A 72,089-nucleotide genomic window follows, 5' to 3' on the forward strand; every position below is an offset into this window, starting at 1 on the left:
GCCTCAACGGTAATATTGTGACCGTTGCTGTTGTGGAAGCCGTTTGGTCATTTTTAATTGTTTTTGTCTGACAGGCCTCAGAGGACAAGTCATGACCACTTGTACCGCTGAGGAAGTCATAGATCACTTAGTTTTAAGTTTTACGATCCCAGCTGAATTCTGCTCCAGAAGAGCAACTACCAAGGATATCCATACTTAAAATCAGGTTTAGGGAATACGTTTGGTGAGGCATAAGCATCCAGTTACCGATATTGTAGAGTTTGGGAATTAATTTATGGATTTAGAATATAAAGGTCAGTTATAGATAATGATAAGGCTTAGTTTTGGATTTTGAGGATTGAGAAAATAGAAGTCGAAGGGAGACCTTCGAAGAGTACGGACGTAAGCATTCAGCTCTGGTCGCTCGAAGCGAGCAAACGTGTCCAGAAATGGCGTTACAGTTCATGGCATTGCGGAAAGCTACAGATAAAGAGTATTGTTACAGAAGTATTATTTAAAACAGTGTAAGACGTTACTCGATATTTTATTCCAGTAGTAATCAGGTATGAAATAATTATTATAATTATCAATAATTAACTGAGTTCGAGTCAGAGTCTTGAGCTATGATGCTACTGTTTTAATTAAAGAAAATATTTGAGAACTGAGAGAATTATGAGGATATTGTAACAGTTTAGAGTCATGTTCACGATTTATTGTTAATATTACTTTATAAATAATTATAAGAAATATGTTTAGTTATTAAACCAATTGTCGTCTAATTGACGTCAATATTAAATCCATTTACGTTAGTTTTACTAGCTTTGTTGAAGAAAATGTTCTGGAATATCGTTTTGGTAATTTATTGTTCTAAGTTCCTAAATATTAGTGATTGTAAATTAGCTCTAGTAATTAATTAATTTATTTTTAATATATCGATACGCCTCGTTCAGATGTCAATTTACCTTTTTGTTAAGATTAATTTCATGATTATTGGATTCATTATTTTGAATTGTTTGTACGAAGCTACAATATCTTGTTAATTGTTAAATGGAGATTTTAGATTATTTGTTGTTTAATAAAAATTGCAAATTCACTGATAATCTACATGAATTTGGAATGATGTAACCCGGACCACTCCCTCTCTCCATAAACCTACACACTGAGCGACACCATGGCATACCGTAACTCTGTTTTTAGTTTTCCAGTCTCTGTTTTTGTTTTTGCTTATAAGTTCTGAGCATTTTGTTAAGTTTTAGTTTTTATTTAGTTGCGTGGTTTTGGTGATAATTCCACAGATCAAAAATTATCCGGTTTTTGTTTATGCGTGGTTTTGAGATAGTTCCACAGATCAAAAATTTATCTAATCCTTAAGATTTACTGGTTTGGTGATTCCAGTGATAAAAAATTACCTGGCGCCCTGTTAGCATTGAGACTGGAGGCTAAAGATAGAGAACGAAGTTTGTAGCACAAAGGAAATCTTGGCGTATTAACGTATGCTTGAATGGATGGATTTTTATGTTATAATATATATATATATATATATATATATATTAGACCGGTTCAAAAAAATCGACTATTTTTTTTTTTTCAAAACCCGCAGTGAAATATCTTCCTAGTCATGAACAAAGAAGTCTGTGAAAACGGGAGCTCTTAATATCAATTTTGAAAGGTCGCTCATCGTAAATTTCTATTTTACGTATAAATAACATGGAAAACAAAATTTGTTAACTATGGAATTTTACAACTCATTTCGGGGTGAGAGACACATATTTTCGAAAAGAATTGAACACTCTAAATCAATTGCCTCTTATGGTTTCTCCCTACGTCCACTTCTTTAAAAGTTATTCGGGTTTAAAGTTGAACATGTAATAAATTCAACCTTTTATTCTTAAATTGTAGTATAACAATAAAACTCATCTTGGAAAAAAATTATTTCACAATTTTCAAATGGTATAGATGATAGCTTTAAGTTAAACACGATTATTTTCAGTTTATAAAATTTACGATTTTCACTTCAGCTATCAAAATTATGAACAATGAAATGCTACTAACAACTATTTAATATCAATAACCCAACAATAACATTGTGATAAAAAGACGACACTTATTAAGAAACATTTTTTTTTTCCTTTATAAATAATAATATCAAATTTTAAAGTATCACTTTCTTGAAGATTATTTTTAAAATAACTTTTTTTTATAAATTACAGTAGAAAGGGCATTATAAAATAAATTAATGATTATTTTAATATTTCGATATTAAAATTTGGAAAACATTTCCTACAAAACACAGTTGGTCGTTTTTCCGGAAAATTATGTATATACAATCCAAATTTTTTTTAAACTTCAAAGAGAGAAGTAATTTCAGATTTTTTAAATTGAAAACTCATCCATTCCTCATAGTAGAACAATAAAGATCTACTTTGTCAACGACGTTAAACTTGAAAAATTAAAATTTTAAGAAAGATTTTTTTTTAAATAATGGATATGAAATATTTAAGAAAAATGAAGACAAAAATGTTAAATTAATTACATGTTGAACTTTAGACTCGAATAACTTTTAAAGGAGGAGACTTAGAGAAAAAACATAGGAGACGATTTATTTAGAGCGTTCAATTTCTTTCGAAAATATGTATCTCTCACCCCGACATGTTAATTCCGAATGAGTTGTAAAATTCCAAAGTTAACAAATTTTTTTCCTATGTTTTTTAAACGTAAAATAGAAATTTACGCTTCTTTTTTCATGACTAGAAAGATATTTGACTGCGGGTTTTGAAAAAAAAAATAGTCCGTTTTTTTGAACTGGTCTAATATATATATATATATATATATATATATATATATATATATATATATATATATATATATATATATAAGGGTGGCAATTTGTTTTTTATTTTTTTTTTTATTTCGATGCTCACACAAAAACATGTAAGTTTGAAGTATTGGAAGAATCCTGTTTAAGGTTCAACTCGATACAAAATTTTTTAGAGTTCGCTCAATAATTTTTTAAATTTCTAAAATAATCGAAATTCAATTTTTTTTTTTTTTGAAATCTTTACTTTCTCACTAGTTCAAACAGTTCTAAGTAGGTCGTAGAGAAACATACTAAAATTTGAAGTCAAAATATTAATATTTACAGGTCGCTCAATACTTTTGAGAATAAATTTATCGAATTTTTGTATTGTTTAGAGCGACCTTTAAATATTAATGTGTAGACTTGATCTTGTAACAACATTTTTTTCATAGTATATTAGAGAAGTTCTGTCATCGAGCATCATTAAAATCAAAAAATATAGTGGAAAGAATAATTGTTCTCAATAGGGGCTATAAATTTATCAAAGTCAAAGTTCCTGACTTTTCAAATATTTTTGAAATTCTCAGACATATCTAAATCTCCCAGTTTGTGGGGACCATAATTAGAATATTTTCATACTTATTCCGTTTTTATACACTAGTCACAAAAATTAAGGGATATACAAAACAATTCGAAATTTTTGAGTAATTTTCAACATGCTGTAACTCGGTGAAAAATGGTGTTACGTCCTCGTCACCCTTCAACACTTTATCATAAAGCACCTATCCAAAAATATCATTATTATTCTGGGAAATGCCCAGCATGTACAACTCATATGGACCATTCCCGTATGATACCTTCATAAAATCTATACTTTAAAGGAAAATGTAAATTTAACTTGATTACTGTGTATATGTATATGATTCGAAGAGTGTACACATATATATATATATAACTTTTATTATTAAGAAAATGCAGTACACATAGGAATAAAGGAATCTTCTACCAAGAAATAAATAAGAATAAGGCAAATATTTGTAGCTGCACATATACAAATGATTCATGTGCGTATACATACTTATCACAATATTGTGTATATGCACATATGGAAGTATATGTGTAGGTATAAATGTGATTTAAATATTAGATCCCAAAAATAATTATTTACAATAAATTATTTTAAACACAGATACTAAATTTAAGAAATCATATGTGCATGTATAACATACACTAAACTTTGCATGTATGAAAACATACAAACATTCTTTTCTATATACAATTAAATTTATAAAAATATTTTTTTTTATATATATATTTAATACATAAATATTGCATGTATGACATACATACATAAACATTTAGATGCAGCATGCATAAACATAATTTAATTAATTTTTAATACACCATCTTTGTACGAAAGAGAGCAAATGAGAAGGTGAAACAAAACATGAGTGGGCGTTAGGAATACCATGCGGTAACCTGAGTACCGGGCGGAGTAAAGTAATAAGAGCAGGGCCCAAGAATAAAGAAAAGAAACGCCCGCAGCCAGAGTAAGCGACCAACTTACTCTTGCTGCTATCCTGATACTAAAAATCGAGAAAAGACAGTACAGAGGGCTGTAAAACCCTCAAATTTAAAAACAAAATTACCAAAATAGTAAATTTGATTATTATCTAGTATCTATCATATTTTGGCTTTGTAGTATTTAAAAAGTATCTATAATTTTAAATAATTTATTTGTTAATAAATTTATCAGATGACGACAGCGTCTTAGATTTGTTTAAATAAATGTGATTGCTTATAAAGCATATCGTATTTATTTAAATAAATAAAGGTTCCCGGTATTTCATCTCCGATAACGCCGGAAGAGCTGGATCATGGATAAATTTTTGATGATTAAAACAATAACTATGGGAGAGTGTTTCTGCGTTTTTTCTCATAGCCCCTACCATGGGGGTCCATCTAATGTTACAATGTAAATAAAAGTCACTGCAACCGCTAATTAATCAGTTCGTTTTTACGCTTCGTTACTGCCGGGTGTGACCCCGTTTTGAGTTTTTTTTCTTACAAGTACAGTTTCGTGTGATTCCATTTTTATACGAGAATTTTTCATTCTCATTCACGAATTCCATTTTCATACGAGTATTTTTCATTCTCATTCACGGATTTCAATTTTATACGAGGATTTTTTTTATTCTCATCCAGGATTTCAGATTTACTTCAAGGATTTTCATTCTCATCTAAGGATTCCAAGGATTTCATTTTCTTTCACGGATTTTAATACATTAAAATTTTATTCACGGATTTCTAAATGTAACATAGTTAAACGGATCATCTCAAGGATACATCTAAAACTCAACAAAATCGGTTAAATAAAATTCATTTTTTTCCCTTCATTAAAACACTAAAAGAGTGCAGTGATTTTTCTTTACTTGTGTTATATGGGCAATTAAAACAAATAAATTAAAATATTACTCATAGAAGATCTATAAAATTTGGTGAATTTAAAACAAGTGTGTGAAATGTAAAATTTAGAATTTCTTTTCCAGTTTTACAACAATAACAGGTAACGATTTTTATTTGGTTTACGAAAGTATGCTCTCTTTCCCTTTATTTAATACAGAATTTGTGAACAATTTGTGAACAATTGTTTTTTTTTTTCCTAAAAACACTAAATAATTTTATAAATAAATTTAGTAAACAGACATTGCATGTCAATTTCTTTTAACAAACCTTCCACACAAACCATAACTACTAATACGAACAAATAGAACTAACATTAATTTTAAATAATAGAATCTAATAAAATTTGAGGTTTCGTTAATTAACTCAACTTAGTTGAGTTATCCGACGGACAGAATCGAAGGTTATTAGATGGAGAGAAAATCCATGATACACATTTAACTTAGAATCATCAAAACAGAAATTAACGAATACTCTTTACATTAAAAGAATTTATTTTTCATACATAATCAACCTTCCATATATAGCTTTGTTTTATATGAAAGAGTTTTATAATTTTCGATTATCTAAATATTTCAATAAATTAATATTTTGTTTTCTTTATAATTCAATTCATTTTACAAGAAAAATTCACTATAGAAAATTTTGTTTTACTGCAATTCTTATTCTAAAAATTGTTTTCCTAATTCTATTCAATTTTATTTTTACAACCTATTAATAAATAAAATCTTTTTATTATTCTTCATTTATTCGAATCAATCCAAGATACATTAAACAAAATTTGTTTTTTTCTTTTGAATTTTCTTCAAAGGTTTCGATTTAAATAAAGACAGGAATATATTCATAATCCATTATATAAATTTTTAAATTCATTTTGATGTTTCAATTGTAGTCCGTTTGCAAGGTTGAACAATGACTTTTTCAATGACCATTGACATGTTTTATAAGATTTCATAAAAGGTTGATTTTACCCCTTTTTGGTAGACTTATCATTCAGTCTATGGTTGAAAAATTATTGTTTTCAAATCTTGCTGGAAATCAGCTATTCACTGCCTGACTCAGTAAATTAGAATCTTAATAGTACAAAAATTTTCCACTTAGTCTTTTTGTATAATTTAAATTCAATTTACTTCCACGAAAATTTGTTTTATTATTTTAAGTAAATCCACTCAGTGAACCCGTACCTAACACCCATACCTTTTTTTGCCACCCATACTCCCCTACTATCAAGGAAAATAGCTATCTCAAACTTTCAAAAAAAAAATACACAATGATGAGTGATAGCAACTGAGAGATCGACCTGGGTTGGTCAATGATCCATTCGTTGATTCACTGAGTGTATTAAAAATTTTCTTATCAATTCATTATTTCCGTTCTATCAATCTAATGCTAGTAAAACAATAAATAAATAAGAAGAATCCCAATCACTCAAGTCAAGTAAAACATCTGATTGCGAGTCAGTAAGTGAATTCTGCATTGCTAAGTCAGGAGCAAATTGATTACTTTATCTTTCTCTTCTAATTACTATTATTATTTCTTAGAGCGTCTTTCGGGACAAATATCGTTATAAAAATGTTTTCGAACAGAGTCAATGGCGCCGAAAGTACGCCGGCCTAGGGGCTCTGATCCAAAACCTAATTATTGTGATTGTGACTCTTGTACGGAGTATGACAAATTGTGTTCTGGTGAACGTTACCACCAACCACTAGTCAGACCTAATTTGCCCTTCGTAAGGAAAGTCACTGTCCTTCCAAAAAACTTTAGGGTTAAGAAACTCAAATACAAACTGATCCCGATCACTGAGGTCGAGAGGCCCATACCTCTCATTTACATCGGCGACGCGGATCCAAGGTTCCATTTTTATGCCGATAAATTCCTGTCCGGACCTTCTCAGCTGGAGCCGTACACGGGGGTTCCTGACGACCACATAGAACTAATAGTCTTGGGGTAATTTTTAAAGGAAAAGGTACCTTTTTTAAAATCGCTCCCCTTTTTCCCACCGACGTAAGTAGAAATAAAATTTTTAACTTTTTTTTCGAGATTAGGGATCATTCCTAGGAATCAGTAGATTTCTAAAATATAAAATCTCTTTTCCCCATTGTCCCAATTACCATCGGGACGTAACAATGGTTGTAAAATAAAAATAAAAATAGCAAACCGTAGCCTCAAGTTTCTAGTTTGCAGACCTGGACTTGAATTTTGTCTACCATGTGCATTTTTAGAGGAATTCGAAGAAAACCGACGCAAAAAAAATTTTCAAATTTTTGCTCGTCTTCAAAAAAGTCTATGGGCTTCAATAAATTCTTTTTTGATAATACGACCTGATGACTATTTTAGGATGTTTTTTGCCCTTTAATTTTCCGCCCTCAAAAGTCTCTAGGACGAATAAAATGAAAGAAGGTCAACAGCTGACGCACCTGGGGTCTATTGACACCCTAACGACGTCAACCTGGTCGATTCAAATTATTCTGTCTAATTAATGGATAAGCCAGAATGTAACATTGGTGCTGTGACCAGGATGCTGTTGAGTTTCTTTTATTCTATTATTTGACTTCAACTTAACAAAGTGTTGCTACGGAAATTCAATGAAAAGTGACCGCGAGTGTTTCCCTTTCGTATTAAAAAGTGTTTAATGTTTTTCACAAAAATTATTATTATAAATACTCGCGACCACTCTTACAGTACGGAAACTGTTATAAAACGTTACCTAGGTATTTAGACTTAACTTGACAAATGAACTATGAACTTATCCTAAGTTTGTTATACCGAATCAGTTGACAGAATTAATGTGAACAATATAATGATAACTGTCTTAGATCTCAAATGAGATTTTATCTTGTTTGATCTAATGCAGGTTATCTTTCATCAATGCTTACATTATTACTGTTCATCATTTATTAATGCGGTCTAGTTTGAAAATGATTTCCTTCGGCACTCTCAATTGCACAAAGAAAAAATAATAATCAGAATTTATCAAAGCAATTAGGTCTAATTTAAATGGACTTAACGATTTTTTTTATTTCGAGCAGTGAATCAGTTTTCGAAAAATATTTATATTTATATTATGAATTAAGTACAATAAATTTTTTTTTATTACGAAAGTGCTCATTCATTGGGGCATCAGTTTTCAACTAATTTGATTGAATTTATTAATAACTGTGTATTGATAATAACAATTCCCTTGGTAACTTTTCTGTTCAAATATTTTACTAATTGCATTAATAAATACTGAAATAATTAAGAAGGCGTTAGGAAATAATTATTTTGCAAAATGGATAAACGAAGAGAACCTATGACGGAGGAGGAACTCCTCGAGCTATCAGAAAAACTCAACGAACAGTGTAGAATGCACGATGATCGGGAAGCAGATCTGGAGGCCCGGGAACGGCTACTTAATGACCGATTAAGTGACCTTTCGGAGCGGGACCAAGTTAACATTGAAAAAGAGTCGAAACTGCGCGACCTTGAAGCTGAACTGCGGAAAATGGAAATTTCTTTAGGAGAACGCGAGCTTGACTTAAAGTCACGCGAATTAATAAATCGGGGTGAACCAAATGAGTTCAAGGCCGAGTTTGAACGTCGGTTACAAGAATTAAAAGAGCGCGAAGCAGAATTTGGTCAGCTCCTGGAGCAGGCTAAAAGCATGCAGACAGAGCGTCTGAATAAACGTGAGGCTACATTAGCCAATCGGGAGCGCGAGCTGACGAATATTCAGGAAAAACTGGACAGGCGAGAACGCGATTTGGTTGAGCGAGAAAACGCGGTCGCTGCTCAAGAAAAAGAGTTGCGAAATGACTCCAAATTATTGCAAAGTTGGGCTTCGGAGCTCAAGCAAATAAAAACGGCCGTCGTAACTAAGGCACCAAGTGTCATCCAGGAACTCAAGGAGGAAATGTCACAATTGAGAAACGGTGGGCCGAACGAACTCGCATGCAACGCAAACATTACAATCAAGGACGCGTTGTCCTACGTACCTACCTTTGACGGTACGAGCGCCGCGGTTTCGGATTTTATAAGATCGTGTAATCGAGCCTGTTCCATGCTCGCGCCGAGCGCCGAATTCATGTCTTTGACACTTGTACGGCAAAAATTTAAAGGCGACGCTCGGATCGCCGTGGAAAACATGGAATACAGCAATATGAAGAAGTTCGAAAATCTTCTTCGCACTGTCTTCGACCGTCACCGCTCTGCGAACCAATGCAAGGCCGAGCTAGAAAATGTTATCATGCGACCCAAAGAAAATATGGTTTCCTACGTAAACCGTGCTCGTAGGATTTATCGCGACATTGTGCACGTGGAAACAACCGAAAGAGGTACGCTTCTAGAATCGGAAAAATTAAAAATTGAAAAAGATGCGATTTCGGCTTTCCTCAATGGTATTCCACCTCTACTGCAGGTTCAATGTTTATTGAAACCGCACGATACGTTGGAACAAACATACGCGTCGTCGATAGCCGCGTTTAAAAATCAGGGAGACAACACAAAGCGCTTTCAAACTCCGGTTTCGGTCACAGTAGCTCATATCCAGAGTAATCAACCTGAAAGGTCTAAGCCACCTAGGCAAGAGCACCAGGTGGAAAAAAATGAAGAGCTCCGCTATAATTTCTGTAACAGACGCGGTCATTTCAAAAGGGATTGCTTGCAGAAAAAGAGATCGAATAACAATAATAATAATAGATTTGATAACGATAATAAATACAATAATGGGGACCGGAGAAACCAGAACGAGGGATCCGGTAATAGAAACAAACCTCGTGGTAACGATAGAAAACCCGAGAAAAATCGGGAGGGGTGCCCGTGTTGCGGTAAGGTAAATCACAGTTTGGCAAACTGTTTTAAATTTGCAACGCTTGTTATGGGTCGTCGGGAAACTCCAAACTCCCGAAGAAGAACGACGACGGGTCCCACGGGAGTCCGAAACAAGTTCAAAGCCCGCCGAATAATCCTTTCGAGGTTGCGCACCAGTCAACGTCGCGACAGTTGTAATTAATTTAAGGAAAACCGAGGTACCAGCTATTTTGGTCAAAAGCGATGATATAAAAACTTATTTAACGATCATGCTTGATTCGGGTTCGGAGGTAAACATTATTAAAATTGGGGCGTTAAATAAACCGCAAGGTATCGACGAAGAACATAAATTGGCGCTATTGGGCATACTAAGAGTATAAGGTAGTTTACAAGCCAGGTCGCGTAAATTCAAACGTGGACTCTCTCTCTCGAAATCCGGTTGACGAACCAGAGGAGTTTATTCCTGAAGCACGGGTCGGCCCGATACGGAAATTTGATCCAGATAAAACGGCAACGACGCCGGACGAAACGAGCGAAGATGACTCTACCCCCGAGGTAAAACGGACGAGGAAGCAGTACGATCTTAGACGCAAAGTACGCATTCTTAACGATCCGGAAAACAATGATACCGAGCCTGAGCAGGTGACCCCTCCAGTCCGATTCGTATTTAGACCCCGCGAATGGCCCTCAGCCCCACCTGTACCAGAACCAAATCAATCGCCCGCAAATGATCATCAATCTGCGAACGATTGTAGTGACGATGATGAGGTGGTGGTTTCGGATAACGAAGATCGAAGTCGTCACCAGATTATTCCCGAGTCGGACGACGAACCAATGATGGAAGACGTGGACGTGAACGACAAAGCTAACGGTAACGAAGATGATATCGGAGAGGAGCGTCTCCAAACCGATGGAGAAACGTCGGAATCGGAAGACGATAACGTCCAAGGTCACAAAGACGTGGATCAAGAAGACAGCGATGAAGGGGAGTATGCCCCGGTTCGTCCACGAGCCAGGCGAAAGCATACTACTCCCATGACGCAAGAAATAGCTCCAAACGTTCGCGAAACGCGTGATCGGTTGTCAATGCAATCAGATAATGTACTAATATTCACTAATGAGGGAAACCTCGTGACGGAGGAAGCAAAGACCTTGCTGACGTCTTAGCAATTCCCGCACAACTAACTTTCTGTCGAGCTACTGTAATACCCTACAGGGGAAATAAACGCTGTATAGTAGCAGCGCCTAAATACAGAGATACTGACCTCGTATCGGTCGAGGATATCCGAGAGACATTGGCTTCTGTATATAATATAGTAATGGAACTAGATCTAGAGTCATTTAGTGTGGCAAAAACTAGTAAAATAGATGATATAAATTGGCTGACAATCCAAGAGGAATTAATTGATGCATTTACGGACACCGAGGTTAAAATAACTATTTGTCTTAACCTCGTGCGTATCCCAAATGAGGATGAAAAATTAGAAATTTTGGAGGAATACCACGGTTTAGCCGTGGGAGGTCACAGGGGAATGACCAAAACGTATAAAAGAATACGACAAAATTTTTTCTGGCCTAAAATTAAACAAGATGTTATCAATTATATTCAAAAATGCTTGGATTGTCAACCGAAAAAGTTAATTAGAGTTAAGACAAAGCAGCCAATGGTCCTCACGGATACCCCTGATGCTGGGTTCGACAAAATCGGCTTAGACATTATGTACCCAACGCATACTTCTGCGTCTGGAAATAAGTACATATTAACCATACAGGATCTCCTGACTAAGTTCTCGATGGCAATCGCTTTAGAGCAAGCAACAGCCGTAGACGTAGCACAAGCCTTAGTAAATCGTTGGTTTTGCTACTTCGGGCCTCCTAAGGCCATACTTACTGATCAAGGAACAAACTTCCTTTCGAGTCTACTTAAAAATATTGCAAAAAAATATAAAATCAAACAGTATCATACATCTGCATATAGACCTCAGAGTAATGGGTCGGTGGAACGATCTCACCACGTATTACAAGAATACCTGAAAAATTATATAGGCGAGAATGAAGACTGGGACGAATGCCTAGACATAGCCTCATTTTCATATAATGTAAGTGAACATGAGGGTACGGGATTCACTCCATATCAACTGGTATTCGGGAAATTACCCCGTCTTCCTTCTCGCATACAAACTATTGACGAACCTAATAAGACATATGCAGGTTATTTAGAGCAATTGTTGAAGTGATTGCCAATGAGAACATACATCAGGCTAAAGCTAGATCAAAATTTTATTATGATAGGGAGATAAACCCACACCAGTTTAAACTTGGAACTAGGGTATTTGTACTACGGGAACCAAGGAAAAGTAAAGGAGACCCGCAGTACACCGGTCCTCATGATGTAATCGCGATCGGTTGAAACGAGACGGCCGAAGTAGATATAGATGGGGTGGTGAAAATGGTTCACCTCAACAAGCTAAGAATATCTCGTATATAATTTTCAGATGACCGGATTGGTGATACTGCTGGGACTCCTTCCCTTTTCCTTGGGCCTGGTTGGATATGACTGCAGCGGGTCGTCAATGAATATGACTACGCTATCACTGTTAGTTGTAGGGGAGTGCAATTTTCCCGCAAGGAAAGCTGAAACCGAAAAGGTAACCGTAAGCCTATCACAACCGGCTGAAATAATTCACGTTCACGTGATCGAGTGTGAGATATTGATAAATAGAGTAGTGCAGCGTTGCGGAATGCACTCCCATACATCCTCCGTGTTAAACGGACGTATGTGGAATACTATTTAGATATGGATTATACTAGATGTAAGAAAATGCACGAAACAGGTGCAATCTGGCTTTACGATCGAGTCCACATGATCGACTTGAAAATGAACACTACAAACTTTAGACAGGCGATATTAGCCGGCGATCATCATATGGACGGTACGTGTGCGGAAGGTGTCTTTAATGATTCGTAGGGTACTTGGGAAAAAGTCGTAGCCGATGGGTTATTTGAAATATCTCTTTCCGATTATGAAACAACGCTGAACACTAAAACTAATCAAGTGATTTTAAGATCGGGAACGCGATGTGACGAGCAGAAACTTTCTTGCGTTACCAGTGAAGGTATGACAGCGTTCTGGAGCGAAACTCCAAAAAACTCGTGCCTTATGAAATACGCGTTGCTCTACCACGGATCGGCTACGAGAATCATCGGGGAAGAGGGACATCCAGATGTCTACTCACTCACCACAGAAGATATCACCTTCGCGCTGGCTCAGCGAGGTGAGGTAGAAGTGTGCGGGCATAACGTTATCAAAACGGAGCACCCGAAGCTTTTCATAGTGGTCCTTAAAACCACGGACTACACCATGCAAATAGAAGCGATTAAGACCGAAGATATGGAAATTTTCGCGTATGTAAATAGCAAGTTTATATACGTCGAGAAATTTATAAGGTAGCAAATACAAAACCTCTACCATGACGTCCTCGTTAGACGTTGTGAGTTGGAGCGTTCAATATTGATGAATGCATTGGCCTTGTCATCACTGGCCCCAGACGAGTTCGGTTATGCACTTATGAAAAGCCCAGGGTACTACACCACCGTTGCGAGTGGACTAGTGCACATTACAAAGTGCCTACCTGTGCCCGTGCGCGTACGTCAGGACGAACATTGTTATCAAGAACTTCCGGTAACGTACAATAATCAAAGTTATTTCCTAGCTCTAAAGTCAAGGATACTCCTGAAAAGAGGGACTATCATCGAGTGCAACGCTATCTTACCCACAGGGTACTTCATTGATGGAGCGTGGTACCACTTGACGCCTCAAGGTATTCGGGCACCAACACCACAACAACTTCAACCACTGACAGTCCCGACTTGGAACTATGAAAACCCAGAGCATCTGGCAACGTCAGGAATCTACTGTCCGAAAGATTTAGAGAAATTACGTAACCGGATAATGTTTCCGGCTGAGAGACCAGCACTGCTCAATTCCATAGCCATGGGAGCAGCTGGAAGGGACATACCTGCAGGAAGCATCAACGTGCTGGGATTATTCGACAAAGAAGCGCTAGAAAAATTAGCGCTCACCACAGAGCAGAGAATCTGGCGAAGTTTAATTGACTTCGGATCCGTTACTGCTGGCATATTGTCAATTATGTTAGTATTGCGACTTCTGAAGTTCATTTTCGATATTATATTCCATGCATACGCATTGTATGGCATATGGGGCTGCAGCTTAGTCTTAGTAACAGCAATATGGGACACGTTGGCGAATCTCATACTGCATCACCATCACCGCAGAAGGTACGACTTGGATGTAGAGAGTCAAAGAAGCAAGGCTCCAATACCTCGTCCGAGGTCGAGCATATCAATTATCAATGAAGAACCTGAACTTCATAAGTCTGCGCCACCTCAAGAGATGTCCTGTGCGGAACTAAATCGACAACTTGAAGATCAACCACTGAGGTCCAAACTCCATGAGTGTACAAACAGTGAGATGTTAGCTCGTTTGAGAAACCGCGCGGGAAACCGCGAGTGAACATTGTGAGCGAAAATCGCGAATGAACGTGAAAGCCAGATTGCGCCTATTTCATCTAGACATTTTAGAAATTTAAGGAAATTGTCTTATGGACAAAATTTTTAATCTTTAAGGACTTTAATACCTGTTATGATCAGGGAAATTTATAGTTAATATATTACTCAAAAACTACGCAGTATAGTAGAATTAGCCAACCGAAAGGGGATTTATAGACATACATTTATGTTAGTTACTTTATTTATTATAAATGCAGATAAATATTGAAGTTGCTAACCGACTCGAGTCGGGAGGTAGCTACCTCATTTTCATTATGAATTACGACTTAAGCAGTTACTCCCTGAATAACTCATAAATTACCGCAAGGCGGATGTATATCAATACGAATTTATGTTTAGAATTAATCACTCCAATAAAACCAAACGACCGAGTCGGGAGGTAATTGAATTACTAGATATTAGCGTTTAGTTCCATATTACTGAGTTTAAGTAACATTATAAACGATGTGTCTCAGGTTTAGGTCAAAATTCTACGGCCAAGAACCTTTTCTTACCGTATTCAAAAATGATTTTAACTTTTGGTTTATATAGAGTCATTTGAACATTCAGCTTTAGTTTATATAGAGTCAGTCACATTATCAAGTTAAATTTATATCGAGCCACTTTATTTATAACAGAAGTCTCACCGATTTTATTAAAGTGCAGCGACTTACTTAAGTCGGGAGGTGTTACGTTCTGGCTCTAATTAAATTTAAATAAAAATTAAAAAATTTTTTTTTTGGAAGTCTCGAATTATTTATTCGCCACGGTAGGCGAATAAACAGTTCGACACTTCTTAAAATCATAAATAGATAATAAATTGATAAATCGTTATTTTGTTGGCGATATTATTTTATTCATCGCTAACAATGTAACGGAAATCTCTTGCGATGAGAGAATCGCCGTGGCTCGCGGATAGTCTAAACAGATGACGACGCATGAGACCCGGGCCACGACGATTCTCTCATAGGACACCTGAGATGCAACGTTAACACTTTAACGAATGTATTTAGATGAAGAGCAGCAGGATCAGCCAGTTGATCGTGAGATCTCAAAGAGCACGAAACTCTGTACAATTAACTGACTAATTCGCCTGTCTCCATTGGTTTAAAGGAATAAAACCTAACTTAAACCATTACATAAAATTTTGTCTGAGAACCTTATAAGGGGCGAGCGCTCACTAGCTGTACCACCCTTCCTTTGCTCAGAGCGCTAACCAGCAGTTCGGGCTCCTTCACCGCCTATCATAACAACCTTTATGCCTCGAGGCCGACGTAGCAGGAGATCAGGACGTGCTGTTTTATTTAAATTTTAGAAATTTGAATAATTCTTGAGCGACCTTAAAAAATTTTGTATCGAGTTGAAACTTAAAAAGGAGTCTTCAAGTACTTCAAACTTACCTTTTTTCGTGTAGGCTTCGAAATAAAGAAATAGTCAAAAAAAAATTGCCACCTCTGAAAATTGAAATTAAGAGCCGAAAATTTCACTTGATTTTTTTTTGGGGCTGACCAACAAATTTTTCGTGGGAGAGTCAAAAAAAAATTTTTTCTATTTGTTGTGGCACACCCTAATATATATATATATATATATATATATATATATATATATATATATATATATATATATATATATATATATATATGTATATATATATATATATATATTGAAACAATGTGAATTGTCTTCGTCGTCCTCAGCCTCGCGGTTCCCATTTTTCCCCGTCTTCTTGTCGTCTGAAACTACACAAGTCATAGTGCCGTGGTCACATGACTAATTTTTACGTTGACGCATGACCGTAAGGGTGAAGTGGGCACAGAGTTCAGAGGCAAGTCCCAGACCCTCAATCATGAGTCAAAGACTTCGATCTTGGATTTAGTAGCGTTTAGACGTATTTGAATATTTTGAATTAATTATTAACCGGCGATTCACTTGCATTATATCAATTTATTCTTATTCATTTTTAGTATTATACTTTATATTATACTGGCAACTCTGCTTGCGATTCCATTATATATCATATATTATTATTTGAATATAAAATATATTTAATTTATTAAGTTGATTATTACGTTACTACTGATACACTTGTGGTATCAGCGTATTAATTATAAAGCCTAAATTCAGTGCGATAACCAACGCTTTCCACGTGGCCATTCATTGTTATTCAGACCACATCTATTGTATTCTGCGAAAACATTTATTGCAAGTAATTGAAATTATTATAACTGGCAATAAACTTGCATACTTTCCTTTTTACCTACTATCTTTTATTCATATTTTAAAATACTAGTAAAATTATGTAATAAGATCCAATACCTATTGATTAAGCTGCCAGCCTAAGCCAGGGTTCAACCTGCGAATTCTGGTGGCTGCTGGTAAAAATCGCGTAAAGAAAAGCGATTTGTCTCAATATATATATATATCTTCACACTAGTTGTTTCAGTAAGTTTATTAATTATTTCCCATGTTTTATGATATTTACGAAAAAAATTTTTTCTTTGAAGCAAATAAATCTTCAACTAAGATCAAGAACAGTCATAATAGGAAATTTTCTGCTCTATAAAAAAGGTCTCTTTGATTTTTTTTATAGAATCATTCTTTCAAAAGTTGTTTACGATTAAAGTCGTCTTCATAGTTTATAACTAAATTATTTGTCGTTTATTGCAAAATTTAAATTGCACATTTTATTTTAAAAATTATTTATCATTGTAATATTGTGTGCCGGTTTCGTTCCCATAAATATTTCGTTATACTTTGACCTTGAGCGTATACTAGCTACACGTTTAGTAACCCGAAACACTAGTATTTATTTCGTTGCAGCTTAGGACTCTCTGCTTACGCACAAAGACAACCCAAAGTAAATAATAAAATAAGTACTTAAAATATTAAAATAAAACTTTGGTTCGAATATTTTCTAAGTAAAGAAATTTATTACTTTCTGTACGACACAAAAGATTAGTATATTCGTTTCCGGTTTAAAATAAAATATCTTTTGCTCGACAAAATTGTCTTCAAATAAACTAAGCACTTAAGTCAATTATCAATAGAATCTTTGCAGTAATAAATAAGAATTTTATGAGTCATTGAAAATTTCAATAACCCAAAATGAGTCATTACAGTAATAAACAAAAATTTATTAATCATCAAGAAATTTAATAACTTAAATAAACTATTGATTTATTAATAAGTAAATAATCTTTATAGTTTTGGAAAGACCCAAATTACAATAATTCCTGATTCAATAAATCTATTCATAATCTGACAAGATTATTATCAGTCCGGATTAAGAAAAAAAAATTTATTAATAATAAAATTTTATAAATTATTTCAAAAGAATATACTGAGACAGTTTTCCCGCCAAAATGACACTACCGAGAACGCCGATTCCACAATCATCTCTCCCAGTCACCTCGGTTAACAATCCGGGTAATCTTATTCATTTTCCCACCGCATCAAGCGCAATGGATGATCTTACGCACAACGACGAAATACATAATAGTACCCTTTGTACCCAAAACCAATCTGTCAGTAATAACAATAATAATGTTTGTACTACGAGTTCGAACGGAAACGTGAATGGTCATTCTCACAACGTTAGTGGGATTGCACCAATTTCCGAATCTCAAGATACGACCTCCGTTGCCGTATTACAAAATGTAGTTTAGGGCCTTCAGACAGAAATTGAAGCTTTTCGGGCAGAACGTCTGCACTTGCTTCGTGTATCGAGCACGGTTTTGCGACCCCCAGGTACTCAATTGCCACCCCTATCTTTTCAACCAGACGCATCAAGCATGTGGATGCCGAGAGAGCTGTTCCCTGCTGCCACTGTGACGTCACAGGCAGCAAACCCCCTCTCTACTCGCCAAGTCATCCCACAGCCACATGCACACGTTTCGGCAACGCAGGCGAACGGACAGCAGTTCGCCATGCCTGGCTTACCTGCGCGTGAACCGTACGCGCACTCAGTGGTCCCACCACCAACTCATACGCTACCCGTGCATATGAATACTCAGCCGACACTCTCGTACACATACATTCATCCAGCTAGCAATAATAGTGCACCCGCACTCACAAATACATACACACAAGCTTCATCAGTACAGGCATACCCACATGCTCAGCCGTCAACCTGGCATAATACTTATACAGTTGCAGCGGGGAATTCAAATATGAGTGGGTCTAACTCCATGCGGTTGTACGATCTCAGTCGTCTTGTTAAATCTTGGAATGTCTCATTTCCGTCTCATGATCGATCCTCTCCAATTGACGCCAGAAAATATTTAAAAATAATCGAGCAGCGGATGATCAGCAATGATATTTCTTTCGAAAATTTCCATGCAGTGGTAACCAACACACTTCGCGGCGACGTACTCGAGTGGTATTACCAAAACGAAGGCTTATTTCACAGCTGGGTGGCCTTCAAAGAATTTTTTAAGATTTGACAGGTTCAGCAAACAGACGAGTCGGTGCTGCAAGAGATATATTCGGCTAAACAAAGCAGCGACGAGACAGGCGTTGCATTTATTAATCGATTGCAAAGCGAATTTGCAAAATTAGAAGATCCGTTACCGCAAATGAAGCAAATCCGAATCATAACTTCGTGAGTTAATCCTCAGTTTCTACAAAAATTTTCAGATACGACTATTATGACTTACGCGGAATTGTACACGCGGGTCAGCGCCTGGCAGTCAACGGCTAATGCGCTGAACCCTCATTTTAAAAATCGTAACGAAAATAACAGTAGAATCAAAACCCGTAGTCCATTAAATTCTATCAAAAGTACAGAAACAGATCAATTAAATAGTATAGAGACTTTACAGCCTTCTACTGTATCACCTAACAATAACTTCGCAAATAATAATCTCAATAGAAATAATAATTTTAATAGAAACAATCATTTTAATAGAAATAATAATTTTAACAATAATAAAAATTTTCATAATTCTAAATACACTTAAAATTCAACACAGTCAAATCCAGTTAGTAATTTTGAGTCTTCTACTTTATTAAATAATTTCGAGTCTATGATGAAAACTATTTTAGAAAAATTAGATCAAAATACGGCAAATACGTCACCGGGAAAAGTAACTCCTATTAATTCAACTCCAGTATCATCGAATAATAATGCAACGAAAGCTCCTGTCTGCGGTCGTTGCGGAAAAATTGGTCACGTTGCCGAAGTTTGCTGTGGACCAGTAACCGACGAACTGCGTATTAAAGCAGGATTACCTCTTCGTCCACGTCCTTCGTCTCCAAAAAACGCGTAAGCGCCCTGGTAGACACTCACCACGTTACCAGGGCTTCTGTGTCAACTAATAACTCGGATATGCTGATTGGAATTAATGATGATAAACCTACATCGACTCAATTAAACCCGGATGCTCCTGAATTTATTATCAGTAATGAAAAGTTCTTTCTAAATTATCCTATAGCTGCCGATACTCCAAAATTGGTTGGTAATGAGAATCCTAAGGCTGATTTAATTGATTTTTCAACTCCCCTCGATCACATTGCCGACAAGTTGATGAGTGAAGAGTCCAGTTGGGAGACAAGTTCAGAAGCTTCTCAACAAATCCGAAATACTAGAAGACAAAAAATTAAAAATCCTGTAAAAGTTATAAAATCCAAAATTAAAAATTCCATAAATCCGCCGCGTAATTTTAAAATAAAATTAATAAAAATCGATTAAAATCTCCAATTAAAAATTCACTACTAGACCTGGAAATAAACGAACCGCAACGACTAACTGTCACAAAGCTTGAGAGTACCTCGGAGACAGACGATGCCCTTCTCTGTGATCTAAGGGAGGGTACTCGTCCTTTATATGACTCAGAGATTGATGAGTAGCGATCCGATTCGAGTGAAGACATTGCTTATGCTCCAAAATTCACCATTCAAATGAATTCGGACAATACACAGAGCACATTACTGCCAATGCTCAGTAATGATAATAAACTCAGCCCATTGACTTCTTCAGCCAGTCTTAAAGCTCCGTCGACAGTAAGCCGCATGATTGCCAATATATTTATCGGTAAATATGAGCTCGAAGCATTACTGGACAGTGGGACTGAGCGCAGTTATATTCCTGAGATTGCGTATGAACAAATCAAAGAATATCAACTGCAAGACCTCACACCTGACCCCACTAGCACTCATGGAGTAACCATGGCTAACTCCAAGTCCACGCAAACCCGTAGTGGAGCCCCATTTAAAATTCAACTCGATGGTCATGCTATTATCACTTGGTTAAGTGTTTTATCTGAATTGTCTACTCCAGTAATTCTTGGTCTTGATTTCTGGCAACTAGCAGATATCCAAGTAAATTCCAAGGAGAGTACTTGGAAATTAAATACCAGTAACGTCACTCATACATTTTTCTCTCGGTCCGGATTTATCAATCAAGCATCATTAAATGTACTGTCGTCAGCTAAACGCGTCGATTTGGAAAAATTTCTCGCCAAAGAATTTGAAAAAAATAAACAAGTCCAGTTGGGTTTAACGCATTTAGTGCAACATCGTATCAAATTGACAGATGAGACTCCCATACGCACTAAACCATACCGTAGAAGTCCACCAGTAATGAAAGCGATGCACGATAAAGTTGATGAATTACTCTCGGAGGGTTATATTCAGCCTTCAAATAGTGCTTGGGCATGTTCGCCAGTAATGGTACCCAAAAAGAACAATACTTGGCGCATGTTCATCGATTACCGGCCATTAAATAAAGTCACAAAAAAATCTGCTTATCCACTACCAATTATGCATCGTATTTTGTCAAGCCTTCAAGGTGCTAAAGTAATTTCGGTACTTGATGTCAGCGATGCCTTTAATCATGTTCTAGTCGAGCCAAATAGCCGTCAGTACACAGCATTCTGTGTAGATGGACGAGGGTTATTTGAATGGATTCGGATGCCATTGGGTCTCACAAATGCACCAAGCACGTACCAAGAAGTTTCCGATATAGTACGACGAAAAATTATTGACACATTAAGAACTCAGTTTTCACATACTGAAGCGGAAAATAAAATTTTCGCATATCTCGACGACTGGATAATAATTAGTGACGATTTACAAGAGCATAAAATTCTTCTCCAAGCTGTCTTTGAAGGATTCCGTAAGGCTGGAATAAAAATGAACAAAGAAAAGAGCCATTTTGGATGCTCTGAAGTTCACTTTTTGGGCTTCATTATTAACGAAGATGGTTTGAAACCCGATCCAGCTCGATTGGAGCCAATTGCAAACTATAAATGACCTACAAACCGTAAGGAACTGCGAAGATTTAATGGATTAGTCAATTGGTACCATAAACATCTTAAAAATGTCGCACAAGTTCAAGGTCCTTTGAACAAATTAACAAGTACTCGAGTTCCATGGGAATGGACAGACGTCGAAGAAAAAGCTTTTGAAGGAACGAAAGAAGCCCTGTTAAAAGCTGCAACTTTGTCATTGCCACGTCCAGACTTATCTGATCGTCTATATACCGATGCTAGCAACACGGGGTTAGGTTCTGTTTTAACTCAGTATGATCCAAAACTCGATCGAGAAAATTTAATTATCTGTTTAAGTCGACCGTTAAATAAAGCCGAAATGAATTACACAACCACAGAAAAGGAATGTCTCGCTGTCGTGTGGTCCTTACCGAAATTACGCGGTTACATCGAAAGTTTACCAGTCACGGTCTACACTGATCATTCCGCATTAAAATGGCTTCACTCATTAAAAGATCCTGCAGGTAGATTGGCCAGGTGGGCAATTGACATTTCCGCTTATGACATCGAAGTTGTTCATTATCGGGGTACACAAAATGAAGCTCCAGACGCACTTTCGCGTCGATACGAAGAACCAGAGACTGCTGATTTAACTGCTTCAGATTTTAATCCGTCATCACTGTGTGTAATTGCTAAAAATTCCGCTTGGTATGACGAGAAAGTCCGAGTCGTTCAGAAATATCCAGAGAATTATCGTGAATGGAAATATGAGAACGATAAGTTGTATTTTTACCGTCCACTAGCTGTCAAGGAAATACTTGGTGAATTAAATTCTTGGAAAGTCGTTCTAACTGAATCAGAAATTCGTCCAGCTATCGAGAAAGCACACTGTGAAGGTCAATCGGGTCACCTTGGGATTGACAAAACTTATCAACGGATACGAGATCATTTTTACTGGCCAGGAATGTTCAAAGACGTCTCATCTTACGTTTCAGCTTGCGAAACTTGTATAATGACTAAAAGTGATCAGACAAAACCGCAAGGATATATCGGACCGAGACCACCAACGCAGCCTTGGTCTATTATTTCTATTGACACAATTGGTCCATATACCCGTTCGACTATGGGGAATCAATATGCTCTGGTTATTGAAGATCTTTATACGCGCTATCTTGAAATCTTTCCTCTGAAACAACAGTCGGGAAAAATCATAAAACATCACTTGATGTCTGTATTTAATCAACGGGGTCCTCCTTGCCAAACTATCTCAGATAATGGCAAAGAATTCATAAACAAAGATATAATTAATTTTATTAGTCAATTTAATATCAAATTTACACCTACTCCTATCGGTCAACCTTGCGCAAATCCCGTTGAACGCTGCAATCGTACAATCAAACCTATGATTGTCGCGTTTACAAGTAAAAATCAAAAAGATTGGGATGAACATATCGATGATTTCAAATTCGCGTATAATACCTCGGTACATACTGCTTTAGGCGTCTCTCCATTCTATCTAAATCACGGACGTGACGCACGACTAATTAATGACACCGATCCTCTTGAAAATCTAGACGTGTCTGACGTTACCGTTTGGCAAGCCCGAATGGACCGTGCAGTTGAACTGAGACATTTTTTTGAGCAAAATATGTTAAAAGCTAGGGAACGCACGCGGAAACAACACGAACAAAAATTTTCTGATATTCCTATAGATTTAAAAATCGGTGATCAAGTTTATTACCTAAATAAAAAACTAAGCAAAAAAGTTGACGGTTACAGAGCTAAATTAGCACCAAAATATTCGGGACTCGCGATTGTCTCTAAAATTTTAAGTCCTCTAGTAGTTGAATTACAAGATAATGCCGGTAACGATATTGGCACATACTATTACAATGATTTAAAAATTCCTAGACGGTCTCGAAGACGTTACTGATTATTTTCAATATATTTCAGATCATTCATCATGAAAGTCAAAATACATGAAAAATCAGGATCAGATACTGAAGCCTCATCTCATGAGTCCGAGGCCGAGGTGTCTGATACTGAAGTATCAAAAACTTATACAGTCATACCATCATCTGATTCATTATCACTCACTGCATCAACATCCACCGCTGAATTACCCCCTGTTACCGAGAAGACAACACCAACTTCGTCACCGGCTGCACCTGTAATTACTACAACCGTCGCAGCATCACCAACATGGTCTACTGGGTCAGCGACATCGACTGGACCCCAATTCGCGTTGCCGCCATGGCAAACTACGACTGGCCTTGACTTTGGTCATCCATCATCCGCACTTTACGTGTCAAGTCCAACAGCCACACCAACTTCAGCAATGTTCGAGACTTTAACTAAATTCATGAAAAATAAATTTAGTAAGTTACATGCTTGTATTGACCGTGCCATAAGTCACCGTCCTGCGGCCACGTCACTATCATCTGGGACATCAAGATTCGACATCCAGTGGATGGAACGCATCGACGAGAAGCTAGAAGACCTGCAAATCGTCATTCAAACCAACACTGACCAAGTCGCAGAACTCAAAACACAATTAGAGTCTCTGAAAATGCCTCTAGTCACTCCCCAACCAGAGTCAAGTATTACAACAAACCTTACGGCACGACTTGATCAGTTAACTGAGCCAGTCCAGCGAAGCTAAAAATTGATCGCAGACATCAAATTGCCAAGCCCAGAAGAATTTGCTAAGAAATTCCAGGAGGTCAATCTGAAAACACAACTGACCGTCACCGAAATCAGCTGTCAGACAACAACGACCTCAACTGCAACCTCTACTCCAGTCAAAGTAGAGCATGACATCGGTATTACTCCAAACAACAAATCGGTGTTGCCATTACTGGCTCAACAAGCTTCCGCTTGCGGTCCGAATCCAGGACTCAAGATTCGTGATGGCGCATACCAACGTCCACCGCCGGAAAATGCCAGATTTCCACCATCATCACTGCTAGCTAGGCGAACGGCTCACCAAGAGCTGTCTGAAAAAGAAATTTCGACACTACGAGCTTCGGGAGCCATCCCCAAAGACATTAAAACGAAGATCCAGATGGTAACGTTCCTCAATTCGTTACAATACTCACAGACAGCTCCAGCGCCAAGATATGAGGTTCCATTGCAACCTACAGAGGCCTTCAAACAATTTTTGTCGGACCTACCACCTGCTCCATCATGAAACTCCATCGCAGCGGCAACAGATCCAACACCATAAGTTGTGATCTATAACGGTGTTCACTTTCTGGATTACACAACCTTCTGCAAGGCAATCGAGAAAATTTGTGTCACTGTCAAGCCTCGAATATGTTATACAGAATTGAGGGAATCATGGGCACAGACGGTAACGGCTCAAGCCCAGTCGTTCTTCATCTCCAACGCGTGTCAAAATTGTCGGCAACGAGACCACAAAATTGCCGAATGTCAATTACCATGGCGACCTGACATGTACCATGTATGCTATCAGGACCAAGTGACGACGGCAACGTGCTTTCGTCCACGCGACAAAAATTACAAGGACTATATTCGGGGACGTTGTAAAGGCTGTGGCATTCCAAGCCAATTATTTGACCCACACTGCAAATTTTGTAATCGCAGATACCCGGGGTACAAAGATTGGATGTCAACGAAGTACACTTCGGAGGACATTGAGCGCTTCCATCGTAGTCACTTGCGCGCTACCAAGAAACTGGAATAAATTACCTTACGTTACCGATTTAGATTGTAAGTCTAAATAAAAACATATACATAATCTCATACTCATCTCATTAATTCATTTTATTGTTGTTGCCAATTGTAATAATTTTCAATCACAGCTCCGAGTCCTGTAGCTGTTGGTAGCAGAAAAGAAAAAAAAATTAGTATACTTTCTTTACAGTCCAGAGGCTGTGGAAAACAAATATTTAAAATTATATTTTTAATTCTATATTTTATTTTCTTTTAGTTCGTAAGTTGTAAAGATTTCCGGATCCAGATCGAAGTCCCAGGATCGAGGTGGACTTGAGATTAGAGTGGCAGGACTTGGAATTTAAGTCACAATACTCCTAACGGCTTGCGATCGCTTTCAAAATTATTTTTTACTGGCAATCTACTTGCACAGCTGGCGATTGACTCGCACTTTAAAATTCAAATCAACACTGGCAATTGACTTGCACTACTGGCGATTAATTCGCAACACTGTAAATAATTTAATGTACATATTTTTTTTTTGTATATAACTATTGTATAAGAATTACTGGCAATCTACTTGCATATCTGGCAATCTACTTGCATATCTGGCAATTTACTTGCATATCTGGCGATCTACTCGCAATATTTTCAGACAACCTAGACGAGCGGTCAAAAGGGTAATCTTGGCTTAGTGGGGGGGATTGAGACAATGTGAATTGTCTTCGTCGTCCTCAGCCTTGCGGTTCCCATTTTTCCCCGTCTTCTTGTCGTCTGAAACTACACAAGTCATAGTGCCGTGATCACATGACTAATTTTTACGTTGACGCATGACCGTAAGGGTGAAGTGGGCACAGAGTTCAGAGGCAAGTCCCAGACCCTCAATCATGAGTCAAAGACTTCGATCTTGGATTTAGTAGCGTTTAGACGTATTTGAATATTTTGAATTAATTATTAACCGGCGATTCACTTGCATTAAATCAATTTATTCTTATTCATTTTTAGTATTATACTTTATATTATACTGGCAACTCTGCTTGCGATTCCATTATATATCATATATTATTATTTGAATATAAAATATATTTAATTTATTAAGTTGATTATTACGTTACCACTGATACACTTGTGGTATCAGCGTATTAATTATAAAGCCTAAATTCAGTGCGATAACCAACGCTTTCCACGTGGCCATTCATTGTTATTCAGACCACATCTATTGTATTCTGCGAAAACATTTATTGCAAGTAATTGAAATTATTATAACTGGCAATAAACTTGCATACTTTCCTTTCTACCTACTATCTTTTATTCATATTTTAAAATACTAGTAAAATTATGTAATAAGATCCAATACCTATTGATTAAGCTGCATAAGATAATTGAAGTAATTATAAGAAATAATTTATAAATAATAAGCCGTGAGGTAAGTTGATGAATTTTCATATACGTTGTCGAGTTTGAATAAGTGCAGGTCTTTGTTTTGCAAGAACCCCAGCCCACTGCTCTGTCCAAGTAAAATAAAAATTTGTTAGAGGCCAGCCTGAGCCAGGGTTCAACCCGCGAATTCTGGTGGCTGCTGGTAAAAATCGCGTAAAGAAAAGCGATTTGTCTCAATATATATATATATATCTTCACACTAGTGGTTTCAGTAAGTTTATTAATTATTTCCCATGTTTTATGATATTTACGAAAAAAATTTTTTCTTTGAAGCAAATAAATCTCCAACTAAGATCAAGAACAGTCGTAATAGGAAATTTTCTGCTCTATAAAAAAGGTCTCTTTGATTTTTTCTATAGAATCATTCTTTCAAAAGTTTTTCACGATTAAAGTCGTCTTCATAGTTTATAACTAAATTATTTGTCGGTTATTGCAAATTTAAATTGCACATTTTGATTTTGACCACAAAAGGATCGGCAGGTATATGACTCAGTCATAAGCGACTCTACCAAAAATAAAACTCTACTCAATTGAAGTTAGCCGCAACATGCCTATCTAGAAAATTCCCGCTCCAATAAAATGTCTAGCATCTTGAAATCTCTACCAATGGAAAAATCTACCACGATGTAATCACTACCAGAAAAAACACTACCAAGATGCATTTACGAATAAACTCTTTCGTTAGAAATCCCTACCATCAACTTACGAATATATATTTCACAGACAATAAATTTACTTTTAATTAATTGGGAATTATTTGGGGAGATTAGAAATATAACTCTATTATTAAGGACTAATGAATTGATGAGTAATTAGTATTTGGGACTTAGAAACTAAAACGATTCATAACTTTTTTTCCTAAATAGTTTACTAATAGCTAATAAAAAAATTCGTGTTGATTTTATTTTCTAACATGCTTACAAAACGCTTGAAAAATATTAAATTATTACCCATTAATTGATTAGTCCTTAATAATAGAGTTATATTCATAAATGAAACTTCGTAGTTTTTTTATCTGGTAGTGATTATATCGAAGTAGATATTTTCATTGGTAGAGATTTGAAGATGGTAGATATTTTATTGAAGCGGTAATCTTCTAGGTAGGCATGCTACAGCTGACTTCAATACGGTAGAGTTTTACTTTGGTTCAATATGTGCAATTCAAATTAGCAGTAAATGACAAAAAAATTCAGCTAAAAACTATGAACACAACTTTAATCGCGAATAACTTTTGATAGAATAATTTTATCGAAAGAAATCAGAGACCTTTTTTGTAGAGAGGAAAATTTCCCATGACAATTGTTCTTGATCTTAATTGTAGATTTATTTGCTTTAGAGATGAAAAATTAAAAGCAAAAAGCCAAAAAATCCCATATTATTTGAATGAGAAATGTAACATGATTTCAGCACGGTTTAATTTGAAAACTAAGAGCTTGTTCAGGTTGGATAATTTTTTTTAGGGCAAAAACTAAAAGTTCAGGGGGCGGCAACATAAACAACAACGATTTGGGAAATAACGGATGCCCTGAAGTGTACGGACGTACATACTTTATTATTTCATAATGTTCAAACGAATGAAATATTCTGTACAGAACTTAGTACAGAACGTTTCGAGTTATTTCACAAAAAATTGTTTGAAAAATATATATTTCTATACCTTTCAGTATACTCGATGGAATGATATCAAAATTTAATCAGTTCTAAAGCTCTATAAGCCGCATTAAATGTCGCCTCAACAATCAGAATCAGATTCATTGCTTCAGAAATATCGTTTTTGAAAGAATTTCGAACAAGAGTTTTTTTTCAATAAACACAAACTCACAAAACTGCTTGATTCCAATTATGTTTTAGTGCTAAAGGCTAAATAAATGCGTCGAATGCCGCCCAGACTTCAAAATCGGTTAATTAGTTAGAAGAATGTCGGTGAAGAGAAATAGAAAAACAACTATTTTCTTCATTTTGATTGGATAACACATATTGTAATTCCTTAAATGTTCTAAAACCCACACCTCCTTTTTGGCTTCATAATGCTGATAATATTTCTACAGTGAGTATCTAACTTGTTTTGATCCTTACTTATTGCTTTTATGATAGTACATTCAAATTAGGATTCCAAATACATGCTGAGGTGAAAAAATTTGAAACTTTTTGAAATTTTGTAGATTTTTGAAATAGTATAAAAAATTGCAAAAATGTATATGTTACTGGAAAAAACACTGTTTGACTATTTCCTACAAATTAAAAACAGTTTTTTTTCCTCAACAGCGTAAACACACAGCTTTAAAATCAAAACTCTTCATGACATCAGATCGTCCCGACTCTTATTTTAAGAAGAGTCATAATAACTGTGCTACAAATTTTAAATCGAAATGAAACTGTGTAAGTAACAAATTGTTCAATTGAAAACTAAATTTTATAAACAATTGATAATCATTGTAATTAATATTCTTGTAGAGGTTTGATAATATTTTAATTGCAAGTTAAATGCTCAGAAAATATGAAATTTAATATTATAAGCTTTACAATATCATCATTCTGCAAATGACTATTTTGTAAAATTTTTTTATTCATGCGAGTTTTCTGTTTGAATAGCACTAGGTATCGGAGCTCCGGCCGTTCTCGCAGTTAAATTTTATTTAGTACTGCTATGGTGCGTTTGCGTTCGCGTATCTCGTTGAGCCGAACTGTAGAAACCGCTGGTGTTCGGGCACTAGGTAATAGTTGAACGAAAGTATCCCTGATAAAAAATGTTTAGATCCAAGCATATATGATTGGATCCAAACAATTAGATATGCTTGGATCCAAATTTTGGCGCGATCCAAGCGGATCCACACAAATCTGACAATATCCAAAGAAATCTCACTATATCTAAATATATCCAAACAGATCTCACTATATCTACGAATATATAAGTGTATCTAAGCAGATCTGAGTAAGTGTCGATCTTTAAAGAAATCTATATACATTTAAGCACATATATCTAAAGAAGTTTCACTACATTCTTATGAATGCACGTGTTACGTTCCCGTAATGTTTTATTGATTAAATTAAATTAATTATTTTCAATTAATAAATTTGATGTAATGTAACGGAAATCGGTTACGATAAGAGAGTCGCCGTGGCTCGCGGGTAGTCAAAACAGATGACGATGCATAAAACCCGGGTCACGACGATTCTCTCACAGGGAACCTGAGATGCAGCGTCAACATTTTTTTAACTTTGTTGGCTCTATTATATTTTTTAGAATGACTAAATAGTCAGTCTTACGAGAGAGCTCATGGTCCTCGAACCTCTCCTCTCCATAAATAATTAATAAACTACAATTAATTCTAAATTAATTCAAACTTATTTTGTAGTGCCGATTGGCACCCCTAATATTTTCACCTACACCATCGCCTATCCATAACAATATTACCACCCAGGGGCGACCGCTTATCAGCTGTTCTACCCTGTCCTATAACCCTGAGCACTCAACAGCAGTTCGGGTTTCCCTCAAATTTCCTGCCGATTTTCCTACCATTCACCTGCTATTGTAAAAAATAATTATATGGAGTTGGAACCGGCATCGAAAATACTTAAAATCGCGAAAAACAATTAAAATTAATAATTAGTAAAATAATCGACGACCACGGCACACCAAGGGTCTATAGTCACTCTAACGAGGCCAAACCTAGACATTAATAGAAAATTAAATATTTTAAAATATTTTAATTAATATTGGAAATATGTCAGTATGTAACACATGTATAAATATATTATAATTTAGACCATTCTAAAAACATTATCTACTCACATCTTGGATCTTATTGCTATTACCTCTTAATACTTTTAATGAACCTGATGTATAACATATGTATCAAAAGCCATTTGATATTTAAGTAAAAAAAATAGATAAATACTTTACAAACATTGATACTTTAATATTCAATTATTTACTTTTACATTTAATTACATATAATCAAAAAAATTATAAATATTTTGTAAACTTCTATCTATTACATGGGACTAAATATATTTTATTCACCTTAATCTATATAGTTAAATGTAAACAGATATAATACTACCAATGTGTAATAATTTATTTTCGGAAATATTTATATCTGCTTGGATAAAAGTTTTTAATTTTCGTATATTACTCAGATATTCGTGTATAATTAGATAAAGAAAACTTTGTATTTAATGTCTTATTCACAGTAGAACCCTGACAGTTTGACGATTCAGGAGCCTTACCTGTATTTAAATATTATTGGATCTGATCAAATACGACTACATATATACACACATTTTTGGATATAGTCATAAATTCTTGGATATACGTATATCTGCTTGGATATGAATTATTTTTGCATCCACATGCATACAGTTGGGTCTGAGCAAATATAACTATATGTACTTGCATATGCTTGGACATAAGTACACCTGCTTGGATATAAATCTTCATATCTGCTCATATATAGTTGGATCTGAGCACATGTAACTATATATACTTGTAAATGCTTGGATATAAGCATATCTGCATGGATATCAATTTTTATATATGTTTATATATAGTTAGTTCGATGCAGATATATTTATATATGCTTGGATATATGTATATCTATTTGGATATCAATTTTAATACATCTCTATATCTGTTTATATATGATTAGATCTGAGCAGATATAATTATGCATGCTTGCATCTAGCAAGATCAAATATTTGGATGTATTTGGATACAAACAGCGCCTAATATTACAGTGAAGATGATTAATTTATTTAGCCGGTAGGAGTGCCCAAATACACTAACGCAAAAAAATAAAGGAATAGAAAAATTTTATAAATTTTTTAGTAATTTTTGGAAGGCTGTAACTTTGTGAAAAATAGTTGTATCGAGATTTTAAAAAAAGCATTTTATAGCTTAATATCTCTAATTTCGGTGCATTTTTATCAAAATTTTTTAAAAGGTCTGGTTACTACGCAAACATAAGAAATACCGTGCGACAGAAAATTTCTAAATTTTTTTTTATTTTTCTGAAAAGCCCACGGACCGTGGAAAAATTTTAGCGACTAAACCAATGCACAGGTCATTTAGTAAATACATTCAGCTTCAATTTGGCTTTATTGTTAACCTCGTAAGACGATTTTTCGCAGAGATATCAGCCATCAAACAATAAATGATCCTTTTGGCTATGATCATCGATATTTAGGGTACCAATAATCGCACAGTAAATCTGAGGGCAGCGTTGAAAACTTGATTAAATTTCCTACAAAACTCTTATATCATTCGAAAAAAAAAAAAATTTTTTTTATTTTTAGCATCCATTACAAATAAGTACAAAAAAATGACTGTTTTTGGTTTTTTAGTAAATCAACCGCTACTCTGTAAATATAGATGAAAAGACTAATGTTGCCAGAGACTTTTTTTGGCTTGATGTACCCCTAATAACCCTGTAAATTTTCAAATTGATTTATCGAACCGTCTTTTGGGGGTGATCGATCAAAGTTTTGATAAACAATTAAAGGAACAAGATATGTTCCTTTAATTGTGTAATCATAATCAAAATGAAAAAATTATATTTTTTTCCACTTTTCTTTCGTTTTTGCATTGGTTGCTCAGTGAATGTGAAGGAACGAAAAAAAAAAATTAAAAATTTCCAAAAAAAGTCGAAGAAAACAAAAAAATTGAAACTTGTTTTTTATAGACGAAACTTTTTTTTTGACATTTTTTGGAAATTTTTAATTTTTTCTCTCGTTCGATAAATCAATTAAAAAATTTACGGGGTTATTGGGGGTACATCAAGTCAAAAAAGTCCCTGGCATCATTATTCTTTTCATCGATATTTACAGAGTAGCGTTTGATTTACTGAAAAACCAAAAAAAGTCATTTTTTTGTACTTACTTGTAATGGATGCTAAAAATAAAAAAAAATTTTTTTCAAAAAATGATGTACAGGTCTTGTAGGAATTTTATTTAAGTTTTCAACGCTGCCCTCAGATTTACTGTGCGATTATTGGTACCCTAAATATCGATGATTAAAGCCAAAAGGATCATTTATTGTTTGATGGCTGATATCTCTGCGAAAAATCGTCTTACGAGGTTAACAATAAAGCCAAATTGAAGCTGAATGTATTTACTAAATGACCTATGCATTGGTTTAGTTGCTAAAATTTTTCCACGGTCCGTGGGCTCTTCAGAAAAATAAATAAAAATTTAGAAATTTTTTGTCGCGCGGTATTTCTCATGTTTGCATAGTAACCAGACCTTTTAAGAAATTTTAAAAAAAATGCACCGAAACTAGAGATATTAAGCTATAAAATGCTTTTTTAAAAATCTCGATACAACTATTTTTTACAAAGCTACAGCCTTCCAAAAATTACTAAAAAATTTATAAAATTTTTCTGTTCCTTTAATTTTTTGCGTTAGTGTATACGGGTGGAATATTGGGGTGCCGAATGACACCCTAGCATGAAGGGCTAGTTAAATTGAAATTCATTGAGAGATTAACTAAATAATTAATGGAGTGTGCGAAGCAAGCAGATAGATTTGGAGTCGGCTGAGCATTAGTCTCGGCTGAGTCCTTCAGCTAACTGATTTTCTTTTTACACTGTATAAGTTATTTCATATCATATTTTATATCAAAATTATATATCATAAAATTAATACAGTGTTGCATCTCAGGTTCCTCATGGGAACCTCAAGGCAGTCCTACTCTCATCTACGTAGACACTTTGCTTTGACTACGGATGGACTGCGTTGACGTTTTAAAAATGCTTATGAGTTATATTTCCGCTCAAGCGGATTCAAATTATGTTGTTACAAATAATAATTAAATTAATTATATTTATTTAATCAATAAGTATTACGGGAACGCATCATGACACTGTTTTAATGATTCTCTCATTCAAAATAATAGTTTGTACAAAACGTTTCAAATCTGCCCTCCTCACCGATTTTCTAAAGCTCCTGGACTATGAAGGTTGAATATATTAAAAACTTCTTCTGAGAATTCTACCTTTCAAAGGTAGAATTTTAAGGAGACTAATGAGCTTGCCACATTACATGACAGCGATTCTGCAAAAAACCTACGATGTGGTGATAACACTTTTTTTTTGTATATAATTTGGACAAAACAAAAGCAAATCATTCGCTGCAGCTTGGTCAGCTGAGCCAAGGTATCGTCGTGAACATCACAAGAAACTATCCATATATCACATCATAGGAAGTTCTTCTCGAGCCAACGACGCTCGTACCACCGTAAGTTGTCGTCAGAGGACTAGCTTTGAGTGTTAAGCCTCAGGTTGGTATATTAGTATCAAGAAATCGAGCTCATGTGTTGTTGAGCCGTAAAGGAGGGTATTGTTTAAGACAAACTTTGGTATCCCTAAAAAATTAATGTTAGTTTTGTAAAATAAAACTTTTTTTTTAATAATCACTTCAATAGCACACTACGGGGGCAGTCAACCCTCTCAAAATATTAGCCTAATTTATACGGATAAGAACTTATAATTGATTACAATACTTAAAAAATTCGAAGTTCCATCACTTCAGCTTTAATTAAAATTATTTATCCTTCAACCTATGCAAGAAATTGCATTCGTACTGTGATACTTTCGCATAAGAAATTTTTTTCAAGCAGATATATTAAATAATGTGATAGAATCAAGCGCTACGTACCTTCATTGTCGTGATCTATATTTTTAACTTCATCTAACTGGGCTGCAGAGCACAGAGGTGTATCAACTTCATATGTATTGTTAAAAAGCGTGTAGTCTACTTCATATTCACCAGATTCTTTTCTAAATGTAATAATTTGTTCAAATCTGTGACCCCACAAGATTTCTGATGGAAGATATGAGCTTCTTGCTTGTGTAGTCATCCCAGTTGATTCTATTACCCCTAAAAAATATATAAAATAACAAGTAGATCATGTGTTATTGATGCACTCATGCAAATGGTATGAACCTTCTAGCATTACAATAATTTCGAATCTTTCCCTGAGCATATCACTTGCTGAAAGATAATAGAGAGGTGAAAGTTGATTGATTTTGTGAACGATTGTTGTAGGCCAAATGAAAAATATTTTATCTTCTTCACCGTCACCACCTACTCTGAGTTCCGTTTGAAAGAATGGAAGAGATTCTCCTTCTCTAGTTACCTTTTAGATTACATAGATATTTTTAAAAATTAGATGTCTATTATAATTTTACGGCAAACGTGAAACATCAATACTCAATATCTCAAATACCTTTTTATTTATTAATTGAGCACGAATATGAGCTTCGATAATATGACTTTTTCTCATATCTCCCACTCGGAACATTAAGCATGGCTGTCCATCTCGTTGACAAATGACTGCGTTTCGAGAAAAGAGTAGAGTTTGTGTCCTCTTTTTAGGTCGAGATAGTTTCGCAAACACTATTCCTACCATGAATGCTTGGAGAATAACACCAGTCATTGACTGGATACACATTATAAAAATAGCCTCCGGACATTCTTCCGTGGTATGCTTCGAGCCATACCTAAGTGCATAATATAAAGTAAGAAATAAAACATACCAACATTGTTACATTGATATAGAGTAATAATTATGAACCCGATAGTGTGTTGAGTCTCAACGGAAAATAAAAAACAGCTCGTAAAACCATGAATATCTTCAACACATGGGATGAAAGTTTTGTTCAAATCACGAGACTGATAATCATTAAAATCACCATGGACGTATCCAATCAACCACCACACGATAGCAAAACCAAGCCAAGACAGCAGGAAATTCATTGAAAACACGAGCAGCGTCCAGCGCCATTGAGCATCCACTAAAGTTGTAAAAATATCCTGTTGAATAAAAATATAGTCAATAATTTGTGTATCAAAATTTAATTTTAAACAAATGAAAACTGTTTAAATAAAAAACATAATCGTGATAATTTGTTAAAGCTAATTAAAGCTGAATCATTTAAATAATGTATAATTTTCACACAAAATTTCAGACAAAATGAAATTCAGAGCATCATAAAACAAAAGAGCGCGTACAACTCAGCACGTGTAATAAAAATGAAATTGCTCTGGTGATCTTAATCTCGATTTGGAAGTACATATTAATAAATAGAATAACAGTGAAAAAAACATCGAGAGGGAGAAAGGGGGATTGTTTGACTTGATGTTTTTTATGGTTATTAGTGTAGCCTAAGTAGATCGTTTTCCTTTTTTGATCATTTCTTGTATTCTATTTTTATTTGATCATTATTTTCTTAAATTAGTTTATTTTTTTTTTTTCTATAAGCTTTCATCTAAGTATTATTATATCAAATTATTAGTATTATGTAACGTCCTGGATGACGAATACAGGTTATTTAGTCCTTTAATTTTGAGTCAAAGCACTTAAGCCATTTACTCGGGTAGCGGGGACTTCGCTATTTTGTGTCGAGTACGTCAATGTATGAAAATAGGATGTACCAGGTGAATGGATATGTTTTATCACTAGATAAATAAACAGTTAATTAAACTTACAGTTGGTTTATTCAATATAATAAATTGTCAGGATACAAGATTTAGCTGAGCTGTTCCTGTTTACATCAACAATTTTGACAGCTCATCTGACCTTATATTTATATATAATTTTTAATTTATAATTTTCATTTTTTATTTATGTATACATATATATATATATATATATATATATATATATATATATATATATATATTTGAATAGTTGATACGTACAGAGTAGTACCATATTCAAATATATCTATATAATATGTACATTTACTTTTCGCTTGTGCATACGCCACACTAGCACTTTTCTTTCTAACGCCGAAGAGGGAGGAGCAAGAGAGAAGCCTTAATTTCACGAGTAAGATTAAAACATACCAGTATTAATCCTCTAATTTCTTTATTTGTCTATCCCCATCCGGGACCCGTAATTAAGTGATTGATGAGCTATAAGACCTCTGGTGATGAGCGGTACTCCTTAGATATTACCCTCCATCTGTCGGCTTAAAGGTCAAGCCGAGATGACGCGTGTCACCAAGGACAAGGCTATTTATTTTAACCAACCACGGTAACCGCTTCCAGAATCTTCTTATGCTACAATTGCATAACTTCTTACCCTTCTAAAGGAGTGCTGAACCTTTCAGACTACTTGCATCCGTAATAGAAATATTTTATATAAAATGAATTAACGAATACTGAATGAGTAGAGGATATAATTTAGATCTTAATTATTTTTCTCTCAGCTTCCTTCATTCTTATTTACTTCTAATTACGACAGGTAGCTGCACTAACGTCGTAGAACTCTTTTCTCACGACAGTGAACGCGATATTACTTCTCAGAATTGAACATTTTATGTACTCTTTGTAAGGGTCTGAACTAATTCTCCAATACCTCTGGTGCCGAGTAGTACCCTTCAGATGTTACCATCTATCCGTTGTCTTGGAGGTCAAGCCGAGACGACGTATTTCCCCAAGGACAAGACTATATTCAACCCATCAAGGTGACCACTTCCAGAACCTTTTTACGCTAAAATTGCATAATTTCTGACACTTTCAACGGAATAATCCTTCGGATAACTTGCATCCGCATTCAAAATATTGTATATGAAAGGAATAAATCGAATACTGAAGAATTAGAAAAGATAATTTAAATATTAAAATTTTCATTTCTCAGCTTGATTTAATCTTTATTCAACCTTAGCTACCGCACGTGCGGCATAGAACCACCAGAGGAAAAGTACGTTAGAAGTCACTAGAAAACCCATAACAACTAGACGCTGGTACAGCTTGCATCTTTATTTTAGTACAAGAGCAAGGACATGGTCTATGATTTATGACAATTCCCCTCGATTTCAGACTATATAAACTCGCTTCTCGGTCAAATTGTCCAGTCCACTCGGTTCCGTCGAGTTTAAGCCTCAGCCGCGATTTAACATCTTCGCTCGTCTCTTCGAAAAAGTTACTGTGTGAACCTCTCAATGATCCAAACATTATCAATCCACGCAGTCAGCCTAGAGGTACTAATCAAATAAAAATTGATTGTGGAATCTCTGCCTTGTTCTCCATCGATTTGCAATAACTGAACGATCTTCCAACCAACAGCACCTTTATTTTACAACTGAAGCTGAATAAAATTCATATAATCAACTGTAAGTTCTCAAGTTTTGTTTGTTATTTTAAAACAATTCTTCATACTGATTACAATTTCATACTCGTTACCATAACGACGAGGTCTCTGTCACCCGAGTAAAGGACTTAAGTGTCTTGACTCAAAATAAGGACTGTACATAATAATTGTCTTTAACTGAATGTTAGAAGGAATAGCAGCATCTTCAAGAGAAATGTGGGGAATTGAAGAAATCATTTCTGAAAAGAAATCTAAACTAAAAATTACGAGTAAAAGAATAAATTAATGATTCAATACTAAAAATTAAATATTATAAATTGTTACGGCGTAACATGCCAAGATACAGAAGTGACGTATATATATATATATATATATATATATATATATATATATATATATATATATATATATATATATATATATATATATACATATATATGTATTGAGACAATGTGAATTGTCTTCGTCGTCCTCAGCCTTGCGGTTCCCATTTGTCCCGTCTTCTCGTCGTCTGAAACTACCCAAGTCATAGTGCCGTGGTCACATGACTAATTTTCACATCGACGCATGACCGTAAGGGTGAAGTGGGGACAGAGTTCAGCGGCAAGTCCCAGACCCTCAATTATCGGTTAGACAATTCAGACTTCGATCTTGGATCTATTAGCGTCTAGACGTATTCGAATATTCTAATTTAATTAAATATTAGCCGGCAATTTACTTGCATTATATTCATTTATTATTTAATTTACTTATTATACTTTACATCTAACTGGCAACTTAGCTTGCGATTTCATTATATATCATATATTCTTATTATTATTTGAGACTAAGGCATATTTAATTTAAGTTCATTAGTACGTTACCGCTGATACATTTGTAGTATCAGCGTATTAATTATAAAATATAAAATCAGTGTATTCTTTGATATTAACAACCAACGCTTTCTACGTGGCCATCCATTGTTCGGACCACCTAAATTGTATTGTTCAGCGACATTTATTGTAAGTAATTGAGAATTATTATGACTGGCAATAAACTTGCATATTTTCTGTATAACTTCATATTCTATCTACTACCTTTTAGTCATATCCTAAATCACTGGTAAAATTATTTAATAAGACATAATACTGATTGACTAAGTTATATACGATAAATAAATTAATTATAAGGAATAATTTATAAATAATAAGCCGTGAGGTAAGTTAACAGAATTTTATATACGTTGCCGAGTTTGAATAAGTGCGGGTCCTTGCTTTGCAAGAACTCTAGCCCATTGCTCTGTCCCAAATAAAATAAAATTTGTTAGAGGCCAGCCTAAGCCAGGGTTCAACCCGCGAATTCTGGTGGCTGCTGGTAAAAATCGCGAAATGAAAAGCGGTTTGTCTCAACTGGCGCTCGAACAGGGACTTTGCAGTAATTCAAACGGGTAACAGAAAATTTTATTGATTTTTCTCACGGCTTTACAGCAAAAATTTTATACAATTTTCAGTAATAATCTCAAAAATTTTACCAGTATTAATAATTTCATTTTTCTACATTCATCATTCCATTACATTTCATAATTCATCATTCATTCACCTGTATTAAAATTTTATAAAATATTTAATTGCTCTTCCAACTTATTTATTTTAATTATTATCAATTTATTATAAATTATTTATTTTAAAAATTGTTTATCATTGTAATATTGTGTGCCGGTTTCGTTCCCATAAATATTTCCGTATATTTTGACCTTGAGCGTATACTAGCTACACGTGTTGTAACTCGAGACACTAGTATTTACTCTTCACAGTTTATTATCCTCTGCTTACGCACAAAAGTCAACCCAAAGTAACTAATAAAAATAAATACTTAAAATATTAAAATAAAACTTTGGTTTAAATATTTTCTAAGTGAAGAATTTTATTATTCTCTGTACGACACAAAAGATTACTATATTCATTTCCGGTTTAAAATAAAATATCTTTTGCTCGACAAAATTGTTCTCAAATAAACTAAGCACTTAAGTAAATTATCAATAGAATCTTTGCAGTAATAAATAAAAATCTTATGAGTCATTGAAAATTTCAATAACCAAAACAAGTTATAAATAAAATTTTTATTAGTCATCAAGGGTCTCAATAACTTAAATAAATTATTAAGTTATAAATAATTAATCTTGACAGTTTTAAAGTTTCATATTACAATAACTCGTGATTAAATAAACCTATTGATAATCTGACAAGATTATTATTAGTTCGGATTAAGAAAATTTTATTAATAATAAACTTTTATAAACTATTATTTTGAAAAATTTTACTGAGACAGTTTTCCCGCCAAAATGACGCTACCGAGAACGCCGATTCCACAATCATCTCTCCCAGTCACTTCGGTTAATAATCCGGGCAATCTTATTCATTTTCCCACCGCATCAAGCGCAATGGATGATCTAGTAGATCTTACGCAGAACGATGAGATACATAATAGTACCCTTTGTACCCAAAGTCAATCTGTTAATAATAACAATGTTTGTACGACCAGTTCGGGCGGTAATGTTAGCGTCCACAACCACAATGTTAGTGGGGTTGTGCCAATTTCAGAGTCTCAAAATACGACCTCCGTTGCCGTATTACAAAATGTAGTTTCGGGCCTCCAGACAGAAATCGAAGCTTTGCGGGCAGAACGTCAGCACTTGCTTCGTATATCGAGCACGGTTTTGCGACCCCCAGGTACTCAATTTCCACCCCCATCTTTTCAACCAGACGCATCAAGCATGTGGATACCGAGAGAGCTGTTCCCTGCTGCCACTGTGACGTCACAGGCAGCAAACCCCCTCTCTACTCGCCAAGTCATCTCACAGCCACACGCACCCGTATCGGCAACGCAAGCGAACGGACAACAGTTCACCATGCCTGGCTTACCTGCGCGTGAACCGTACGCGCACTCAGTGGTCCCACCACCAGCTCATACGCTTCCAATGCATACGAATGCTCAGCCGACACTCTCGTACACATACATACATCCATCTAGCAACAATAATGTACCCGTACTTACAAATACATACCAACAAGCCTCATCAGTACAAGCATACCCACACGCTCAGCCGTCAACCTGGCACAATACGTATACAGTTCCAGCGGGGAATTCAAATATGAGTGGATCTAACTCCATGCGATTGTATGATCTCAGTCGTCTCGTGAAATCTTGGAATGTTTCGTTCCCGTCTCAAGATCGATCTTCTCCCATTGACGCCAAAAAATATCTAAAAATAATCGAGCAGCGGATGATCAGCAACGATATTTCTTTTGAAAATTTCCATGCAGTGATAACTAACACCCTTCGCGGCGACGTACTCGAGTGGTATTACCAAAATGAAGGATTATTTCACAGCTGGGTGGCCTTCAAGGAATTTTTTAAGATTTGGCAGGTTCAGCAAACAGACGAGTCGGTGCTGCAGGGGATATATTCGGCCAAACAAAGCAGCGACGAGACAGGAGTTGCCTTCATTAATCGGATGCAAAGCGAATTTGCAAAATTAGAAGATCCGTTACCGCAAATGAAGCAGATTCGAATTATAACCTCGCGATTTAATTCTCAGTTTTTACAAAAATTTTCGGATACGACTATTATGACTTACGCGGAATTATATACGCGGGTCAGCGCCTGGCAGTCAACAGCTGATGCGCTGAATCCTCACTTTAAAACTCGTAAAGAAAATAATAGTAGAATTAAAACTCGCATCCAATTAAATTCTATAAAAAGTACAGAAACAGGTCAAGTAAATAGTATCGAGACGTTACAGCCTTCTGCTGTATCGCCCAATAATAACTTCGCAAATAATAATCTCAGTAGAAATAATAGTTTGAATAGAAACAATCATTTTAATAGAAATAATAATTTTAACAATAATAAAAATTTTCATAATTCTAAACACACTCAAAATTCAGTACAGTCAAATCCAGTTAGTAAAAATGTAGATTTTTAGTCTTCTACTTTATTAAATAATTTCGAGTCTATGATGAAAACTATTCTAGAGAAATTGGATCAAACTACGGTAAAAATGTCTTCGGGAAACGTAACTCCTATTAATTCAATTCCAGTATCATCGAATAAAATTGCAACAAAAACTCCTGTCTGCGGTCGTTGCGGAAAAATTGGTCACGTTGCCGAAGTTTGCTGTGGACCAGTAACCGACGAATTACGTATTAAAGCAGGATTACCTCTCCGCCCACGGCCTCCGATTCCAAAAAACGCGTAAGCGCCCTGGTAGACACCAATCACGTTACCAGGGCTCCTGTACCAAATAATAATTCGGACAAGCCTATTGCCAATATTGAAGATAAATCAAATATGCTCAAATTAAATCCGGATGCTCCTGAATTCGTCATCAGTCGTGGAAAATTCTTTTTAAATTATCCTATAGCTGCTGATACTCCAAAATCGGTTGGTAATGAGAATCCCGATACTGATTTAATTGATTTCTCAACTCCCCTCGATCAAATTGCCGACAAGTTGGTGAGTGAAGAGTCCAGTTGGGAGACCAGTTCAGAAGCTTCTCAACAAATTCGAAATACTAAAAAGTCAAAGATTAAAAATCCTATAAAAGTTTTAAAATCCAAAATTAAAAATTCCATAAATCCGTCGCGTAATTCTCAAAATAAAATTAATAAAAATCGATCGAAATCCCCAATTAAAAATCTACTACTAGACCTGGAAATAAACGAACTGCAACAACCAACTGTCACAAAGCTTGAGAGTACCTCGGAGACAGACGATGCCCCTCTCTGTGATCTAAGGGAGGATAATAGTCCTTTATATGATTCAGAGATTGATGAGTATCGATCTGATTCGAGTGAAAACATTGCCTACTCTCCAAAATTCACCGTTCAAATGAATTCAAACAATAAACAGAGTACATTACTGCCAATGCTCAGTAATGATAATAAATTCAGCACATTGACCCCTTCAGACAGCCTCACAGCTCCGTCAACAGTAAGTCGCATGATTGCCAATATATTTATCGGTAAATGTGAGCTCGAAGCATTACTGGACAGTGGGAGTGAGCGCAGTTATATTTCTGAGATTGCGTACGAACAACTCAAAGAATATCAACTGCAAGACCTCACACCTGACCCCACTAGCACTCATGGAGTAACCATGGCTAACTCCAAGTCCACGCAAACTCGTGGTGGAGCTCCATTTAAAATTAAACTCGATGGTCATGCTATTATCACTTGGTTAAGTGTTTTATCTGAATTGTCGACTCCAGTAATTCTTGGTCTTGATTTCTGGCAACTAGCAGATATCCAAGTAAATTCCAAGGAGAGTACTTGGAAATTAAGTACCAGTCATGTCACTCATACATTTTTCTCTCGGTCCGGGTTCATAAATCAAGCATCATTAAACGTACTATCGTCAGCTGAACGCGTCGATCTTGAAAATTTCCTAGCAAGAGAATTTGAGAAAAATAAACAAGTCCAATTGGGTTTAACACATTTAGTTCAACACCGTATCGAATTGACAGATGATACTCCAATACGTACCAAACCATACCGTCGAAGTCCGCCAGTAATGAAAGCGATGCATGATAAAGTCGACGAATTACTCGCGAAGGGTTATATTCAGCCTTCAAATAGTGCTTGGGCATGTTCGCCAGTGATGGTACCCAAGAAGAACAATACTTGGCGCATGTGCATCGATTACCGGCCATTAAATAAAGTCACGAAAAAATCTGCTTATCCGCTACCAATTATGCACCGCATTTTATCAAGTCTTCAAGGTGCTAAAGTAATTTCGGTACTTGATGTCAGTGATGCCTTCCATCATGTTTTAGTTGAGCCAAATAGCCGTCAGTACACAGCATTTTGTGTAGATGGACGAGGATTATTTGAATGGATTCGGATGCCATTCGGTCTCACAAATGCACCCAGCACGTACCAAGAAGTTTCCGATATAGTACGACGAAAAATTATTGAGTCATTAAAAACCCAGTTTTCTTACACTGAAGCAGAAAATAAAATTTTCGCATATCTCGACGACTGGATAATAATCAGTGATGACTTACAAGAGCACAAAATTCTTCTTCAAGCCGTTTTCGAAGGATTCCGTAAGGCTGGAATAAAAATGAATGAAGAAAAGAGCCATTTTGGATGCTCTGAAGTTCATTTCCTGGGCTTTATCATTAATGAAGATGGTTTGAAACCAGATCCAGCTCGATTGGAGCCAATTGCAAACTATAAACTACCTACAAATCGTAAGGAACTGCGAAGATTCAATGGATTAGTCAACTGGTACCATAAGCATCTTAAAAATGTCGCACAAGTTCAAGGTCCTTTGAACAAATTAACAAGTACCCGAGTTCCTTGGGAATGGACAGACGTCGAAGAAAAAGCTTTCGAGGAAACGAAAGAAGCTTTGTTAAAAGCTGCAACATTGTCATTGCCACGTCCAGACTTATCGTATCGTTTATATACCGATGCTAGCAACACTGGGTTAGGTTCTGTTTTAACTCAGTATGATCCAGAACTCGATCGAGAAAATTTAATTATTTGTTTAAGTCGACCGTTAAACAAAGCCGAAATGAATTACACTACAACAGAAAAGGAATGTCTCGCTGTTGTGTGGTCCTTACGGACACTACGCGGTTATATTGAAGGTTTACCAGTCACGGTCTACACTGATCATTCCGCATTAAAATGGCTTCACTCGCTAAAAGATCCTGCAGGTAGATTGGCCAGGTGGGCAATTGACATTTCCGCTTATGACATCGAAGTTGTTCATTATCGGGGTACACAAAATGAAGCTCCAGACGCACTTTCGCGTCGATACGAAGAACCAGAGACTGCTGATTTAACTGCTTCAGATTCTAATCCATCTTCACTGTATGTAATTGCTCAAAATTCCGCTTGGTATGACGAGAAAGTCCGAGTTGTTCAGAAATATCCAGAGAATTATCGTGAGTGGAAATATGAAGATGATAAGTTGTATTTTTACCGTCCACTAGCTGTCAAGGAAATACTTGGTGAATTAAATCCTTGGAAAGTCGTTCTAACCGAATCAGAAATTCGTCCAGCCATCGAGAAAGCACACTGTGAAGCTCAATCAGGTCACCTTGGGATTGACAAAACTTATCAACGGATACGAGATCATTTTTACTGGCCAGGAATGTTCAAAGACGTCTCATCTTACGTTTCAGCTTGTGAAACTTGTATAATGACTAAAAGTGATCAGACAAAACCGCAAGGATATATCGGAACAAGACCACCAACGCAGCCTTGGTCTATTATCTCTATTGACACAATTGGTCCATATACCCGTTCAACTATGGGGAACCAATATGCTCTGGTTATTGAAGATCTTTATACGCGCTACCTTGAAATCTTTCCTCTGAAACAACAATCGGGAAAAATCATAAAACATCACCTGATGTCTGTATTTAATCACTGGGGTCCTCCTTGCCAAATTATTTCTGATAATGGCAAAGAATTCATCAACAAAGATATAATTAATTTAATTAGTCAATTTAATATCAAATTTACACCTACTCCTATCGGTCACCCCTGCGCAAATCCTGTTGAACGTTGCAATCGTACAATTAAACCTATGATTGTCGCGTTCACAAGCAAAAATCAAAAAGATTGGGATGAACATATCGATGATTTAAAATTCGCGTATAATACCTCGGTACATACTGCTTTAGGCGTCTCTCCATTCTATCTAAACCACGGACGTGACGCACGACTAATTAATGACACTGATCCTCTTGAAAATCTAGATGTGTCTGACGTTACCGTTTGGCAAGCCCGAATGGACCGTGCAGTTGAACTGAGACATTTTGTTGAGCAAAATATGTTAAAAGCTAGGGAACGCACGCGAAAACAACACGAACAAAGATTTTCTGACATTCCTATAGATTTAAAAATTGGTGATCAAGTTTATTACCTAAATAAAAAATTAAGCAAAAAAGTTGACGGTTACAGTGCTAAATTAGCACCAAAATATTCGGGACCCGCGATTGTCTCTAAAATTTTAAGTCCTTTAGTAGTTGAATTACAAGATAATGCCGGTAACGATATTGGCACATACTATTACAATGATTTAAAAATTCCTAGACGGTCTCGAAGATGTAACTGATTATTCTCAATATATTTCAGATCATTCATCATGAAAGTTAAAATTCATGGAAAGTCAGGATCAGATACTGAAGCCTCATCTCATGAGTCCGAGGCTGAAGTGTCTGATACTGAAGTATCATCAAGTCATGCAGTCATACCATCATCTGACTCATTATCACCCATATTTAACACCGCATCAATATCCACCGCTGAGTTACCCCCTGCTATTGAGAAGACAACAGCAACTTCGTCACCGGTGGCACCGATAATTGCAACCACCGTTGCAGCATCACCAACATGGTCTACTGGGTCAGCAACATCGACTGGACCCCAATTTGCGTTGCCGCCATGGCAAACTACGACTGGCCTCGACTTTGGTCGTCCATCATCCGCACTCTACGTGTCAAGTCCATCAGCCGCGCCCACATCAGCAATGTTCGAGACGATGACTAAATTCATGAAAGATGAATTTAGTAAGTTACATGCTCGTATTGACCGTGCCATAAGTCACCGTCCGGCAGTCACGTCACTATCATCTGGGACATCAAGATTCGACATCCAGTGGATGGAACGCATCGATGAAAAATTAGAGGACCTTCAAATTGTCATCCAGACCAACACTGATCAAGTCGCGGAGCTGAAAGAACAACTTGATTCTTTAAAATCGTCATCAACTGCTCAAGGATCAGGTGCTACTGCTCACCTCACGGCTCAACTTCAACAACTAAATGAGCAAGTCCAGCGAAGCCAGGAGATGATTGCAAATATTAAATTGCCAAGCCCCGAAGAACTTGCCAAGAAAATCCAGGCGATCAACTCGCAAACGCAACGGACCGTTACCGATATCAGTTGTCAGACCACAACGACCTTAGCCACAACCTCTACTCCAGTCAAAGTAGAGTATGACATCGGAATCACGCCAAACAACAAAGCGGTGTTGCCATTACTGGCTCAACAAGCTTCTGCTTGCGGTCCGAATCCAGGACTCAAGATCCGCGATGGTGCATACCAACGTCCACCGCCGGAAAATGCCAGATTTCCACCATCATCACTGCTTGCTAGGCGAATGTCTCGCCAAGAGCTATCGGAAAGGGAAGTTTTGACACTACGAGCTTCGGGAGCCATTTCCAAAGACATTAAAACGAAGATCCAGATGGTAACGTTCGCCAATTCGTTACCGTATTCGCAGACAGCTCCAGCGCCAAGGTATGAGGTTCCATTGCAACCTACAGAGGCTTATAAACAATTTTTGTCTGGCTTACCACCTACTCCAGCATCAAACTCCATCGCAGCCACAACAGATCCAACACCACAAGTTGTGATCCATAATGGTATTCACTTTCTGGATTACACAAGTTTCTGTAAAGCAATTGAGAAAATTTGTGTCACTGTCAAGCCTCGAATATGCCATACCGAATTGAGGGAATCATGGACACAGACGGTAACGACTCAAGCCCAGTCGTTGTTCATCTCCAATGCGTGTCAGAATTGTCGGCAACGAGACCACAAAATTGCCGAATGTCAATTACCATGGCGACCCGACATGTGCCATGTTTGCTATCAGGACCAAGTGACGACGGCAACGTGCTTCCGTCCACACGACAAGAACTACAAAGACTATATTCGGGGACGTTGTCAAGGCTGTGGCATCCCAAGCCAATTATTTGACCCACACTGCAACTTTTGTAATCGCAGATACCCGGGGTACAAAGATTGGATCTCAACGAAGTACACTCCGGAGGACATTGAGCGCTTCCATCGTAGTCACCTGCGCGCTACCAAGAAACTAGAATAAAATATCTTACGTTACCGATTTAGACTGTAAACCTAAATAAACACACATACATATTCTCATACTCATCTCATTAATTCATTTTATTATTGTTGCCAATTGTAATAATTTTCAATTACAGCTTCGAGTCCAGTAGCAGTTGGTAGCAGAAAAAAAAAAAAAAAAAAGAAAAAAAAAAATTTTTTTTTACTATTCTTTCTTTACAGCCCAGAGGCTGTAGGAAACAAATATTTAAAATTATATTTTTATTTTTATTGTATATTTTATTTTTTTAGTTCGTAAGTTGTAAAAATTTCCGGATCCAGATCGAGGTCCCAGGATCGAAGTGGGATTGAGATTAGAGTGGCTGGACTTGGAATTTAAGTCACAATACTCCTAGCGGCTTGCGATCGCTTTCAAAATTATTTTTTTACTGGCAATATACTTGCATAGCTGGCGATCGACTCGCATTTTAAACACTCAGATTCACTGGCAATATACTTGCACAACCGGCGATCGACTCGCACTTCAAGTTTAAAATTCATACTGGCAATCTACTTGCATTACTAGCGATTAACTCGCAAAATTTTTGAAACTTGCAATTTCAAGCGATTTATTCGCACTGCTGTAAATAATTTAATGTAAATAATTTAATGTACATATTTTTTTTTTTAACTATTGTATAAGAATCACTGGCAATCTACTTGCACATCTGGCAATCTACTTGCATATCTGGCAATTTACTTGCATCTCTGGCGATCTACTCGCAATATTTTCAGACAACCTAGACAAGAGGTCAAAAGGGTAACCTTGGCTTAGTGGGGGGGATTGAGACAATGTGAATTGTCTTCGTCGTCCTCAGCCTTGCGGTTCCCATTTGTCCCGTCTTCTCGTCGTCTGAAACTACCCAAGTCATAGTGCCGTGGTCACATGACTAATTTTCACATCGACGCATGACCGTAAGGGTGAAGTGGGGACAGAGTTCAGCGGCAAGTCCCAGACCCTCAATTATCGGTTAGACAATTCAGACTTCGATCTTGGATCTATTAGCGTCTAGACGTATTCGAATATTCTAATTTAATTAAATATTAGCCGGCAATTTACTTGCATTATATTCATTTATTATTTAATTTACTTATTATACTTTACATCTAACTGGCAACTTAGCTTGCGATTTCATTATATATCATATATTCTTATTATTATTTGAGACTAAGGCATATTTAATTTAAGTTCATTAGTACGTTACCGCTGATACATTTGTAGTATCAGCGTATTAATTATAAAATATAAAATCAGTGTATTCTTTGATATTAACAACCAACGCTTTCTACGTGGCCATCCATTGTTCGGACCACCTAAATTGTATTGTTCAGCGACATTTATTGTAAGTAATTGAGAATTATTATGACTGGCAATAAACTTGCATATTTTCTGTATAACTTCATATTCTATCTACTACCTTTTAGTCATATCCTAAATCACTGGTAAAATTATTTAATAAGACATAATACTGATTGACTAAGTTATATACGATAAATAAATTAATTATAAGGAATAATTTATAAATAATAAGCCGTGAGGTAAGTTAACAGAATTTTATATACGTTGCCGAGTTTGAATAAGTGCGGGTCCTTGCTTTGCAAGAACTCTAGCCCATTGCTCTGTCCCAAATAAAATAAAATTTGTTAGAGGCCAGCCTAAGCCAGGGTTCAACCCGCGAATTCTGGTGGCTGCTGGTAAAAATCGCGAAATGAAAAGCGGTTTGTCTCAATATATATATACACGCTTGTGAAAATTAGAGCTCTTAATATTAACATTAAGAGGTTCCGCACTGCACTTTTCTATTTCCCATAAGAATAACATGGAAACAATTTTTTTTGCGTCTTCTGATTTTTATAACTAGCTAACGATGCGCCGTAAGAAAAATCTGCAGATAAAATTGTGTAGAGAATTGAATGCTCTACAAAAAAAGTCTCTTATTATTTTTTGATAAATCCATCTGTTTAAAAGTTATCGGAGCTTAAAGTCTAATTTATAGTAAATTTTGAGATCTTTTTACTTTTTCGGCGAAACTATCAGACTTATTACAAAATGTCACAGTATCTCTTTTGTAGACAATTTTATTCCTTACAAATAACCTTTTATAAAGTTTTTTGAAATTCCGCATTGGTTTCTAGTTATTCCCATTTTAATGCCAATCTTCTAAAATCGATCAGAGCACTCCTTTTTTTAAGAGCTAGGTTTTAAAATAGTAATAACTAGAAAACAATGCGGAATTTTTAAAAACTTTATAGAAGGTAATTTGTGAGGAATAAAATTGTCAACAAAACAGAGTCTGTGACATTCTGTGATTACTCCGATAGTTTCACCGGAAAAATAAGAAGATCTTAAAATTTACTATAAATTTGACTTCAAGCTCCAATAACTTTGGAACAGATGGATTTATCAAAAAATGATAAGAGACTTTTTTTGTAGAGCATTCAATTCTCTACAAAATAATATATGCAGATTTTTTCTACGGCACGTCGTTAGCTAGTTATGAAAATCAGAATACGCAAAAAAAATTGTTTTCATGTTATTCTTATAGGAAATAGAAAAGTGCAATGCGGAGCCTCTTAATGTTAATATTAAGAACTCTAATTTTCGCAGGCGTCTTTTTATATCTAAATGAAACTTTTGAACCTGTTTCCGAGCAGAAAAGAAAATTTATTTTTTGAAACGCTCTAATATAATGTGACGTTATTTCTCGTATGGGGTTCAAATCAAAGTGAACGTCACAAACACCAACTGATTTTAATGTTTTTACGAGCATGGTAACTCAAGACTTAGAATTTAGCGTACAGGTATTAACGATTTCGATACAGATTTTTGATCAAGTTATAGTTTAAGAATTTAATATGGAGTAACGTTGAGCTACAGTTATTGGTTTTGTTAAGAAAAATTATAGTAAAAATTTAGAATTAGAATTATGAATTAAATATAAAATATGGCTTGAGATTCAAAGTTTGAGATAATAATAAAGTTTGAGTTTTAGTTTACAGTTTTAGAATTTTGAGTATGTGAAGAAGTCAGTGTTACCGTGGAGCGGGACTTGAATTAGTCACCCGGTATCATTTGATGATAGAACTTAGTTCTATCCCTATGAAACTTCTTGGTAGATTGCAGAGGTCTAGCTGACATGCTAGTGCTCCAGTATATAAGGAATCTGATGGATGCAGATCGGGATCAGTTTTTGAGTTTTGGTTTGGCAGGCCTCAACAGAAATTTTGTGACCGTTGCTGTTGTGGAAGCCATTTGGTCATTTTTTATTATTTTGTCTGACAGGCCTCAGAGGACAAGCCATGACCACTTGTACCGTTAAGGAAGTCATAGGTCACTTAGTTTTAAGTTTTACGATCCCAGCTGAAGTCTGTTCCAAGAGAACAACTACCAAGGATATTCATACCCAGAGTAAGGTTTCGTGAGTACGTTTGGTGAGGTATAAGCCTCCAGTTATCGATATAGTAGAGTTTGGGAATTGATTTATGGATTCAGAATATAGAGGTCAGTTATAGATAATGATAAGATTTAGTTTGAGATTTTGGATTTTGATTATTGAGAAAAGAGGAGTCGAAGGGATACCTTTGAAGAGTATGGACGTGAGCATTGAGCTTTGGTCGCTCGATGCGAGCAGACGTGTCCAGTAATGGCGTTACAGTATCATGGCATAGCGGAAAGCTACAGATTCAGATAATTGTTACAGAAGTATTATTTAAAATAGTGTAAGACGTTACTTGATATTTCATTCATCAGTAATCAGGTATGAAATAATTATTATAATTATTAATAATGAATTGAGTTCGAGCCAGAGTCTTGAGATATCATACTACTGTTTTAATCAAAGAGAAGATTTAAGAGCTGAGAGAATTATGAGAATATTGTTACAGTTTAGAGTAATGTTCACGATTTATTGTTAATATTATTTTATAAAATAATTATAAGAAATATGTTCCGTTATTGAATGAATTGTTGACTAATTGACGTCAATATTAAATCCATGTACGTTAGTTTTACTAGTTTTGTGAAAGAGAATGTTCTAGAATATCGGTTTTATAATTTATCGTTCTGGTTTACTGAATATTAGTTGATTGTTATTTAGCTCTAGTAATTAATCAATTTATTTCTAATGTATCGATACTCATCATTTAGATGTCAATTTACTTTTTGTTAAGATTAATTTTATTATCAGTAGATTTAGTATTTTGTTATAGAGAAGAATTATTTGTACGATGCAACAGTATTTTGCTAATTGTTAAATAGAGATTTGAGATTATTTGTTGTTTAATAAAAATTGCAAATTCACTCATAATCTATATGAATTTGGAATGATGTAACCCGGACCACTCCCACTCTCCATAAACCTACACACTGAGCGATACCATGTCATACCGTAACTCTGCTTTTAATTTTCCAGTCTCTGGTTTTGTTTTTGCTTATGAATTCTGAGCATTTTTGTTTTAGTTTTAGTTTTTTTTATTTAGGCGTGGTTTTGGTGATAATTCCACAGATTAAAAATTATCCAGTTTTTTATTTATCCGTGGTTTGGAGATAGTTCCACAGATCACAAATTTATCTAATTCTTAAGATTTACTGGTTTGGTAATTCCAGCGATAAAAATTACCTGGCGCCCTGTTAGTATTGAGACTGGAAGCTAAAGGCAGAAAACGAAGTTGTAGCGCAAAGTTTAGCGTATTAATATACCTCAGATGTTTGTCGTTATAATATATATACAATAGGGTGGGCCGAAGAAAAGAACTAATTTTTTTTTCTTTAGTTACCGTGGAAATATTGTTGAAGATGACGAAACAAAAATTCTAATAACGTTTGAGCTCTCAATATTAATAATAAGAGGTGGCGCTTCGTGATTTTTGATTTCCGATTGAAATAACATGGAAAAAAAATTTTTTTTTTACCTTGGCAATGGCTATTCGTACGAATAAGCTCAGCATATATTATTATAGGAAATTCAATGCTCTACAAAAAAAGTCATTTATCATTTTTTGATAAATCCATCTGTTCAAAAGTTATTGGAGCTCGAAGTCAAATTATAGTACATTTTGAGATCTTCTTATTTTTCCAACGAAACTATCGGACTTATCATAAAATTTCATAGATATTTTTTGTAGACAACTTTATTTCCTACAAATTATCATTCAAAATTTTTTCTTAAACTCTGCATTGTTTTCTAGTTATTTCCATTCTAATGAAAAGTTCTTAAAATCGATCAGGACAGAATTTTTTGGGAAGCTTGTCATTAAAATAAAAATAATTCAGTACTAAATTCCAGATATTGTTGACGTGTGATGTCAGACTCTAAAACCGATGGCGACAAGAAAAATAAAATCCGAGTAATCAGACGAAGACATAAAAATTTAAATTATCGAGATCATCGCCGTTTACGTCAATAAAATTAAATATGGCCGTGAATTTCAAAGTACCCCAGTTCAGCACAGAGAATCCAAAACTGTGGTTTGCGCAGGTTGAGGCTCAGTTCTTAACATTCCAGGTAACAACTGAGCGCGCCAAATTCGACCTGTTGATTCCGCTGCTTGGAACCTGCATCGCCGCTGAAGTGCAAGACACCGTCGTCAATCCTCTAGCAAACACACCGTACAGCGATTTAAAGGCCACGCTGATCAAATGCTTCGCGAAATCTGAGGATGCGCGCATTACGCAGCTTCTTGACAGAGAGAGACTCGTTGATCGGACTCCGTTGCAACATTTGCGCCATCCGCGTTCGCTAGTTCCCGGCATTGATAAGGCTCTATCATTGAAGCACGTTGGCTTACACGCATGCCAAAAAAAATTAAAGTGTGTATTCGGTAGCTTTCAGCGCCGCAACATTTAACAAGCTCGCACGAGTCAGGTGACCATATGGTCGAGCGTATATCGCTCAAACCACAAGCTGCCGCTGCTACAGCAACTTCTTCATCATCAACCCCCGAGCACGGCGAGATTGCTGCACTACACCGAGAAATTGCGCAATTGGCGTACCAAGTAAAAAAATTGCCGATGAACCGTGGTCGATCGAGATCTTGCACTCGATCACGGTCACGTGTATCGAAGAAGTTTGACGTCTGCTAGTACCATTACAAACATGGTGAAAATGCCCGATTATAAGCTCCCGGCTGTAAATGGCAGGGAAACTTAAGCGAAAATCAGTAGAGGTAGCTGATGATTCTCAATCGATTTCTTGCCACCTGTTGTAGCAAGCGTTATAGCTTAACAATTGTATGCCGCAAACAGCTCGATAATTCAAACCTATGACTTAAAGTCATTCAAATTGAACCTACAACTTCGCCGTGCAGACTTCTTATGCAATCATAATGATAATAAGTCATAACTTATTAGTCATCATAATGATAACAAGTCATAACTTATTAGTCGTCCTAAAACGAAAATGCCTTCGTGATGGCATAACTGGTTTACTGAAACCCGGAAATTCTCGACCGACATCGGTGGAAACTAATATTAGAGCGGTCGATGGCAATTCTGCGTATATGAAATTGTTGAGAGAATTCACCGATATTGCACGATCAGACACTTGTCAGCTTTAAACGAAAAAACATTCAATGGTGCTTCATAATCAAACATCACCAGGACCGCTAGATTCGTGCAAGGTAAGACGCTTGGCCCCAGATAAGCTTAAAATTGCTCAAGCTAAGTTCCGTAAAATGATCGAGAAAGGTATTTGCAGGCCATCCAACAGCACCTAGGCTTCACCACTTCATCTAGCACAGAAGAAGTCTGGAAGACGGAGGCCTGAGGTAATTACCGTCCGCTTGACGATCGAACGCTTAACGACAAATACTTGTTGGGTTATCTTGACGACTTTGCTGCATTTTTACATAGTAAAAACATATTTTCAGTCATCGAATTGGCAAAAGCATTTTTGCAAATACCCGTTTCACCGGATGACGTGCCGAAAACGGTGATCATTACGCTGTTTGGACTATTCAAGTTCCGGTTTATGAGGATTGGGCTTAAAAACACGGCTCAAATATTTCAACAACTCATCGATGAGGTCACTCGTGACCTTGACTTCGTCTTTCCGTACATTGACGATATTTAAATCGCATCTAACGACGAAAAGCAACACATGGAACACATGAAAATATTATTCGAGCGTCTTCGTGAATACGGATTGGCAATTAATGTACCGAAATGCCAGTTTGCTCTACCGGAAGTAAAATTTCTCGGCCATGTCATCATTAAATATGGAATTAAGCCGTTACCGGAAAAAGTCGAGGTGATTGTTAATCTCGAGCCTCCTACCACTGTAAAAGCTCTTCGTTGATTTCTCGGCACAGTGAATTTCTACAGAAAGTTCATCAAGAACGCTGCAGAAATTTTAGCACCGCTTAGAAAAATTATGGAAGGACCCAAAGTCGAAGGCTCTCATTCAGTCAACTGGACAACCGAACTTCACGAGACTTTTAAGTCAGCTAAACGAGCTCTCGCCAATGCTACACTGTTAGTTCACCCCAAAATCGATGCTGACTGGGCAATATTCACCGACGCATCCGAAACCGATATTGGAGCCGTTTTACAACAAAAATTGAATAACAACTGGCAGCCACTGGCATTTTTTAGTCGAAAAGTGTCCCTGTCGATTCAAAAATTGTCGACGTACGACCGCGAGTTGAACGGCATCTACGAGGCTGTAAAATAATTTCGGCACATATTTGAAGGCTGGCGTGTTAGGATCTACACCGATCACAAGCCGCTTCAGCACGCTTACAAACAGCGCACCGGAAGAGCATCGCCTTGGTAATTTTGTCGACTCGATTTCATCGGTCAATTCACCACCGATATTCGATGTGTGTCGGGTACCGACAACATTGTCGCTGACACATTGTCACCTGTTGAAGCAGTATCCACTACTATAACGTCGCAAGAACTCGCTGACGCTCAACAAACCGACGCCAAACTTCAGGAATTGTTTCGTCAAACAACCTGGTTTAAATTTAAAGACGATACAACTCGATAATGGACCTGCACTGTGTTGTGACACCGCGTCAGGTATAGTGCGTCCATACGTTCCGGAGCCGCTGAGAAAAAATTGTTCGACTCGCTACACACGCTCGCTCACCCTGGAATCAGAGGTTCGCTCGAACTTGTCTCCAAACGATACGTCTGTCCATTGATTAATAAAGATTGCCGTGAATAAGCGAAATCTTGCATCGATTGCCAGAAAAATAAAATTCAGACACGTGTCATCACCGATCGCCAGTTTTGAACCTCCAACTAAACGATTCAAGCACATTCATATCAATCTAGTGTTTCTAAAATCGTCAAGAGGCTTTAACCAGTGCTTAACGATTATTGACCGATTCACTAATTTTCTTGAGACTGTCCCGTTATCTAATGGAACTGCAGAAATGATATCAGACGCACTATCGCTGCACTGGATTTTACGCCTCGAAGTACCGAAACGTACAACTTCGGACCAAGATCCGCAGTTTGAATCATTGTTATTCCAATCGTTTTAAAATTGTATGGTGTAAAACACCAGCATACCACACCATATCATCCGCAAGCCAATCGTCTAGCCGAACGTTTACATCGTCAGCTTAAATCAGCACTTTTGTGTCACCAAGAGTCATGGTAGGACGCATTCCCAACCGTTTTGCTCGGCTTACGCGCTGCTTTGAAAAATGACATACAGACAACACGTGCTGAATTAGTATACGGTAAGCCTATCCGATTGACCGGTGAGTTAGTATCTCCCACTAACAAAACTATGCCTCATGACATTGTCAATACATCAAATCATCATTTCAATTTATTGGAACCGGCCGAAATGTCACGTCACGGCAAGCATTCTGTTTTCTGTTACAGGAACCTTACTACTTGTAGTCACGGACCATCTTTCTCAGCGCCGTACGAAGGTCCACATCGTGTAATAACCCGATACGATAAATACTCCATCGTCGATTTCCGAGGACGACAAATCGCCATTACAGTTGATAGATTGAAGCCCGTTTACAAAACGAATTCAGTCAATACGGCGGAAATAACATCAACCAATAACACAGCAAACGAGACTCAAAAATGCCGAGTCCGGTTGAACATTTAAAAATTTACGCGATTTAATTTTTTTATATAAAAGTTTTTTGTTGCAAAGTAAGAATTCACCACTGTATTAAACTCACTCATTAACTTATTGATTTATTCATATCATTTGTAGATATTCCATTACTTTAATTATCATGTATTGAATAAAAAAAAAAACGACAAGTTCTGTAGCATTGCTACAGTAAAAAACGATCGATTAATTTCGGCCAATTACGTCGAACATCAATTTTTCTATATTCCGTCTTTACCTGATTCGTAGAGACACAATAAGTTATACCGCTGGACTGCATACACGCATCTAAGCATTTTCTATTGTATTCTCAATTTTACTGTGTTAAGCTCGTACGTTAAATAAAAAAATTTATTAAATATTTAAATTTTTACCTTAAATTTTCAGCGTAGTCATAGTCTAAGAGCCGGACCTACTTCGACCTTCACCGATCCTGCAACCTAAGAAGATATATTTTTCAAAACGCTTAGATAATAAATAAATACGCATATAATAGCTTGTCTATCAAAATCCTGACCAGGTTATTTTTAAATGAATTACTAAAAATTAAATTCTTTACCGTTCTTGCAACTTGCCAAATTATACTCTAACCGACAGCAAATAATGCATAGAATATGACACGGTAGCCTTGTCTATATTTCTTGACAACACTACCTGGCAAGCGGGTATAAACAGGTAAGTCAATATAAAAAACTCCACCGATCTATGAATTGCTTGAATTTCATACCAAAATGTAGTTAATTTTATAACAAACACGATGGTATAGGATTTCCTACGAAAACCTGGTCATTAATATCCATTGTCAGGCTTTGAAGTTTGAAAATCGGAACAAACAGTGGTGCGCGAGAGAGAAAGTCGAGCGGCAAAAGTCCATGCGTTAGAAGAAGACATAACATGACAGTTGTGCGCGCTATATTCTCGAGATGTAGACTACTGCTCATTCTCTGTCTCATACTTCTTATTATTACTTAGAATTATTTTGGAGCAATCGACAATAAAATTTATTTATTTTATAATTATCGATTATTTCACTTATATTTATAATTATATTAATTATATCTATAATTATAATAATTTTAGTATATATATAATAAAAAATATATCCTAATTATAAATGAAAATATATATATTCAGTTTTTATATTTTAACTTTTAACTAAGAAAACTTGAGTATAAGCAAAGGAAATATAAAATTAATGAAAAAAAAATTGAATAATATTTATTACATTTGTAATTTTTTAAAATATTTATTAAATATTATTTTATTTTTTTTTTTCATTAATTTTCTATTTCCTTTGCTTATACCTAAGTTTTCTTAGTTAAAAGTTAAAATATAAAAACTTAATATATATATTCTCATTTATAATTAGGACATATTTTTTATTATATATATACTAACATTATTATAATCATAGATATAATTAATATAATTATAAATATAACTAAAATAGTCTATAATTATAAAATAAACAAATTTTATTGTCGATTGCTCCAAAATAATTCCGAGTAATAATAAGAAGTATGAGACAGTGCATGCGCAGTAGTCTACATCTCGAGAATATAGCACGCACAACTGTCATGTTATGTCTTTTTCTAACGGATGGACTTTTGCCGCTCGACTTTCTCTCTCGCGCACTACTGTTTGTTCCGATTTTTAAACTTCAAAGCCTGACAATGGATATTAATGACCGGGTTTTCGTAGGAAATCCTATACCATCGTGTTTGTTATAAAATTAACTACATTTTGGTATAAAATTCAAGCAGTTCATAGATCGGTGGAGTTTTTTATATTGACTTACCTGTTCATACCCGCTTGCCAAGTAGTTTGGTCAAGAAACAGATAGGCAAGGCGACCGTGGCATATTCTATGCATTATTTGCTGTCGGTTAGAGTATAATGTGGCAAGTTGCAAGAACGGTAAACAATCTAATTTTTATTAATTCATTTAAAAATAGCCTGGTTAGAATTTCGATAGGCAAGCTATTATAGGCGTATTTATCTATTATCTAGGCGTTTTTAAAAGTATATCTCATTAGGTTGCAGGATCCATGAAGGTCGGAATAGGTCCAGCTCTCGTACTATCATGATTTCAGAAATTTAAACTATTGTTGCCACGAGAAAGAAAAAAATTCGAAATAAAAAATTCAAGTTTCGATCATTTCTGATATTTTCAAAATTCGTGAGAGACCTCTTGAAAATTTTTTATCGAGCTGATTTTTGAAGAAAGGCTTCTTAAAACACTGTAAGCTAGCAAATTTACATCAGAGACTTAAAAATGAAAAATAGTTGTTTTTTTTGAGTCACCCTAATATATATGGTATATTACACACCTGGGGAAGTAAAGTAAGGAATGCCTCAGACCACAAGTTTGTTGACCTCGGCTTCGCCTCGGCCAACAATTACATGTGATCTGAGCCATTTCTTACTTTACTTCCCGAGGAGTGTTTACTATTTTTTTCGTCGACGGAGGCGGAAAGCGGAAACATCGTTTTGCACAGCGGGACGAAAGTTGCCGCTTTCCGCCCGAAGGCGAGAAAAGTATACATATACCTTCACACTAGTGGTTTTAGTATATTTACTAATCATTTTACACTTCATGATATTAAAAAAAAATTTTTTTTTATCTCATTTATTTTTCGTGTTCTATACCCTGTTTATAACACTGCTCTTCTTTAAATCCTATTCCATAATAATCAGCGGAATTAAAATTTCCTATGAAATAGGAATCTTTGATTTTAATTAATTTTTTAATAAATTTATTAATCAAAAATTCATGAACGTGTGATAAATGTAAATTAAAAATATCACTAAATGTCAAGTTTATTTTTGATTTCAATCTTAGAAGTTTATTAACACAATTCAACCATAGTTAGTTATTCATGCTATTAGTAGAAGTCAAAATAAAATTATTAAGTTCATGTCATACAAAGCAAGTGAGACGATTTCGATATAGTGATGGTTGTCTTAAATATACAAGGGAATTTCAACCATTAGCTTATTTAAGAAGAAAAATATGGAGTAAAATACAGTGAAGTATTGATTTCGATTATCTATTAAATGAGTTAAACTGCTAAAGACTCACTAAAAGTGTTATCGTTCAATTTTGCAATGTATTATTTACCTAAACGGGTGTGAATGTTTGCTATCAAAAAATTTACGGACACGCAGAAGCCAGTTATCCAATACAAATCATAAACTTGACTATTTACTGTTGAATAAAAGGATTAAAAGACATTACTACTGAAATACCAAAATAACTTTCGGCGATTAAGTTTAAAATTAATCAAATTATTAAGGAGTTCTCTATGGATTTCAATTAAATGATTCGCGAGTATTAATAAATTCCTACGCAATATTATTATTGCTCGACGAACTATCATGAATATTATAGTTACAATTACAATTAAAAGCACTGCTACGGACATTTGAAACTCATATATATTGTCACGATTACAGATCGAGATAGACTAAGGTACGAATTTCCGTATAAAAGTATTGAATAAAAGGGTACTTTTATGGGTCAAGGTCTAGTTCGTATACCCGGCTACCGTTAACTAAATGCTCAGAATATTCTATTTTATATTTAAATCACGCCTACACATTATTATTGAAGACAATATTGATAATAACCCAAAGCGATTTCCAATTCATGATGTGACTGATTTAATTTCACAATCGAACGTCAAGCGGTAAACGTAAGATTTTGTACCCCCTACTGTGAACTATCTGTCTGAGCGGCTAAATAGGTAGAAAATAAGGGATGAAGGTAGGCGAAATCTGAGAAATAATGTTTCTCAGATAATTGTGTTTACGACTAATCATTTATTAAAAATCAAACGTACTCAAAGTACAAAAGGGTTATAAATAGTAATATTCAATATAGTCAGTGTTAAATAAAATGTTTCATGCATCTGGTTTACAATCGATTTCAAAATAAATAAGAGAAAAATACCAAATGATGGTTAGAATGGTAAATAACACCTCAAACAGGTTTGGGTGTTGTGGCAGGACTATCAGCAGTATCACGGGATACTTACGCACAACGCGTTTTCGCGGTTACAAAATGTAATTCTGATTGATTAATTTATTCAGTTTATTTTAATTTGTTATAATTGTTTGTGCGTTTCAATATCTTCGTGGATTATATAAGATATAAAGTGAATGAAAGGCTTCGCGGTAATATGAAATATAAATTAATTTCAAAATCTTCGCATTTATCGCGGAAAAATACTCTTTAATTCTTTACGTTTATCGTGGAACAATTTAATATTAAAATGATCAAATATAAGATGAAGATAATCAACGCCATCGGTGCTTCCGATTGATATTAATCCACGACTTACGACGATCAAAATCTGGTTCGTGCGCCCAGCTACCGTTGTCCAAATGGTGAATTTAATAACATGCCAATTATTCTCCTGAGACTAGTAGAAAATGATATACCGATCATTCGAGTGTTTATGACGATCAAGGCCCAGTTCATATGCCCGGCTATCGTTAACCAAATGCTCAATCGGAATACCAATCCTTGAGCCACGAACACCGTCAAGTGTCCAGAGTTTGATTCCCAAGAGGACTGATGAGCTAAAGTCTATGGATTTTTATATGGTCTTCACATATGAAAAGTGGTGGTAACTTGTTTCCCATACGAAAAGACTCGGACTCGCCCGAAAGTTCTAAGCCTATGCATACGTGTGATCCACGGTGAATAGATTTGACTATGAAGTAGACCGATGACTCTGGCGCCACTCTGTCGCTTAGCAGCGCTCGTGCAGGAAGCCATAAATTTGGTGATTTCCATCAGCTTTCTATAATTAAAAGAAACGATTACCACTCCTATGCTAAGATTCTTAAATGGGAACGAAAACGTACATTTAAAAGGTTCATTAAGTGAAACTGACAATATCTACAGAATAAGAGAAATGTATGGTACGTGTATCCCATTACTACAATACCACTTAATTGTAATACGTTGACAACGCTCAGGTATATATATTTGTCCGGTACGACTGCTGGCGTCAGTCAGTCTGCGTTATATATAGAAAGGTCTATGTACAAAAGGACTAAATTTGTACTTGTTTGGAAAGAAAAAAAAAAATAGATTTTTTGAATGTAGCAGCCGTGACAATATATTTGATACTGAGTAAGATCACGTCAAGTGGACCCCCCATTTTCCACTATATCATGAAAATTAAATCTATGTAATTTTTTCTTGAGTAGTCTCGATGAAAAATCAATCCCTGAAACGATTTTTTAAAATTTTCATTTTTACAACAAATTTTTTTACAATGAAAATTTTAGGTACTTTTAATTAAAAAATAGATTTCAAATCAACCGTTAAAGATAAATTGATGAAATTTTCAGGGTTTATTGTTAAATATCTATATTTTATTAAAATATTAGTAGCTTAAAATTATTTGTTTATTATCCGATTGTTAATTAACTTTTAAGTGTTACGTCCAGCTCAGATGCTGAACTTTTTATATTAAATTTTATTTTTTCATTAAAATTACGTGGCGACCAGATTTTATTTTTTTTAATAACCCTAGAGTGATAAGAAATAATGTAGTAGTAAAAATGTTTAGAATTAGTAAATTTGTTTGCTCTGACGCACGTAGAAATGCTAGAGCAAACAATCGAATGCATTTTTTTAATGACCCCTTGGGTCACCGTAGAATGAAGGCCCAAAGAACATTTGGAAACGCTTTCCATAAAAATTAACAAAACATCTTATCAGCAAAAGTGTACTTAAAATATTTAAAAAGAGAAATTGAAAGTTTAACAATGACTCATTGTTAAATAAATAAAATAGATAAATAATATAATCTTATAAGCCCTTAAATTTTTAAGTACATTTTTGTAGATAAAATTTTTTGTGTCCACGTAAACGTAAAATTCAAATAAATAAAAATTAAAAGAGTAAAAATGAAATTTTACATAAATAATTGGATAAATTAATAAAACTCGAATAAATAAAAGAATAAATAAAAAATTCTTTACATAAATAAATAAATTAATAAAATTTAAAGAAATAAAATTATGAAAGAAAAAAAATATTTATATACAAGTAAATAATTAAAACAATATAAATAAAAATTTAGATAAATAAATAAAAGTAAATAGTCATAAGGAAAATTTATAAAATAGATATAAATTCTATTATTATAAATAAGTTACAATATTATAGAATATTGTGTATGTGGGTGTATGTGTGGATGCACACACACATAGGCACGCATCGGGGATGGGCTTTTACCACTTCCCTAACAGAAAATCCTAGGGAAAGGGAAAGGACCCAAAGGAATTGTGCTCCGATTGGACGCAGTTTTCCCCCAAACAATAGACAAAATAGAACAAACAAGACACATAAAAAGGGCCACAAAATAAAAAAAAAGTAGTCTTGAGTTTTTCCTGAGTAGCAGTTTTCGCAGTCAGAGCTTTTACTCTCAGTTCTCAGTCAGTAAGAATGAGAAAATTTAAGTACAAGTGTTCTCACACTTATACACTAGTTCCGTACTAGTTTATTTTTTTTTACAAGTGTTCTCACACTTCGCACTAGTTCCGTACTAGTTTTCTACAAGTGTTCTCACACTTTATTGTCTTATTTAATCGTACAAGTGTTCTCACACTTTATTTGACTAATTATATCGCTAGCGTTTAGTAAATATTGTTTCAGCTAGTGTATAATTAAATTATAATTATTAAGTTCACATCACAACAAAATTGTAACCGCGAATAGTATAGTATAGTAAATTCAGTGTACGCCAGAAAAATACTCCGATCTCCAAAACTTCAGGTACTGTAATCTTTAAGTTTATGTATAAAAGAACGTAATGTATTCAAGATTCTGTAGTCTTCTCTAGTATTTGAAATCAAGTTAATCGTAACCATTTTATTGTAAATTAGAGTTGTCGGACTAGCCACCTAATACTTTTCATATCAAGTTTATTGTATTCACATCATCAAAATTTTCAATTGTATAATATATAGTAGTTAAATTCGTACATTCAACATCTTTCATTTAAAAACCAACCTTCCAGATAATTACTCAGTGTGATCCCGGTCTATTGGTCGAAAGACTAGGGACGAAAATAAAAATTATAATAAATTGTCCAACATCACAGTACAAGCTACTAGTTGGACGTAACATAAGTAAACAAATGAAAATTTCATTGACTTCTCGGTAAAAAAATTAAGTTTTTTTTCATTGGTTATATGCATTATTTATTAAAGTTTAAGATCCCAAAAGAAAATTTCACTGCTAGCGATTAGTTTAAACAATATGAATTTATTTATCACCGCACGCCAGGCGCTCTCAATGAAGCGCGCGGCCGAGCGTCTCAGGCTATATTTCAGCTTCGGTCAGTAATAATTAAAAATAACAATTATGAATATTATTATTAAAAAAATTTAATTCCTTTGAACAATATCATGAATGATACAATAAAATAGTTTTTAATTGTGGAAATTAGACAGAAAAAATTAATAATTAAGTATTAACTTTTACAAAACCGTGTTATCTATATTTATCTTTTCTTTGTAATTTAGTAAGCAATCATTTTTAAATTTACTAGAAAGTACTCCATCTTTAAATAAAAAAAACTGCTGGGTTACTATATCTTCATTTGTTATTTGCGTATCCACGTAAATAACAAATGAGTTTTACTAGTCATTTCAGTTTTTTTGTTAAATGAAATTGTTCATAAGATGAGTAAAATATCAAAAACAAGAGCTGAAGTTTTGTAAATTTATGTTTAGTTATTTTATTTGTTGATATTATAATTTTTATCTATATTATTAATATTGTTAGTGATTTAAAATGGGACGAGTCAATAAATGTTGTAATCCATTGAATAAAAAAAATCATAAATACGTCATTATAAATTTAGTTTTAATAACTGCTAATCGAACTAGTGATTTCATTTTATTTATTTATTTATTCATTTAAACTAATTTACAAAATTAGTATGAACAATAACGACTCTAGAATTGATCCCATCAGAGCCCATTTCATAAAAGAAAGGCACGCCAGCAGATCATACATACAATATGCAATCAATAAACATAAAAATTATAGACATAATTAGAAACAGGCGTAATACAATTTATCAAATTTTAACTATTTTTCTCCGATACCATTAAATACTTATAACATAATTTCTTAAAAATACTTAAACTATCAGCTGAAGTTATATTTTTAGGCAGCGAATTCCAGAATTTAATGTCAGTTATCAGAAATGATTTCTGATAGTGATTAGTATGACATGGTGGTACCCATAATGAGTTTGTTTTATTTGGTTCAACTCTCAATAAATACATGTCATTTCTGAATATTAATTTATCTGACAAAAGTCCTAAGTTGCCTAGATATAGATGCTTATAAATTAAAGTACCAAGTAGGTATAACCTTCTATTCTCAACAGATAGCTAGCCTAATTGTCGCCTAAAAGTTGATATATGTTCATGTTTGCTTATACCTAGTATGTATCTTACGCATGTATTAAATGAACGCTGTAATTGCATATTTAACACAGTAGGCATATCTGTAAAGGCAACCGCACAATAATCATAATGAGGTAATATTAAGGACAACACCAATTGTCTTTTCATAAACACCGAAAAAATTTTTCTGTTCATTTTCAATCTACATAATATTCTCATTGCTTTATTACTCATTCTTGTTACTTGACTTGACCAGGAAAGTTTGTCATTAAATATTACCCCTAGATATTTTATTTCATGAACATACTCAATTGACTTATCATCCATGTAGATATTAGGTACCATCGACAGATTAATCCACTTATTGCCTTTAAAAATTATTGCTTTAGTCTTCGCCGAATTTAGTTGCAAGTAATTAAAGTTACACCATCTTATTAATTTACTTATTTTAATATTAATATCAGAAATACATTCATTTATCTCACTAACTTTACATGTAAAATAGATCACTAATTCATCAGCATACAGTAAATATTTACAGGATAAAAAATACTGCAAATCATTAATATACAATGCAAATAATAATGGTCCCAGTACACTACCCTGTGGTACACCATTGCTATTAAACATCCATGACGAATATTTTTGATTATATTTAACTGATTGTAATCTATTAGTAAGATAAGAATTTAATAATTCAGTTAAATCTTTCGAGAAATTTAGAAGATGTATCTTTTTTAAAAGCAATTTATGATTCACTGAACCAAAAGCTTTTGATAAATCAAAAAACGCCGCTACTGTGATATTACCATTATCAAATCCTAATCTAATATCATCTGCAAATTTACTAACTGCAGTATGTGTACCAAGACCTTTTCTAAAAACTGTCTGAGATATATCATGTAAGTTGTTATCATCCATATATTTAGTAATTTGATCATGAAGAATACGCTCTAGTACTTTTGACAGGGAACAAAGAATTGATATTGGTCTATAGTCTTTGAAACTCACTGGTATTATAGTTTTTGATAATGGTAAAATATATGAGTATTTCCACAGCGAAGGAAATTGCTTCGATGTTATTGAACAGTTAACAATACCTCTAAGTAATGGTAATAAGACATTAATAAAGAGCTTATATGTTTTGATAGATATTTCATCTGGTCCTTGGGCATTAGTTGTAATTTTCATTAACGCTTTTCTTATACTATATTCATTTACTTCTTTTAATATGAACTCAACTAATCCCTTTTTGAATCCAGAGATACCTGATAAACCAGATATAATTTGCTTTATTTTTAGAAATTTTTTTTTAAAATTCTTCTACGTAATTTCGAATATTCAGAATAGACAATTTTATTATTATTTCTACGATAAGAACGATATAATCTATTTCTTTTTTTAATCATATACTTTATACCGCCTGTTATCCAAGGAGCAGAAGGTCTTTTTATAATTTTTCTAGCTATTGGTACATATTTGTTTATTATTCTTCATAAAATGAATCAAAGTTACCACCTAAAGGAGGCCTATAAATTAGAGCTATCAAGATTTTTGCAGAATTTGCTAACCATATTTCAACAATTAAATATTCCGGTGCTCCAATTTCTAAATAATTAGAGCAGGTTAATCTATTAACATTAAAGTTATTCTTAACATATACAGCAACTCCACCACCTCTTCTTCCAACTCTATCATTTCGCAGTAATATATATGAATATAAATCAACTTGACTATCAGTTACATAATTACATAACCATGTTTCACTTATAAAAATAACATCAAAAAAATAGTCTTTAAAAAATTCTCTAAATTCATCTATATGAGCGTACAATGATTGAGCGTTAAAGTGACAAATTTGAAGTACATCTGCAATTTCCGTTTTATGATGAACAGCAACCACTTCACTCTGGTCTGAATTCAGTTTTTTGGAATAATTTTGGCAATGTCAGCATCACTGGTTATTTTGATGGGATCCTTTCCATGATGTAGTGGAAAATGGGGGGTCCACTTGACGTGATCTTACTCACTATGTCACGTAACGATTCAAAGTATTTTTTTTTAATTAGTTGTAAGTTTAAATAATTTAATTATAAGTTTGAATTTGAATCTTTGCGCGGGCATTCCGCCATTTCGCCGGTTGAGATAGCAGTCCGTTCACAAACTAGCACATGCGCGCAGCGTGTGACTGACCACGTGTATGGAAAAATTTTATTTTACAATTTAAAAATATAAACAATTGATTTTTGTTAGTTTTAAGTTTTGGGTTATGATTTTGAAACATTGGGGATTCATAATCTAGCGTGGCATTATGCCCCACGTATTGTTTAATATTTAATTTTTATGGAACGTGTCATCTAGTATTTGATGTCATTGATGTTTTCGAAAAATATTGACCGCCGGGTGGGGGGAAAATCGATGCTTGGACTATATTCTCAACGTTGACTTGATGATTTAAAATAATTAATGCTGGATTTATTAGATAGGATGAAAATATAAATGTTATAGAAATAAATAGTACATACATTTGAGTAATTATTTATGTGTCATTTAGGTTCGAGAAAATTATCTTTATTTTTTATATTTTTAATTTAAAACTAGGCCCAGGGCTAGGAAAACTAATCATAATAATAAATAAGGATGACTATTGCGCCACATGAGCGACGACCAACAGGTGGAGAATAGGGTAATTAAATTAGAAAGATACGGGCTAGCATTGTGTGTGGACGTTTTCTAATTGTTTACGTTTTGCATATACGTTTTTGAAACGTTTTGTCATATATCCATAAAAATTTGAGCAAAATTTAATTAGTTGACCGAGTGAATTACGCTCTTTTCAATTGGTATTGGATTTTTCGGCTGAAAATCGTTGAAGAGTAAGTACCCTGGATTTATTTTCGTCGTATTTTCTTTCATGTTAGAACCCCCCCCCCCTCATCCCCAACGGTAGTTGTTGGTTGCTGCGGATAATATGATTAATTTGTTTATGATTGCAAACTGAATGATACATGATAATCGTAATTCAAATAATTCTTATTAAATATTATTGGAAATCTCCTTTTATATATACTTGAAAATATTAAGATACATATATAGATATATGCAACGTTGGTGAAGCGTTGTATATAGTTATAGATATACATGTATATATCTATAATGCATTTACAGTACTTGACCAAATTCCTCTAGTACTGACATCATCGCTCGGGTGAAAAATTCCCGAATTATTATAATTATTATTTTTTATTTCAAATATCTGTAAGATATTACTCATTATTAATTTTTTTACTTAAGATAACTAAGTGATTCATTTTCGATTTATTTATTTTTGCGTACACCGGCGGTCGAAAATCTTATTGTGTTACTATTAAAATTATAAATTATTTAAAAAGAGAAAAATTTATTATTTGAGTGTAAGTGAGAATAATTTTCCGTATCTTTCTCTCTTTCACAAGTGTTGAAAGATAAAATAAAATAGAAATATTGCTATCATATATTATTTAGGAAAAATTCAAATGAAATAATTGTTTCTTTTAGTTAATATTAAAATTTAATATTATTAATTAAATTAAATTATATTTATTTTTCTTATATTGAGTTTAAATAATTTGTTTGGTATACCGAAATTATTGTGTACGAATTCTACCCCCAATGATAAATTTATAGAGATTTTAGATTATATAACCAGGTATTATTGTCTAAACAAACTAAATATTGTAAGAAAAATTATTATTGTTACTATTGTTTATATCATTAAATGAAAACTCGGAAACCAACAGCTGTCGGGAAAAGTTCAATATTTATTTCTCTGGATCTTTTTCCACTGCTTAATTTTATTTTTCCTAATCTTATTTATTGTTAATCTGTAATTTTTCATTATTGATTCTCTATTGTTCCATTCGATTGTTTTATCCGCTTTGTTGCAAACCACTTGCTCGGATATTTCCTCGTGAATTTTCCCTTGAACAATTAATTTGTCCGTTTTAGGATAAACGGTCTGGGGCCTGCCTGCACTAATTCAGCCTTGGGAGCTGGTTCAGGCACAACATTTATTTATCTATTTATAATTTGACTGTTTGAATTTATCATTTTTATCCATAGAAATTGATTTCATTATTTATTATTATTTATATTTATTTATTATTTATATTGTTCAATTATTACACGTGGGTAGCTGCACACGTGTTACCAAACATTCGCGTCTCCGTCGCGAAATTTGCGAAGGTATACGTTATAACTATAAAAGTTATTCCTTAATAGTACTGCATGTATTCTGCTGGCAAGTGTTTGAAATGTACTCATTCCAGAAAGAAAAGGAACAGAAAAACTTTCGATTTCTCGGTAATTTTTACAAGGCTGTTACTTTGTGACAAATAATTGTATCGAGATTTTAACAAAAGTGTTTTATAGCTTGGAAACTCTAGTTTCAATGCATTTTTATACAATTGTTTCAGACCTATGACTATTGCGCAAAAGTGAGAGATAAGGTGAGACAAAAATCGAAAAAATCGTTATCTTTTTTCCCAAAAGTTCACGGGCCGTGAGGAATTTTCGCATGTTAACCAATGTATAGGTCAGATAGAAAATTTATTCAGCTGTTATTTTCTTTTTTTCTAGCTTCATACGACAATTTATCGTAGAGATATCAACTTACAAACAATAAAGGAGCCTTTTGGCTTTGATCATCGATATCTCAGCTACTTATGATCGCACGCTGAAGTGTGGGAAGTCTTAAAAAACTTGAATAATTTTCACATTAGATCCTTTATCATTTTTGAAAAAAAAAATTTCTATCGCCACTTTGTAAATATCGACGAAAAGGAGAATGTCGGTGGTTTTTTTTTTAGCTTTGTGTACCTCTAATAAACTTATAAATTTTTAAGCCGATCCATAAAATCATTTTTATGGGGTAATCTATCAAAGTTTTAAAAATTATGAAAGGAACAAGCATTGTTCCTTCAACCCTTAGCAAACACACTTTAGTCACGCCCCATAGCAGCCACATGAAGTAACTCTTTACCCAACGCGGAAAAACCTATTTGGACAAGACATATGGGTAATTAAATACTTCTAACTGATTGTTTCATATTTGTTAAAGAGTTTTTTAACATTTTTAACCCTAGACTGGTCAACAAACGCGACCTAACGACTTTGGTCAATTGATGAGGGAATCGCCACAATGCCTTTGAGAGTGCGACGTTGTTTGATCGCTTTGGCTGTTAACTATTGGTGTATTATTTTCGGCGGGAATATTGTAAAAAATTCGAACATGAAAAAAAATTACCAACTTTATTTTCATTAATTTTAAACTCTGTTTGAAAGAATTAGTTACTTATAAAAATTGAACAAACTCATATTTAAATTAAATTTAGCTAGTATTTAATTTTATTTAACTTAAATAAAACTCAACTATTCTTTTTATAAATAACAATATCACGTGAACATAGGTTAATGTCTTCGGCAGTAGGTATAAATATGGTAATAGTGGACAAAAAAAATTGATTTACTAAATTTATTATGAATTAAATCAAGAAACAAATTGAAAAATTATTTTCTTAGTCACCGAGTCTTTCAAAATTTTTATTAATAAAAGTAAATATTTGCCTCCATATAACCTTTCAAACACAATAATAGCCAGCAATAGTCTGCGCATAAACATAAGAAGTTGGAAAGAGGGGACATACACCAAAGACGGAAACGCCGCAAGTGAAAATTTACTAACGACTCTGGTCAAGTGATAAAAACAGTCCCACAAATCCGTCACTTTTGTTTTTTTTAAATTTCTTTTACAGCAACTTCATGTTTCTAAACATGCTCAAAAATATTGTTAAAATATTCTAAATTGTTTAAAGATCAAAGTCAAATTTTTTCAAACCGTTGTAGTAGAAAATGTAATTGTAATGAAAATAATAAAATCAAGTGCGGCGTCACGCTCTTACGTTAACCAGTCTAGGGTTAAGAATTTGTAATCGGTCAATTTATATATGATGTTCTAAAACTGTTCATATATGTAAAAATTCAGCAAAGATAGATTTTTTCAGAAAAAAATTCATTACTTCGCTATTTTTAATAAAGGTTTAAACTTTCAGAATTGCACGCACAATATATACCGTTACTATGAAAAAGTCACAGTATCCACCGATCATTCAACAAGTAAATTTATTTTGCAAAACTACCAGAGGAAAAAATTTAAAAAATTAGAAATCACGAAACATGCTTTTTTGTGTTTTATTAGCTTTTGTTATGTCCACGACTGTAATTTTAATTAATTATCACCTCTATAACGCTGGTACAGTCAAATAGGCATAGCCCTATGAAAATTATATAGAATTAAGTGCTTTTTTGTGATTCACGATGCCAAGAATTTTGATTTTTGGGCTCAATTTTTTTTTTTAAGTTATGCCAGCTAGATATTAAGCTGCAACAGCCATTCCCGTTTCGCTGGACATTGATATAAAAATAGACTATGTGCCTAGACTAAAATTATGTGCTGTTTATATGTATTGGAAGATACTCTTATCATCGCTATAAAATTATGGGCTTTCAAAGTATGTAAGTCATAATCAAACGATTTATCCATTTTACTACTTAAAACGAAAAATTTAAGATAAAAAAAATGTATCTACGGGTGTGTATCGGT

The 72,089-nt window shown here is 34.7% G+C and overlaps 3 protein-coding genes across 3 annotated transcripts; 2 read left to right on the top strand and 1 right to left on the bottom strand.

The window, feature by feature from the left end:
- Positions 1–23,767: 23,767 nt before the first annotated feature.
- Positions 23,768–24,994, top strand: LOC128667331 (uncharacterized). The gene is made up of 2 exons (XM_053736989.1): positions 23,768–24,404; positions 24,480–24,994. The coding sequence occupies exons 1-2, from the start codon at positions 23,768–23,770 to the stop codon at positions 24,992–24,994; spliced, it is 1,152 nt and encodes a 383-aa protein (XP_053592964.1).
- A 522-nt stretch (positions 24,995–25,516) lies between these two features.
- On the bottom strand, positions 25,517–37,878 carry LOC103578285 (ATP-sensitive inward rectifier potassium channel 12). Its single transcript, XM_014443639.1, has 6 exons — positions 37,672–37,878; positions 35,492–35,730; positions 35,144–35,417; positions 34,861–35,053; positions 34,573–34,794; positions 25,517–25,542 (listed from the first exon to the last, which is right to left on the bottom strand). Exons 1-6 carry the CDS (start codon positions 37,876–37,878, stop codon positions 25,517–25,519), a joined length of 1,161 nt encoding a protein of 386 aa, XP_014299125.1.
- Positions 37,879–53,336: 15,458 nt separating this feature from the next.
- Positions 53,337–54,004, top strand: LOC106693953 (uncharacterized). The gene is made up of 2 exons (XM_014443638.1): positions 53,337–53,699; positions 53,747–54,004. Exons 1-2 carry the CDS (start codon positions 53,337–53,339, stop codon positions 54,002–54,004), a joined length of 621 nt encoding a protein of 206 aa, XP_014299124.1.
- Positions 54,005–72,089: the final 18,085 nt, after the last annotated feature.

This window comes from Microplitis demolitor, chromosome 2 (genome assembly GCF_026212275.2).
Source record: "Microplitis demolitor isolate Queensland-Clemson2020A chromosome 2, iyMicDemo2.1a, whole genome shotgun sequence".
NCBI lineage: Eukaryota > Metazoa > Arthropoda > Insecta > Hymenoptera > Braconidae > Microplitis > Microplitis demolitor.

Coding starts and splice junctions, on each gene's coding strand:
- LOC128667331 (XM_053736989.1), top strand. CDS start 23,768: ATGAAAGTCAAAATACATGAAAAATCAGGATCAGATACTGAAGCCTCA. Junction 24,405..24,479: donor CACTCCCCAACCAGAGTCAA/GTATTACAACAA, acceptor AATTGATCGCAG/ACATCAAATTGCCAAGCCCA.
- LOC103578285 (XM_014443639.1), bottom strand. CDS start 37,878: ATGTTTGGATCATTGAGAGGTTCACACAGTAACTTTTTCGAAGAGACG. Junction 35,418..35,491: donor GAGACTCAACACACTATCGG/GTTCATAATTAT, acceptor TTATGCACTTAG/GTATGGCTCGAAGCATACCA. Junction 35,054..35,143: donor CTCAATTAATAAATAAAAAG/GTATTTGAGATA, acceptor GTAATCTAAAAG/GTAACTAGAGAAGGAGAATC.
- LOC106693953 (XM_014443638.1), top strand. CDS start 53,337: ATGGCCGTGAATTTCAAAGTACCCCAGTTCAGCACAGAGAATCCAAAA. Junction 53,700..53,746: donor AGGCTCTATCATTGAAGCAC/GTTGGCTTACAC, acceptor TGTATTCGGTAG/CTTTCAGCGCCGCAACATTT.